Consider the following 60,948-nt stretch of genomic DNA (forward strand, 5'->3'; position numbering starts at 1 on the left):
AAATGTGATCACTGCTCCAGACCAAAGCTTCCACATTCTAACGGGTCTAACAATGCACCAGGTGTGCAATCCCTTAAAGAAGGGTGTGGAGCAGTCAGGAGGCTCTCTACCTGGAGACACAGAGGCTGGACTGTGTGAGAGCCACACGTGAGTGACACAGGGTTACTGAACGTATGTTTCATGCTGGCAGGGAGAAGCCCTCCAGTGGCTAGTGAGGGCCGCCAAGTGTTTAGTTAGAGCCGGACAGGCAAGGATTTTATTTGATGTTTTGTTTGTTACTGCTGTTTTTGCTGGAATAAATGCACAGTTTCAACTTTAATCCTGCTGTCCAAGAGAGCTTTGTCATTGCCGACCCCACACATTTGAGCTGAACCCCTACAATTGGTGGAGGATGCAATGGGCAGGTTGCTAGCGGCAATGGCATGACAAAAGCTGCGGATGAACTTTAACATTGTGGAAATTTAAAGGGCCAGAAGCTTATATCCTGGGTGAAAGCAGCATGCAAATTGCAGGATAAAGCCAAGATGGAGGACTTAATTAAATACCTGCAAGAGGAGAGGTCCCATCAGCAGCAGGCCATGCTCCAGCAATGGGAGGAGAGGTCCCGCCAGCAGCAGGCCATGCTCCAGCAACGGGAGGAGAGGTCCCGCCAGCAGCAGGCCATGCTCCAGCAATGGGAGAAGAGGTCCCGCCAGCAGCAGGCCATGCTCCAGCAACGTGAGGAGAGGTCCCGCCAGCAGCAGGCCATGCTCCAGCAACGGGAGGAGAGGTCCCGCCAGCAGCAGGCCATGCTCCAGCAACGGGAGGAGAGGTCCCGCCAGCAGCAGGCCATGCTCCAGCAACGGGAGGAGAGGTCCCGCCAGCAGCAGGCCATGCTCCAGTAACGGGAGGAGAGGTCCCGCCAGCAGCAGGCCATGCTCCAGCAACGGGAGGAGAGGTCCCGCCAGCAGCAGGCCATGCTCCAGCAATGAGAGAAGAGGTCCCGCCAGCAGCAGGCCATGCTCCAGCAACTGGAGGAGAGGACCTGCCAGCAGCAGGCCATGCTCCAGCAACAGGAGGAGAGGTTCCGCCAGCAGCAGGAAGAGTCCCGAGCCATGTTCCAGCTGATGATGGAAAAGTTTAGTGGCATTGTGGCAGCACCACAAGTGACGACTACTGAGGGGTCCCATACTGGTTTGCAAGGGTACCCGGTTGTCCAGCGTTCCACACTGGCGGAGATTAAAAATGGCTGTGACGTCTAAAGGTCCAGATGCAGAGAGTAAGAGTACTGTTGCTATGGGCAACCAACAGGAGCCATGTTGGGGATGTCTACAGGTGGATCACTGCATGAAAGGATGTCCTGTTGCTAAGAGGCCCAGTGTCTTGTTGAAGGTGCCATATAGGAGGAGTAATACTGTTGCTACAAGCAAACAACCTCAAAAACGTATGGACACATGGGATCGATTTTCTGCAACAGAGGAACTGCTACATATAACCCAGCACCAATCCCAAACCCCATGTAAAGTGAAATATCCAGGAGTTCCTGGTAAGACTGTTTGGGGCTTTAAGGGAGCTGGGAGGAGTGTAAACACACCGAAAAATAATGTTACAGTGGGCTTGGGAAAGCCAGAGGTAAATAATTATGGACTAACCAAAGGGCTGGTGAAGTGTGTGTGTTTCCAGGGGCTTGGGCACGTTTCCATTGACTGTCCATTAATTGCTAAACCCTCTGCTGGTTCTGATCAGAAGTATGATGTGGTCAGGGGGAACCAAAATCCTGGACCTGTGATGACACAACAGGTGCAACTTCCAAGGAAGACATTTGAGTGTACTGTGGGTGAAATCCCATTAAGGGTTTGTTTGGTTCCAGACCAAAATATTTCCAAAATCGGGGCGGAACTAATACTGTTTCTGGATGTTGTTCATGAGACCCACAAGACTGTGACTTTAACCCCTTCCCGGGTCCCGGTGCATGGAGAGGGCTCGCGGGCCGAGCCCTCTCCATAGCCGGTAAGCCTTTGCTGCATATTGCAGCAAAGGCTTACCGGTAACACCCGCGATCGGTGCTAGCAATGCTGCCGGCGGCTTCAAAGAGATGGCGCAGCATGGGCGCCGCCATCTTGTTGTGGATCGCTGCTCCCCGATGACGTCACGGGGAGCGGCGATCCGTCGCCATGGTAACCTCGGGTGTTCCGAATACCCGAGGCTACTTCGTTTTAACCCATGCATTACAATGTGCTAATTGCACATTGTAATGCATGGGGAGTAAAATCCACATATACTGCCATACTGTAGTATGGCAGTATATGATAGGATCGATCAGACTACCTAGGGTTAGAGTACCCTAGGGAGTCTGAAAAATAGTAAAAGTAAAAATAAAAAAAAGTTTAAAAAAAAAAAATTATGATAAAAAAACCTAAAAATTCAAATCACCCCCCTTTCCCTAGAACTGATATATAAATAAACAGTAAAGATCATAAACACATTAGGTATCGCCGCGTCCGAAAATGCCCGATCTATCAAAATATGATAATGTTTTTTCACTATGTTTAACCCCGTAACGGAAAATAGCGTCCAAAGTCGAAAATGGCATTTTTTTGCCATTTTGAAAAATATAAAAAAATTAATAAAAAGTGATCAAAAGGTCGCACAGTCCCAAAAATTATAGTAATGAAAACGCCATCAAAATTCGCAAAAAATGACACTATCCACAGCTCCGTACACCAAAGTATGAAAAAGTTATTGGCCCCAGAAGATGGCAAAATAAAAAAAAAATATTTTGTACAGGAGGTTTTAATTTTTTAAAATGTATGAAAACATTATAAAACCTATACAAATTTGGTATCCACATGATCGTACCGACCCAAAGAATAAAGTAGACATGTCATTTGGGACGCAGAGTGAAAGCTGTAAAATCCAAGCCCACAAGAAAACGTCACAAATGTGGTTTTTCACCATTTTCACTGCATTTGGATTTTTTTTTCCCGCTTCCCAGTACACGCCATAGAATATTAAATACTGTCACTATGAAGTGCAATTTGTTACGCAGAAAATAAGCCATAACACAGCTCTTTATGTGGAAAAATAAAAAAGTTTTTTTATTTTTGAAGTTGGTGAGTGAAAAATGGAAGTGAAAAAACTAAAAAAGGCCAAGTCGTTAAGGGGTTAAACTTTGAGACTGAGTTTGGAACATGAACTTGTTAAATCTGATTATATTGATGTGGAGATTGTGCTAGGCAGAACATTTCAAGTTCTGTGGGGAAATTCTGGGGAAAAATGATGTTCTTCCTAACCCTGATGTTTATCCGCAAGAGACAAATTCCCCCGAAAAAGCTGTGATCTCTCAGAAAGAACCTGCATCCATAGCGCCTTTATCTGATGATAATAATGTGTGTAATGACATGCTATGTGATAACAATGTCACACAGTATTCCTCTGGTGTACACCTGCAGCCTCACAGTGCAGAGTCTGTAGACTTGGTGGTAGGTGCTTCAGAGGTTGTGGAGACAGAGGCGTCTAAGTGCTCAAGGGCGCCCCCAGAGGTTGTGGCTGGTGATAGTGAAAATTCACTGTGTAAGAAAAATGTGCAATCACATGAGGTCAATGTGGTTTCCAATGGTAACACAGAAAATGTAATGTCTATGCCAGTTTTAAGCAATAATGTGTTTGCTAATAGCGACCAATTATCTCCTACACTGACAGGGAACTATGATAAGATGGACATTTCTGTGGGGGAAGAAAATGTAGTGGTAAATGTGTTTTCCAATGTGACCACACAAGACATAGTGATGGGGAGATTTGTACTGACCATGTAACCCTCCTCTCACATAACACCTGTGCAGGTGATGGAGGTGACGCTGAGTGCTGTGTGGAGATGACTGATTGTGCAGTGGACTCAGGTTTGACTGAACTGAGTAAATCAAGCATCAGAGATGTGTCATTGCATTCAGAGGAGCACCATGGTGTGAATGAAGCCATAAGTGATGCAGGTGCGTTTCCAGTTGGAAGAACCAGTGAGGTGGGTGCACTTGTGGTGGCTATGGCACCTGTCAGTGCTGAAAGGCCCAGTACTGAACTAGATAAGTATGGAAAAACTTCCCTAGAAGTCACCATTGTTACTGATGTTATGGAGTATGACACAGACAGGGGCGATTGTGATGAAAATAAAAATAGTGAGGACAAGATTTCACCCCTAGAAATTGTGCCCCCTGCAGGCTGTTATAATGGAAGAGAATTTGACTGCTGTGTAGCGCTTGATCATGTCAAAGGGATGAAGGGAGCCATGGATTTGGATTTCAGCCCTGGTTCTGTGAATAATGCTGCAGAGCAGGATGAGGGTCCTGACAGCTTTGTAGAAAGGACCTCTAACTTGAGTGAGATACACAAACTGAGTGTGCCTGAGAAGTGTAATGGGAAAGTGATCTTTGCTGACCTAATGGAACAGTCAAGTGATAAAACAGAGGCAGATTCCTTGGTTTCCAATGTGGAACATATGGAGTGTGTGCATGGACTGCAGGGATTAACAAACCCAAACCTTAAATTTGGTACTTGCCCCTGTACCTTGATCAACCATCCAACCGTTTGGTACTTGACCCTGTACCTTGATAAACCATCCAACCGTCTGGTACTTGACCTTGTACTTTGATAAACCATCCAACCGTCTGGTACTTGACCTTGTACTTTGATAAACCTTCCATCCATCTGGTACTTGACCTTGTACTTTGATAAACCTTCCAACCGTCTAGTACTTGACCTTGTACTTTGATAAACCTTCCATCCGTCTGGTACTTGACCTTGTACTTTGATAAACCTTCCATCCGTCTGGTACTTGACCTTGTACTTTGATAAACCTTCCATCCATCTGGTACTTGACCTTGTACTTTGATAAACCTTCCAACCGTCTAGTACTTGACCTTGTACTTTGATAAACCTTCCATCCGTCTGGTACTTGACCGTGTACCTAGACTAACCACCCAACCGTGTGGTACTTGACCGTGTACCTAGACTAACCACCCAACTGTCTGGTACTTGACCGTGTACCTAGACTAACCACCCATCAACAGACCAGGAAACTAAATGTTTGGGTAATGTGGGAAGGCCACAACGTTTATTAACAACTAAGATAATTTATTAAATAACGTTATAAATTAAAACATTTCCCAACTTGCTAGGCCCGCTTGGGATCTTCAAAATCTTGAGAACCAACTTCGCCCGGCAGCCGGCATGTGGGCATCTTCCAGCGCCTTAGGGCCTGTGTAACTTCCGCCTTCGCTGTGACAATTGTAGGAAAACAGAAGGAAACAGCCAGAACCAAGGAAAGAAAAGCTGAAAAAAAATAATTCTGAGGGCAGGGTGGGAGGTTGACTTCTCGCCTCTTCGGTCCAGGGGGCAGAAGGAAAGAGGCCCCCCCACGTGCTCTCGGACTTTATAAAACCATCGGGCGGGTCCTTACCCGCCCCCAAACACCGCCTCCGGTGACCTCACACGGGAGGAGTAAAGGGGCAAGCCCCAGCAACCTACCAGAAGGCTTGAAACCACCCCCTACAGTCCTCAGCCCCTTTGCTATTTGCTTTGGGGCTTGTTATGTCCTGTGCATTTAATGTGCCACCAAGTACACAGTCCATGTTGCAAGTCGATATGTCCAAGGTTGCTTTTGGAAGCTTGAAGTGTGGTGTGACTGATTCTAAAGGCTGTTTGCCCATAAAATCTATGTGTGTGCAAGAAGTGGCACCAGAAAACTTCTTTATCAAGGCAACATTATACATGGATGACATCCCACACAGGAAACCTTATTACAAAGGGGTGAGCATGTTACAAAAGAAAGATGTCCATTTAAAATTTGGAAAATTTGGCCCTGGGGGTTGTAGTAAAGTGATCCCACCTACTGTTCTGATCAAAGGGGAGGGGGTGGGGGAAATGTGACAAAGTCACTATTGAATTGGAGAGAAAATGAGTGTTCATGTGTATTACAGCGACCACAATGTGAATTGGGTCAAACTGGAAGCTGTTTTCCATGTGTTGGTCTCTTGGAAGACCTGGTACAGGACTCTAATTGCAGGAGTGGAGACAAATGTGATCACTGCTCCAGACCAAAGCTTCCACATTCTAATGGGTCTAACAATGCACCAGGTGTGCAATCCCTTAAAGAAGGGTGTGGAGCAGTCAGGAGGCTCTCTACCTGGAGACACTGAAGCTGGACTGTGTGAGAGCCACACGTGAGTGACACAGGGTTACTGAACGTATGTTTCATGCTGGCAGGGTGAAGCCCTCCAGTGGCTAGTGAGGGGCACCAAGTGTTTAGTTAGAGCCGGACAGGCAAGGATTTTATTTGATGTTTTGTTTGTTACTGCTGTTTTTGCTGGAATAAATGCACAGTTTCAACTTTAATCCTGCTGTCCAAGAGAGCTTTGTCATTGCCGACCCCACACATTTGAGCTGAACCCCTACAATTGGTGGAGGATGCAATGGGCAGGTTGCTAGCGGCAATGGCATGACAAAAGCTGCGGATGAACTTTAACATTGTACAGATGAACATATACCCATATTTATGCTAAAATACATTTTGTTTATGCAGAGGATTTGAAATGGAATATGACTACAACATAATAATAATAAATGATTGATTGTCCCCAAAAAGAGGAAAAGAATATGTCACAACCAGTTAAACAACACATACAAATACAGAAATATCAATACTTAAAAAATATAAAATATAAAACTTACATACTAATAAGACTGCTAGTGACCCCCATCCTGTACCACACACTTATATGCAGGTCCAGCACCTATACTCTTACACCTATACACCTATACTCTTATACAAACACATATAACAGCCAGATCCATGGCCACCGATTATCGACCCTTATATTAAAGAACACCAGACAACAAAGTATGTTGTCTGTTACCATGGAGACCTATGGGTTTGTAAAAGAATTGTAAATACTTAATAAGATATTTGTAATCCATACTATGTTCAACTTTTTATTATTTATGATGACTTGTAACAAAAGTGCTGCAGGGGTGGACATCCTACTAAGGTTGGATAATCATATTTTCAAGTTAAAGGGCACCTACCACCACAAATCTACCTATAAAGGTAGATCGGGTGGTAGGTGAATCAATGGGACGTGAGGATTAGCCCTTTTAAGGGCTAATCCTCACGTCCCCGCACTGTTTTATAAACTTTTATTACTTATATATGTTAATTTACTTATGCGGCTACCGGGGCGTGGAGTAGCCGCATCTGAGGTTACACGAGGCGGCTACTCCACGCCCCGGTAGCCACATTACCCCTCCTACTCACCATGTTCGGCGCGCAGCTGCTCGTAGCTGCGCGCCCTCGTCCGCCGATCCTGCCGTCTGCGCATGCGCAGAACAGCAGGCCCGCGCCTGCGCAGCCCCGGCTTCAGAGCAGTGACCGCGCAGGCGCGGGCCTGCTGTTCTGCGCATGCGCAGACGGCAGGATCGGCGGACGAGGGCGCGCAGCTACGAGCAGCTGCGCGCCGAACATGGTGAGTAGGAGGGGTAATGTGGCTACCGGGGCGTGGAGTAGCCGCCTCGTGTAACCTCAGATGCGGCTACTCCACGCCCCGGTAGCCGCATAAGTAAATTAACATATATAAGTAATAAAAGTTTATAAAACAGTGCGGGGACGTGAGGATTAGCCCTTAAAAGGGCTATCCTCACGTCCCATTGATTCACCTACCACCCGATCTACCTTTATAGGTAGATTTGTGGTGGTAGGTTTCCTTTAAGCTCCACACTTAACCCAGCTACATATTCCATTTTTGTCATGTGAATTGTTCTACAGGCACACTTACAGAATCTGTCAATACTGCATAATATAAGTGACTTTTGTGTAATCCTGCTGTCATCCAAGAACCAATTAAAATACTATTTATTTTCATAGCTGCATTCCACGCATAGTGTCTCCATCATTCATTCTCCTTTAAGATGACATGGTATGTTTATTTTAAGGATTTCTTACCACTGCTTTGTGTAGAAATTGTTTAACAATGTGATTAGTTATTTCATTTACCATGAAGTAAATTTCATGCATAAACCCTGACCCCATTGTATTTTTCTAGTGAAATATTTTTTTGGGGGAGGGGGGAGATGAGCCTAATGATTCAGCTCACTAAGAAGAGTCAGACTTTCCATCACTTATCAAGCTTCCTTTTCTGCAGTGATATTACATAAGACAGAGGGAGGAGGGAAGTGCTGAGAGAGCAAGGGGGATGATGAGACAGTGTAACAGTCTGTGAAGCGAAAGCACACAGGGGCGTGGGTAACGCCCCCTGAGCATTTCTGTCTCATTGGTATAAGTTGATTTTAGAAGGAAAGTCCATGGATAATAAATATAAGAAAATGACCACAGTCACAGTGGTTGGATCTATGAGTAAGATTATCATGATTGATTTCAATGATAGATTTCCTTTCATGGGATTTTTTATCTTATTGATATTCATGACCTTTACAAAGGACATGTCATTAATAACAGATTGATGGAGCTACATCAGCCAATTTCGCCTACCTCCAGTACCGGAATCAACACAGAAGACGGTGGTGGAAGACCAGCTATTTTTGTGGCTAGGTTGGGTCACTGGAACTCAGCTCAGTAGGATCTGAGCTGCAGTAACTCAGCTTGACCACTGCACAGAGAATGGAGTTGATCTCATGGCTCTTTTCTCTGTGTTTATAAGGCCTTATGTACAAGCGTGGGCAGTGTGGGAAGTCGGCTCACTCTGACAGATATGCCATAAATATAAATAAACTGGAAAACCCCTTTAACCTCAGAGGTTATCTCCAATGATCTAGGGTTGTCCGATGATAATGTGAAACAATAGGTCAACCTCTGTAGAAAGATAACATTCCTGTTTTGCCATAATCATAACCAGAAGTTTGGGGCCCCTGACTGGCAAATTTTGTGGGCCTCCCAAGCCCCACAGAATCATAATCCGTCCCTGTGTGCACAGTAAGTTCCCTGCACATGAGAAGGGAGGAGGGTTTTCTGTGACTTGGGGCCCCTTCTTCTCCATGAAGCCCCCTGAACACAGTTACATTAACCCCCCCTGATGGCGGCCCTGATCATACCACACTTGATAGAACAGAGTAATGTGGCATATAAAGCTATTTTTCACATTAAATTGGCAGAGAGCTTGGTGGATCTCATGGTACCTATTACAGGTCTGTATGATCCAATACTTTTGTGGACCCCAACTCTTCTAAACTTTCTAACCAGGAAATTAGACACACATTCCCTACCCATATTCCTAATCCTTACTATGTCTGAATAAAAAAATATTCCAGTGTAATGTTTTTATTTTATATTCAAAACTGGAAAGCTATAAAAGTTATCCTTTACTGTGTTCCAGGAAGATTACATTTTCTTAATTGAATGTGGTAAAGGAGGTGTGACTGGGCGATGGGGCAGCCACTTGGACGAAGAACAAGGGATAAGGTTTTACAAAATCACAGTGCGAGGAATTCCTGAGAACTCTGAATGGTTTTCTTTTGTTGGTGTTAAAATCATAAATATCAAACCTGTCGCTGACTGGGCGTGGATGAGGGCTTGGACAGGCTAGATGAAAGAAATCAGTATATGTGTGTAGGGGAATTCTCTGAATAATAGTAATTCATACAAACAGCATGAGAGAATGGGACACCAAATACTTTTCTATGGTGGGCCTAAGGAAGACTATTCTCACACTGGGGACACTAATGTTGAAGGTCCATAAAGCCTCCACGTATGAAGAGAACAGTTTTATTCACTTTACATGGTAATTGGGCTCCTCATATTGCAAGGACCTTAGCCAAATCATCTTTCTGGTGGCTACAACTAGTCTTGGTGACCTTAAACCTAACATACAACTGCAACCTTCCATCATCTCTATTGCCATTCCAAGTGTAAGTCTGAGGAGGCCTCTGTACCACAGAAGCTTGCAATTATCAAGCTTAAACTCTGTTAAATGAGCCTCTGCAAGTGGCAATATTTCTATAATGATGGATTAGCACTTGGCTAATATTTTATGAATCCAAGACAACACCTTTTAACATTACAAAATAGACTAATAATAATAATAATCTATAATATTCTTAAGTTGAATTTGTTTGTAAGTGAGAACTGGTATATTTTATAATTGTAGCTCCAAACAAATTTTATTTTGTCTCTGTGACGATTCGATTTTCAATTTTTTTTTCTGTCATAGGACCAAGGATTATCAATAAAGCTTCATTACAGACACCTTACAGCTGATCATTGCAGCCGGGAACTAAAGTAAAACATCCAGTGCTTCAACAGAGGTCACAGTGGGCTTATAGGTCTGTCTGTAACTAAGGGTCAGCTGTGAGTCGGGTGTTCTTAAGTCAGGGACCGCCTGTATTTGTTCTCTTTCTATAGAACAATGCCTCGAAACAATAAATGTCCCTGATAGACCTATTCCAAGCCTATTCAACTAGCCATCCAGTATCTGCGGTACACTGATAAGGGGCAAAACAGTTGGTTGGCTTTTGCTTTTGGAGAAAATGACTTGACTTATATAATACTAAGCTAATTTGCATCCCGTTTTTCGCAGGAAGCCAGTACCTTGGCCACACAAGGTGTCACTTTCACATATGAGAAGACTATTACTATAAACCATACATTATAGTCGGGGGCCTGGCACAGTCTCTGCACTGGGGCCCTTCAGCTTCTAGTTACGCCACTGTTGGGGGGGGGGGTCATTACAAATAATAGATTGGAAGGAGGGGGGAATAATAACTGCTAGTACATATCTGATGGTAGCAGTTACTATAGGGCTCTACTGTTGGAGGATTGTGGTGTGTAGCGGGTGTGAGTAATATGGTCTCAAATTTGACCAGGCATATGTAATGCCATACTTCCTCCATGGGATCCAAAGGTTCCCTTTCTGTGTCTCTAGCGGATCAAAGGACACAAAAATTGTAGATAGCATACAGTACTTGGAGACCATTTAGTACATAATGACCCTAATTTATGAAAGATTCAGTAATATGACTATGGGAAGCTGTCCGCAGCCATAGCTACCAGTGCCAGGCCATGATACCACTATTGGGAAGGGGGGTGAAAAAAGGTACACATAAAACCTTCAATATAAATTTTATGGATTCAAAAAAATAGTAACTCACAGTTTCTGCCTTGTGGAAAACTATATGGAAATAATGAATAATAGAGGTGGCAACATGATGTATCCTGCTTCCTGTCACATCTCTGGCTGCTACCAGTATGTAAGGGAGGGTATCCCTGACACATTGCTGCTACATTACTCCGTGGAGATCCCTAGGACATGGCATGAGGAGGAGTACATGACAAACTGTCTGTTTTGACATCCTGAAATTCCTGTGACTCATATTTGCTGTTTTCCCTTGATCCAAAAATAAGTAAGCAACTGTGTGACACAACACAACAATGTCATCAAAGCACAAGCATATGACAAATTTGCCATTGACCTGTAGATATTTCACGTATCTTGTCAATGAGCTGAAAGTCTAGAGCCTTCTCCAATGTTAGTCTTAGAAATCTCTTGTACTTACTTCTGTATATGCCAAATAATCTGTAATAAGAAATGATCTATTTACACATGATATGATATTATATCCTCATCACTCTCCAGCTCATGATCATTTCCTCACACAGGGTCTTATCATCACTGCATCCCATTGGAGGGTCTCTGTAATCCCTGCTAGAACCCTTCTTGCTCACTAGCATAATTTTAAAAGTTGATTTTGGTAGGAAGAAAGGAGGCTATGGGTAACAAATAAGAAATAAGAAGATTACCACAGTTACAGTGACTGGATCTATGAGTAAGAGTCCCTGGTTTATCAGGATGGATTTTGATGGTAGATTTCCTTTGCAGTAGATTTTATAGCCAGCTAGATTTGGTACCAGCAGGAAGGTCTACATCTTTTGGATCTGTCGTGCAATCTCAGGCTTCAACTTTATCTGTGTCTGGAGTTCCAGATTTGTTGAATGTAATGGTTGGTACCCAACATCACCATTGAGGGTTCTGCAGAAAAAAATAGACATGATGTCATGAGAGGCTTCAGAGGCTGGGAGTGAAGATAGAAGTGGACTGCTGCACTGGGATGTGGAAAGGTGAACATCCAATTTTTTAAATTTTCTTTTTCACAGCAAATGGAAAGCAGAAGATGTGGGTGGTCTAACAGAAAAGTGCATCAGGAACACAAGAGCTACAAAAATGAGGGTTCTACAAGAAAATGGGGTTACATTGGGGGGAGGGGGTACAAAAAGGGGACCTGAAGAAAAGGAAACTTTCTAAGCAGAGTGATAGAGAAAAGTGAGTATTTTTAATGGGGAACAACAGCTAAGGGGGAATTGTAAGAAGGGGTTACCAAGAAGGGGAGATTATATGTGTGCTTGATAACTGAAAACTTTTCGTGCTGCATTGGGGCCATCACAAGTATTTACAGATATGGTTACCAGTATTCTCCCATTTATACTTGTGTACATAAAGAACAATCCCATTGCTTTTCTTCCCCTAGTGATACAATATATGCAATGTAGGCAGATAGTCCAGAGATAATGCAGGGAAAAGATCCTTTACATTGTCCTCATATCACAATCCAAGGAACATATCATTATTGGTAGCTGCAGACATAACAGGTATTGCACCTGAAGCTGTAGGACGCAGCCACAATGCAGCCAGAACCGCCCCTCATTGTAGCTCGGAGCAGTTAGATTGTTAATGGTGATTATAATAACCTGGAAACAAGCGAATCACCATGACAGTTAAAAAGGGTAAATGAACCTTTCTTGAGGGCGTATTCAGGGTTGGTGCATCAGAGGTTGGAAATGTGTCCCTGAATGTGACTAGGTGTGTCTAAACTAAATAGATCTTATCTTATCCGTCAGACGTGTTAAGCTGACCTCACCTGCTGTAGTAAATGGAATTTCAACAGTGTGAATGTAAAGATATAGTAGTGGTTGTTACAAAGTCCTTAAAGGGGTTTACCAGGAACTGCAAGCGTTGACCTTACTCCAGGACACCCGACTCCAGCACTGACCAGTTTTTCAGTCTAGCATAAACAGAGTGCAAACTGTTGGAAGCACCTGGCTCCATGGCCCTATAGTGGCCAGGCAGCGTCACTGCAGCCATGAGCTCCAATGAGGCTACAGTTTATGCTTCACATGATTGGAAACGAGAAAACAATGCAATGTTCATTCCTGATCACAATTGTTAAGCCCTATGTGCATCTGTGATCCGAAGAGGCTCCTCCCAACTGCGTTTGAATTCCTAAACCCTTTAACGTCGCTGGCCGGACATCTCCTATCTTTCCCTGTAATACGGCGCCGCTGCCATATATTGCTATGAAGAAGAGGGGCGGGAGTGAGCAGCGCTTCTTCTCACCCCAGCACTGATGCATGCCCACCACATATATCGTGAGGATGTAGCCTAACTTTGTGCTCCAAGTGACACCTCCAGTTTATTCTTTGGTTTGGTACAATCATATGTATACACACCAAATTTATATAGATAAGTTCTGACGCTAATAACTTTTTATACTTTGGTGTACAGAGCTGTGTAATGTGTCATTTTTTGCGAGACGACGTGATGTTTTCATGCTACCATTTCGGAGACTATATGAGTCTTTGACCGCTATTTTGATAAATATTTATGGTTTTACTGTTTTGTTTATTTTTATATCAGTTCTAGGGGTGATTTGTACTTTTAGGTTTTTGGAAATTTTTTAAAACTTTCTTTTTAAATTTTTTTACTGTATTTTTAGACCCCCTAGGGTACTTGAACCCTAGGGTGTTTGATTACTCCCACTATATGCTGCAATACTACTGTATTTTGCACTGCATCTGTATCAGTCTGTGACTAACAGACTGTTACAGATGCTACCTAAAGACGGGACCTTGAGCCCTCTTCATACTCCCTATGTATCAGGATGCTCAGGAATGTCTAAAAAGGGATTAAACGCAATTCAATTGCAGCATGTGAACATATTCTGATAGTGAATTGGAGCTTTGCATGCAGTTGCGACATTTGGCCTCTACTGGTAACTTGGAGTCAGCTGCTTCCAGCTCCATGTCCTCTGTTCAAAGGGCGCTGGTCATTTTGATAGTTGGGTGTTATCTACTCCTTCAAATATCCTGCTGATGTTACAATTACATTTGTGGATGGGAGGATGACCATCAACATCAAATTCAATTATTTTTAAATAAATTCAAGACAACCAGAACAATGGAGAAGGTAAACATAATCTTTTTTCTTCTTTTTTATTTTTTTTAACCCAGACAACTCCTTTAAAATTACCTATTGTCTAATTCAACACCGTGTTAAGAATTTTTCGTGTCTTTCCTATACCAAATAAACAAGAATTCCAGCTCTGTACACAGTACACTGTTCTTTACATTTTCCACAGTTAGGATGGTAATGACAGATAACTCCTTGATTTTGGGGTCCACAATTGGTCACAGCCTATTTCCTGCTCAATGACCTCTGCCCAGGTCACAGAGAAAACTTTCTACAGATAAATTGTAGATAAATGCAGACTTTGCTAAGGCCCAAATGTCTGCCCCACAATAATCGACAAAATATATATGTAATAAAAATCTACAATCAGAAAGTAAAAAGATCAGACAAAAGGGAATATGTTTTTAAAAAAATGTAATTAGTAAAAAAAATCTAAATTTACTATTTCTGTATGAAACGCAGCATAAACTTTTACACTCATTTTGCAATTAAGCAAGAAAATAAAAGTTGGCTCAGCAAATACATCTGGAGAAAAATCAGCTGTATGACTCTGATGAAATCCTGTAATCTGCCATCTGTAGACTTTGTACATGAGTGAGTAGTACATACACTCTTTGATCAGTGTAAGATTTTACATAAAACATTCCTATATAGATGTATAGTATTGTATGACAACTGGGAGATGTCTGAGTGGCCACAGAAAGGAGCTGCCAGTTGCCTGCCAGTAACTGATGCGATAAAGTTATTCGTTTAATTTGCCGCCAAGTGAGTAAAGTTCATGTTTACCTGGATAATGTAAAATCTTACCTCCTCCCTCCCTCCGGCCTGGATGATGACTCACGCTGAATGAACGTGGCTATGATAAGCCTACAAATATAATTGAACAGAGCGGAATGTGTGGGTTGGATTTCCTCACATGTACAGGTGCAGCCAGACAGAACATTTCAGTGTAAAATCTGAAAACTTTGTGCAAGCCAGAGATCTGGTAGTTGAAGGTATTGTTGGATCCATTTCTGCAAGCCCAGCATTCTTTATCTCTTCAACTCCAACCCCCACTTCCCAGCTACCCTGCTAATCCTTTCACTTTTGAAAGGGTCTGCACACCTTTGCAATAATTATTTTTTCTTGAATCGTATTTAGTTTCAGCTAAAAAAGTTTTTTGAAACTTGATTTAAGTGAATGTTTTAATCTGTTCTGTTTCTTCATGCAGTCTCTGGGAACAGATAGATGACAAGGACAGAGACAGTGGGCCCTGAGACTAAACCCCCTTCCCAATTGTGGCAGGGGACAACTGGTCGATGTTCTCTTCCTATGCTAAAGTGCAAAAAACTGAGATGAAGTAAAGACAATACAAAAGGGGAGCAGTCACCAGAGCTGGGTCAGAAGCAAGAAGACAAATGCAGTACAAAATCACAAGGCAGAATGAATGTCTGAAGACAGGCAAAGGGTCAAAATACTAGAATGTAGAGTACAAAAATAACAGGTTACAGGAGCTTACTAAGTCTTCAGCAAAGTACTCAGGAAAGACAGACCTTAAGTTTGATATCAGAGACTCAAGGCGTGATTAGACCACAACTCATGAATCCATATAAGACAGAACTGTGGGTTAACAATTGATGAACCAGATCATAGCTACAAGAGACTGACAGGTGCCGTGCAAATCAAAGTATCCAGCAAGTATACACCAATGTTCACATTAGCAATGTCAGAGTGAAACACAATGATACAAACAGCACATCCTTAGCCTAACATTACGGAGGGAGGATGATGCCGGCACTGATGTTGCACACATCTTTTAGCAGTAAAACACAAGCAAGTCATTTGTAAGCTTATTTGTCAGAAAGATTTCCCAAAGGCTTCTTCTCAAAGCCCTCATTCTACTTTTCTGAAGGAACATTTTAATCTGATCGCTCTGCTCTGTAAAACAGTTAAACATGGGTATTTATGTGTATTAATTGGTGATATCTTTGCATTATATTCACTGCAGATCCATATATGTGTGCCGTATATTTACTTATGGTATGTATTTTATTTAACAAAGGCTTACTTGTGGTTGAGGAATTTAGACATATGGGGATCTTAAGTTTGCACTGTGGCTCTTTGGATTACGTTTGAAGGATTGGAACAGTGGTGGACAGAGAATGGGAGATGCACGGGAGAAGTCCTGGATATGGTTGTGATGGTAATGCGCATCCCTGTTTACTCAAATCAATGATATATATATAAGATATCATTTACCAATAATGAAGCGTTGACTTGCTTTTGGCTAATCAGCAGCACAAATACAGGCTAATTATCAGAAACACATCTCAGGATGCCCAATAGGCCCCTAATATGCAAGTTAATGGGGTAAGATTGGTTGATAATGTTTTAATGCCACATGTATGATACATGTTTAATAGATCCCTTGTTCATACAGAAAATCCTGTTTGCAGATGCAAAATTTCAAGCGATGGCCACCTTAAGGTGTGTCAACAACTTCTAACCTATCGGTGGCTAAGGGTTTAATTTACAATTTGGAGTACACTACAGTCCTCCCAGGTGTCTTACCGTTGCCCAGCTAACCTTACTTAAAGGTGATTGTTACTACTGATCGTACCACCATAAGGATGGTGGGACAATCAAAATCAGTCGCAGATTGTTGTCAAAGTTGCATATCATAATGATACCTGCTCAGTGCTGAGAAGCCACAAATAAATGTATTGTCACTACAGGACATGAATCATCGAGGGACATGAGTCAGCCGGGTAAAAACTAATAATGGTTTTAGTTTTCCATTGTGGTTGATATTTGCAGATTGCTGAATATTGAATTCATTAATAGCTCTCCATTCCTGTACACTCATTGTCTTTCCCATGATCCAGCAGCAGACATTGAATTGTTCTTACTCTCCGGTCTCCAGCTGGATTGTACAAGCCCTTGTTCCACTGAACACTCCCCTCCTGTTTCCGACACTTGCCCTCTGTCTGTGTTTATCAAGTTCACTCCCTTTTCACATTTTTTAGTGCGGAACTGAAAGCCTCTACACCAGTAAATAATCCAAACCAGAAACACAGTATTAAGAGATTTCACTTTAATGAAAAAATGAAGCCATTCCATGATTATTTCTCTAATTAATGCTCCATATACATCACCTACATGTTGTGCAGCCTAGTACAAAGGTCTTATATTCCTCACATCAGTCCTGTCCCAAGTGGCGAGCCACACACACACTCATCCACACACATGATTTGGTGGCCAATTCTTGTTTTCAGAATGTGGGAGGAAATCGAAGAAGTTGGAAGAAAGCCATGTGAACATGAGAAAAGAATGAAGATGATTCCCTAGGAGACCAAGAAGCAGCTCCAGAGCATTAATGCAAAATATTTAATAGGGCCCCCACCTTGTTACCAAGTGCTACAGGATAAAAGTTACACACTGTATCCTTCAACTTCTTAGAGGGGCTTTCTGGATATTATCTCCTGTGATAGGCTAAACCTCAGCATCAAAAATAGCCCCATCTGCATGAGAGATGACTATTAAAGGAAATGACACCACAAGAATCACTGATGGTTGAGCACTTCACTTACATGTACATCTTTTCTTCTTGTGTTTGGAACAGTGTTTACAGTGTCCCCTATATTTCCTTTAAAAATAGCTTTTAACAATATGCAAATGAGGCTGATGGGCTCAGAGTTACATCATCTGAACCCTTTAGGGCTCCACTATTCTCTAATTATTCGCTCATTCACTCCTCGCTGAGGATGTAACACTGAGCCCCTCAGGCTCATTTTTATAATTTTAAAAGCTATTTTTTTAGGAAACTCAAGGGACCCAAGGATAAACAAAACACTGTTCCAGAAACAAGAAGAAGAGACGCACATGTAAGTGAAAGTGATTCTGCTGGTATGATTTCCTTTAATCCTGCAGAAGTTCCTCACTTTGGTTAACAACCTAGACAATCCCACCCTCCTTCCTTATGGGAAATGTAAGCAATGTTTGACTGTTCCACTAATTTTCTCTAAGTTCCATTATGGTTCCATTTTCAAGTTATTTCTGAGTGTTGTGTTTTCCCATATGTCTATTGGAGTAGCCTAAATGTAATTTGACATATTCAAATTGGGGTTAACACTTTGATCCATCCAATTTTTAAAAGGGGTTGTGCCTCAAAAGAAACTTTTTCTCTGTTCATAGTATAGGAGATATATTTGTATTCAGTTTGGGTGCCAAGCTTTAAGACCCCCAGTGATCATCAGAACAAGGAACTGTCCCCGAGTGCTCCATATGAATATTCATAAATGACCAGATTCATTTTATTAGGCTGCAGGATATAGTCCCACAGAAGTGAATCGAGCATTGATGAGCCATGCGCAGAGCTCCATTTATATTGATCACTTTCAGACTTCCCAAGTTTTGTGATCACCTGGTTTCCTGTAGATATGGGATAAGTGTCTTTACTGGCTCAATGCCTTTAGTCCTTGGCTGGAGGTGTCAGACAATATGAATATTATTGCCGAATGCATAGCACAAGAATGACAAAAACCTGGCAATGTTGTGGTGATGTTGTGGGACATTTGTAGACTGTGAACATACCGGGAGCACCCGAGGGTACCCTGTGAGTAGGGGGGTGAGGAATAACTGTAAATCAAAGTCCTATATTGACCAAATGGTCAACGAAATAAGAAAGTAATAACTGAAGTCCAGTTACTATCCCTGCTGACATTTACATCCTAAGGAGAAAAAACTATTCAAAGATACTCAAGCCAAAGCCTGTGGCAACAGGCAAAGGACCCGAGTACATGCTATGATCTATTACAGGTTATTATTGATCATTGCTAATCTGCTCCTGTACATTGTTAGGCTGCTTTCACATGAACGTAGGCTATGCCCTGGTCTGAGACCAGAGTGTAGCATACGTTCGGCTGGAGAGGTGGAAGGGTGAGCGCTCCTCACCCCTCCCCTCTCTATAGCGAAACAGGATGCCGGGCTCTACATACGGCAAAAGATAGAGCACACTCTATCTTTCTTCCGGCAATGGCACGATGCCGTGACACACGTGTGCTGTACATAATGCACTTCAATGGCGACCGTATGCTAGCTGTCATTCATACAGGTAGCTTACGACCACCATATACTGTCGTGTGAAAGGGGCCTTACAGTGAGGATTACTGACCACTGCCTGGTGAAGAACCAACATCTTCCAATGATGTAAGAATTTCTCAGTTACTAGATTTCTAGTTTAGGTTCAGTATCCCTTTAATGTTCTTCCAGCGAGAAGTTTCTAATCCTCAAGGTCCCTTATCAATGGCAGATAAGAGTATGCTGGACAGTAGAGAATGTTAAAGTTTGGAGACAGTAAAACTACACAACCCAAGCTTTTATATTAGGGAGTAATATCACATTTTGGACCGGCATAAAAGCTTCTTCTGCTCCACAGCTCCCTGCATCCCAGAAACCGTCATCTCCAGCCAACTTCTCATACGTAATAACTATAAATACTTTATACTGTTTCTGTAAAAGGTCTTAACATTCTGCAAACCAGCCTTGTGTTCCTGCAGATAAATACAAGCATGAAAAATATGTGTCTGTAAATAATGATACATGGGAAGCCACTGTGGCCTTATTGGGTAAGCTACAAACGGAGCAAAACCCTTCCCTCTCCCAGCAGCACCCATCCCAATGTTCTGTATGGAAATTTCATTAGCAATTGTTTATCTCTAATACAATGCACATGGCTGCTCCTTATTCTCAGCAGTAACAGATATATGGCCTGAGAAGGATTCTTATTAATGGGTGTAGATAGAGTTCACCAAAGTGCAAGGCAATGAGTAAAGCTAATTTAGGCTGGTGGGACTGAAACTACGGTATGTAGCGGAGGAGGGAAGTATTGCAACTGTGCAGTGATCCATGAAGGCAAAGCACAAAGGTGCCATTCCTTAGCAGTGTGGGCCGGTAGCCTAAGCCGTGAGTCCGCAATACAAAACAGCTCATTGTCAGGCGCTCATGTTGTATCATCTATTACCAGATAAGCAACAAAGGTTAGCTTTTGTTTAAAACCCAAAATATATATTGTTTATACGTCTCACTGGTCGTCTGGTTTCCGTAGGACTGAGGTCTCTTTAAAAAGGTTAGGAACAGCCATTCTCAATAATGGTACCAGTGATCATTTTATAAACGTGAACAATTTTAGATCACAAATTTTATTCAGCGCTAAAGATGTTTATTTAACAAGAAACTGTATGGAAATTAATGATTGTTGATCTATATACAACAGCAACAGGGATAAATCCCAATGGGCCCGTCCTTTCATGGGTATATGTGATGGCCCCCAATTACCAATGTAATGATTCTTCTGTCATGAGCTCTATTGACCTAAAATCTACATCCACATATTCAGGTTTTCAGATGGCTTCACAGGTTTATGAAGCCAAAAGCAGGTGTTGATCATAATAGGTGATAACATATTAGGCTACATTCACACTAAAGTGTGACTGCTGTGGCGCCGCTGTTTGCCCCCGCCCCTCTCCATAGAGATACATGGCGCACGGTGCCGTGATACATGTCCTATCTTTTCCCTGGTTAGGGAGCGGAACGTACCGCTCCGTGCGCCTATTGCCGGCCTATGTGGGACGTATGTACAAGAGCAAGCTTGCGGCCATATATACTTCCCCCAATGGTCGAGTGAATGTAGCCTAATGGAGAGATGCTGCTCCTCCTCTTTTTTCACTACACTCCTGGTTTGAACATCAAAAACTGCATTGGAAAACCAGAACACATGGTTGCACCTTGAGTACAAAGGGAGATATTGCTGAGATCATTTAATTCCTTGATAGCTGGAGCCAATTTACATTGGTTTACATTTAGCGTTTCTTGTATGAGGGCAAATCCACAGTGTAATACAATAGAGATGTAGTGTATGAGACTGATAGCAATGAGGAAAAACTCCTGCGGATAAAATGCAAAGGCAGAGTTCCGAACACCAACAGAATTGTGAAAGTAACAAGACCATTGTGACTAGTTTAATGCTTGCAGAATGGCTGGGGGTTACCACTAGGGTAAATCCGCAGCCATTCAGCTAACTACACTCACCGGCTACATTAGGTATACCATGCTAGTAACGGGTTGGACCCCTCTTTTGCCTTCAGAACTGCCTCAATTCTTCGTGGCATAGATTCAACAAGGTGCTGGAAGCATTCCTCATATTGACATGATGGCATCACACAGTTGCCGCAGATTTGTCGGCTGCACATCCATGATGCGAATCTCCCTTTCCACCACATCCCAAAGATGCTCTATTGGATTGAGATCTGGTGACTGCCAGTACAGTGAACTCATTGTCATGTTCAAGAAACCAGTCTGAGATGATTCCAGCTTTATGACATGGCGCATTATCCTGCTGAAAGTAGCCATCAGATGTTGGGTACATTGTGGTCATAAAGGGATGGACATGGTCAGCAACAATACTCAGGTAGGCTGTGGCGTTGCAACGATGCTCAATTGGTACCAAGGGGCCCAAAGAGTGCCAAGAAAATATTCCCCACATCATGACACCACCACCACCAGCCTGAACCATTGATACAAGGCAGGATGGATCCATGCTTTCATGTTGTTGACGCCAAATTCTGACCCTACCATCCGAATGTCGCAGCAGAAATCGAGACTCATCAGACCAGGCAACGTTTTTTCAATCTTCTACTGTCCAATTTCGATGAGCTTGTGCAAATTGTATTCTCAGTTTCCTGTTCTTAGCTGAAAGGAGTGGTCTTCTGCTGCTGTAGCCCATCTGCCTCAAAATTCAATGTACTGTGCGTTCAGAGATGCTCTTCTGCCTACCTTTGTTGTAACGGGTGGCGATTTGAGTCACTGTTGCCTTTCTATCAGCTCGAACCAGTCTGCCCATTCTCCTCTGACCTCTGGCATCAACAAGGCATTTCCGCCCACAGAACTGCCACTCACTGGATGTTTTTTCTTTTTCGGACCATTCTCTGTAAACCCTAGAGATGGTTGTGCGTGAAAATCCCAGTAGATCAGCAGTTTCTGAAATACTCAGACCAGCCCTTCTGGCACCAACAACCATGCCACGTTCAAAGGCACTCAAATCACCTTTCTTCCCCATACTGATGCTCGGTTTGAACTGCAGGAGATTGTCTTGACCATGTCTACATGCCTAAATGCACTGAGTTGACGTCATGTGATTGGTTGATTAGAAATTAAGTGTTAACGAGCAGTTGGACAGGTGTACCTAATAAAGTGGCCGGTGAGTGTATAAGCGGATTGGCAACTTTACCTCATGTTTCTTTTTATGTGTGTAAGTTTGGGGGGTCAGTAGTCTACTAATAGTCTACTAATAGTTCTGCTCCGCTTTCTTGATATGTAAAGTGACGCCTCGTGTCTTTTACCTCATCTGCCAGACATTCCTAAAAAAGTTTGCAGATGATGATATAGATCATGTGATCTATATCTGTCTACGACCAACCTCTATGCCAAGACCTTAATCTTATATTTATAAATACTGTCATAAGGTCCTGGCCGGGGAAATTGTTCATGAACGAATAGAGATCACATGACCCTCCATCTGCAGCCATTTTATGGACAGGAATGTCTGGCTGATGAGGTAAAAGACTTTACATATCAAGAAACAATACAGAACTATTAACAGATGTATATTGGTAAATATCTAATATCTTGCCCCTACACTTACACACAAACTACAAAAAACATGAGGTAAAGTGGCCAATCCCTTTTAGGTAAAAGCATTATCCTACAAATTGCTGAAACTGGCCATTTGTCTTGACCTTGATTTGTGCCAAACTAACAGGGACACAATGGGGCACATTTACTTACCCAGGCCCAGCGATCACCGATCCAGAATGTCTGATGAGGATGAACTCTGCCACGATTCACTAAGATCCTGCGCCCGATATCCTGCATGTGTAGTTATCTCACTCAGGTCCGCCGGAGTTCACCTTCTTCTTCCTGGTGCATGTAAGTGCTGCGCGTAGTCCGAATCTGTCGGATCGTCCGTAGGCCCGCCCCCCGATTTCTGTGAAACCTGCCACGATTGCATGTGACATAATTCCGGCACGATCCCCGAAAAGTCGGGAAACCTGGCGAAAATGCTTAGTAAATAAGCCCCAATATTTTTTAGACCATTTATTTTTTTCAGAAAGTGAATGCAACAAACCAGCAGGCTATGAGTCAGACTGTTCTTAAGAATTTCTGTTCAGGATTATTTCTCATGCACCTGACTCATGTAAATGGGACAGAAAAAACTGATTTCCTTTATCAATGACCCTTATCTTGATCTTTAGAAATGAATAGATATTTGGTTAACCTCCAGCTCAGATGTCCTTATTATGTGGGTTTTTTTAATCTTTTATTTTGTTCTCCTCCCATAATTTCTAAACAGGCCACATCTTCTCTTTTTGCATGGTAACGGCATTGTACAGTATGCATTGGTTGTACATTGGGTGTAAGAACAGCCAGGCATGTTGGATTTATTTTCAGAAACAATTCCTCACCTGTTTGTGTCTAGTTATACACCTAGACTCCACTAGGGTGAGTGAGGCTAAGCTGCAATACCACACACAACCTGTGGAAAGATGCAGCGCTGTTTTTGGAAGGTAGCAGTTGCCATCAGTTTTTTTTTACCGCAAATCAGCTCTAATAGTAAACCTGATACAGTGATGCTGATAGGAGCATAAAAACCTGATGACAACTGATAAAATGGGACATGGGACATGGGACTATAGAACTGATTGCATAATTCACAACCTTAAAATTAATAGAATTAACACAACGACTTTATTGAGTATTGGCCGTTGTGCTTTATTAAGGAAAAAAAATACATTAATTTAGAACACACTTTAATTGTTTAATTATTTTCAAAACTCAAATATAAACCAACACCTTGAAACTTTGATATTGTGAGCTCAGCATGGTAACGCCGTACTCAAGCTCTGTCTATTGAATGAATATATAAAATCAACTCACCCAAACCATTGGGCTGGGTGACCCAATCCCTCTTAGGCCTCATGTACATGACCGCCTGGGGGACGTAGAAAGCTATGGTACCAGGGCTCAGCGCCGAGCTGTAGCTGCAAAAAGATAGGGCCTGCTGTATTTTTGGCTACTATTTACTATGGAGAGGGGCGGGAGTGGGCAGCGCTCACCTCCTCCTCTTCCCCACGCCGACGTATGCCACCGAGCTTCGGCTGGGCTGGTATACGTTTGTGTGCATGAGGCCTAATAAAGCATGCAACAGGGGGTGATGGGAAGGGAAAATACATATTAGGGGGGAGCGCAGGGCTTCACACTACTGGCAGCTGGGTATCAGTGGCTCACTTCCAGTTGCTCACTTCCAATCCAAAGCTTCTCTTGTTGCATAGCATCCAGATCACTGGACAGATGACACCTAAAAATAAAAAAGATGTTAGGACAAAACACCTCAGGGAAAATAACCAATCAGGACTCAGTAACATCTTTTACAGCTCACAGGATGCTGATAGAACCAAAGTTCATGCACGGTTCACTAGTCCCATGCGCTCCCATTGTGTATAATGGCCACAGGAGTTTCCATATAGAACTTCTTTTACGTGTTCTGGGTTCAGTACTGGCAACATAATACACATGTCTAGTGCATTTCTGCACATGTTAGACTCAGTCCACGTCTTTGTTAGTTCTTTAGTTATTTCCTTTAGTTATTTTGAGCCAAAACCAGGAGCGGTTGAACACACAAAACAAGTGCGAGTCTTCCCAGCAACTACACAGAGATGTGGTATGATGGAAATACTTATGCCTGGTTTTAGCTCACAATAAATAATGAGGATAACTAAAGAACTAATGGAGACGTGAACGGAGCCTCAGGGTCATACCTGCTACCTAAAGCTTTGATGCGGCAGAAGACAACAGCATTATAAACAGCGTATAGTTGGTGGGGGGTGGGTATACACTTTATATGGTTTCCCAGCAGATCCATGTCATTCCTCTGTAGGTGACTTTAAAGGTCGCAGCCCTGGTCACTACAATAACAGCGTCTAGCATGGTCCCTTCTGGCAGCGAGTCATGTTGCTAGGCAGAGACCCAAACTCATTCACTAACTATTCATTAGAGAGTCTAGAGGAATTCCTAATGAATAATCACAACAGGAAAGAGGATTCCTTCTTTCAGGATTTCATGTTTTTCTGTTTCTCAACAAAATGGTCTGTAATGGACGGTATGTAACTTATTTATACACTTTCTGTATTTCAAAGGTAGATAGGAAAATCTTCATATTATTTTATGTCCTCACAAAATACAGGCACATTACGGGGCCTTATACGTAGCCCTAGAAACTATTGTCTGACATAGGACCAGGGCATTCCAAAGAAGCAGGTTTGTCATGTAAGGCCAAGGTGGATTTCCTAAATGTGTAGCAGGAGGGTCATGGCAAGAAACTGGCGCAAGGACGTGTATAATGTAGTCAACATTATGAAAACAGACTACTGGGACAAAGACAACAAAAAGTTTATGGCTATAGATGAGCGAAATGATTTGTAGATTCAGCAAATGCCTTTGCTCAGGCACCAAATCAAATCTGAATCTATTCAGATGAATATTTCAAGATGTCTTTGATTCTACAGATGAGGGAGAGGGGATGGGAAATCAGGGGAAATGAAAAAAAAAATCCTTAATAGAATTATAAAATAAGATTGGAGTTTTTTTAGGAAAAAAAAACTTTATCTTTGTTTTAGAGGACTCAAGGGTGTTATGTACCAATTTCCAGGACAAGTGGAGCAACATCACTTTAGACTTATTCTATTTGAACCTGAATTTTCCAAAAACTTTGACAAATAATACTGGAGCAGATAAAAATACTGGAAACCCCATAGCAGACTAACAATCCTGAAGAACCCCAGAAAATTACTAATACTGAAGACCCCCAGAGCATAAAGCAATTAATATTGGAGACGCCCTGATAGAAATACTAGAGACCCCCGAGAGCATGCCAAAAAACAAATCCTCTTCTTTCCTGGCTCCTCTTTCCTGTTCCTCACTGCGCTGGCATTAGGATCCAGAGCAGAGCTAAGGACCCGGGAGTATTACCGTACAGCTGACAAGTACTTACCACTCCTAGGTCCTGTCCTGTTTATGGTGCCGCTCTGCAATTTATCCTTACACAAAAGCATACAACCCCCATCAGTAAATAAGGACAAAGAGCAGCAGGAAAGAACCTGCGAACGGTGAGGACATCTAACTTTTACTCACCTTGACAGGCCACATGTGAATTATGCTTCCCTCTTCTAGGCTTTTAGTTGAGATGAATATGTGCTTCACTTTATGTACATCTAGTGAATCTTGTCTTCTACAAAGGAATAAGGAAAGGAATGCCTGCATTTATCTCAGCACTGCTAGAGTAAACAGGAAAACAGGACTGTGGAATCGGAGTTATGGAGTCAAGATCGGTGACCATTTTGAAGGAGCCGGAGTTGGAGTGGAAGTAAGGGAAATTGAGGAGTCTTAGTTGGAGTCAGAAGTTTAGCTTACCGACCCCACAGCACTGCCTTCATCACCAAACCTCGGGCTGAAAATGGTGTTATATTCAGATGCCATTTAACCATCGACTAAAACCGTACAAAGAGGCTTTTAGGTTCATCACTATCTGTGTATTTTTACTTATCACTTGTTGACCCTTCGGCTGACCTCATGTTTACTTTCACTCATTTTCTTCACTTATTTATTTTCACTTTCATTTTACCTGCAAATTGTTCAAAATGTATAAAAAAATTCTACATTTTATATAGCATCAGTATTGAAGCTGTTCAAGAACTTCGACCTCTCTTTTGTCTTGAACATTCACTTCTACAATCTATCCTTATTGCAGCACCTAGACTTATTGATCCAGACACTACCGGATGCCTTCACTCATCATTTACTCTGTAAATCTCCTCTGCTCTCAGACATACAGACAAGTTCAGACTAAATTTAGGTCCAGTGATGGTCAACTTCCTTAGAGTCTCCTTTAAGGGAGTCTAACAATTCCTAACTTAGAGAAAATTTTGTTTAATCTGTATGCCAAAAAGCTTTTTGGGGGACCAAGGAGCTCATTTGTGTAAAGATAAAAACTGAATTTTATCTAAAATGGCAAATCACTAGGAAACAGAAAATATAGGTATGGAAAGCGATATAGTGATCTCTACCATGCTATTTACTTGTAAGGGAGTTGGGTAGTGGAAGACTCACTTTAGAGGAAAACTACCATCAGAAATCTACCTATTAACGTAGATCTGATAGGCTTAACCCACTAAGCCCTATCTATCTTCACCTATAGCTGCGCCCGTCGGCACTGAAGTCGGAGTTACTGTGCATGGGCAGAGCTCCAATGGAGTTGCGAACATCGGGAGCAATGTTAAGAGTGTATAGTGAATGCAAAGGTAGGTGGAATCGAAGAGGCTACTGGGGCATAGAGTAGCCTTTACTCCCACTGCCCGGAGAGTCTACTCCATGCCCCAGTAGCCTCTCCAGAAAATGTCCATATTAGGTAGTTAAAGTTTAGCTTATCTTAGAAAGAATTAAAGGATTAGGTAAAGATAGATTAGGGCTTAGTAGGTTAATAGGAACCTACCATCAGATCTATCTTTATAGGTAGGTTTCCTTTAAAGATTGCACAGTGGTACTAGGTATGTCATTGAAACTGGTTGAACACACTGTTTTAGTGTCTTTGACTTCAAGATCCAGAATTCTGGTTCCGGTACCAGTACTTTGGTTGCTCATTTTTGAAACGACTTGACCAGAATTTGCAAGTATTAAAAAATCATCAGTTGCAGAGCCAGCTCTCATTCAGTAATGTGCTTTGAACTGTGTGGCCTTCAGCTTGGTTATGTATTCTCTGTCTTGCAAAAATGTCTAAACTGAGTGTTTTAGAAGTTTGGAGAAGTATTCACTTTCAGTTCAAAGAAAAAAATCCCAGGATTTACAGTAACTATGGAGAGTCCCTGAGGCAGGAAACCAGGACAGACGTGGATGCATGTAGATGGGGATTTTCTGCGGAATGAACACGGTGGCCGGGCACAAAATATAGACACATTACTGTACTGGATACTCTTTCACCCCTGCCCTGCTCTGTGAACATTTCATCACAATCTTTGTACTTTTTCTAATCAATTAGTCGACCTCAAGCCTACTTTCACTCATGACCTCCATTATATTTATTTTTACTTTCATTTTACCTACAAAGTTTTCATAATTTATAAAGAATACATTTTATAGAGTGTCAGTATATTCTTCATTGTTGTACAATTGTCGGGCGGCACGGTGGCTGAGTGAGTAGCACATCTGCCTTGCAGCACTGGGGTCCTGGGTTCGAATCCACCCAGGTCAACATCTGCAAAGAGTTTGTATGTTCTCTCCGTGTTTGCGTGGGTTTCCTCCGGGTACTCCGGTTTCCTCCCACACTTCAAAACATACTGTTAGGTTGTTTAGATTGTGAGCCCCATGGGGACAGGGACCAATTTGACATGCCTGTGCAGCGCTGCGTAATCTGTGTGCGCTATATATAAATAAAGAATTATTATTATTATTATTATTACAATTAAGGAAGTAAGGTTACAATGGGACACTTCCTCCCAGAACCTGATCCCATCTCCTCCCATAGACTATGAATAAAGAGGCAATGAGCTTTAACCCCTTCCCGCTCAGTGTTCGATATATCGGACGTGAGCGCTTTTTGTGTTTCTGCTCACGACAGGGTGACGAGTGTTAGGGGTGGGTGGGGATCCTGACATCACAGGACCAATTTCATCATGTCATGACAGATCATGTCATTATATACGTAAGTCAGGACAGATCCCATCATTCTCCAACGCCACCATTTTGCATTTGGTGGTGTTGGAGAGATATGTGGGATCTAGCCTGTAGACAGTGTTGCACAATCACTATTCACCCCCCCCCCCTCCCACTGTCTGTTTTTCCTTGCATTATTCCCAGCACCATCTGTTTTTCCTTGTGTTATGTCCCCCCATTGGCCGTTTCCCTTCCTCCCAACCACACTTCTAAGTGCGTTGTGAAAGTAGAAGGAGGAGTAGTGCACAGGGTGTGTGGAGGAGATATTAGTGCACGCGTGTGTGGAGGATGTAGTAGTGCACGGCGTATGTGGAAGATGTAGTAGTGCACGGGGTATGCGGAAGATGTAGTAGTGCACGTGTGTGTGGAGGAGGTAATAGTGCACACACAGATCCCCTTTAATGTAATGTCCACAGCAGAGCCCTCTTTTCTTGAAGTGTCCACAGCAGAGTCCCCCATCGCTAATGAAATGTCTACACCAGAGGCCTCTTTAATTAAATGTCCACAGCAGAGCCCCCCTTTAGTATAATGCCAACAGCAGAGCTCTCCTTTAATGAAATGATCACAGCAGAGCCCCTCTAAATGTAGTGTCCACATTAGAGCCCCCATTAATGAAATGATCACAGCAGAGTTCCCCATTGATGTAATGTCCACAGTAGAGCCCCCCCCCTTAATGTAATGTCCACAGCAGAGCCCCCTTAAAAAAACAACTCTATACTTCCCTCCGGCTTCTTCTCGCCGCACCTCCGACTTCTTCTCTGCAGATGCGCAGACACAATGGGGCAGATTTATCAAGTGTCTGAAAGTCAGAATATTTCTAGTTGCCCATGGCAACCAATCACAGCTCAGCTTTCATTTTACCAGTGCTCATGAATATTTTAAAGGGGAGCTGTGATAGGTTGCCATGGGCAACGAGAAATATTCTGACTTTCAGACACTTGATAAATCTGCCCCAATGACGCCACGTGGCAGCGACGCCACATGCCATTATAGAGTGTGCACACTCTATCATATCTCTATCTATTGTACGTCTTTTATTCACATATAAAAGTGATATTCCCTATATTATAGAAATAAAGATATAACATTACTGGTAATCAATTAGGTTATTAGGTATTAGGTAATTATTAGGTATTTAGGTCCCTTCAGAACTAAGTCAAGATTTGGCAAAGCAAAGAGTTTTATGGAAATTTAGTCTGTAAATGCTGCATATTCCAAAGGTCATCCAGATTTATAATAAACTGGTAATAACTGGAAATACTTGACCAATTGTTGTTAAATGTCATGACTGAAAAAACTACTGGACCAAGAAACAAACCAATAATTATTTCAAGTAACTTTGATACATTGTGCAATAGATTTTCATTAGTCTATAACTCTTCACATCCATTAATAGGTTCTACTCCCTAATTCCAATTCTTCTGCATTCTTCCTTTTAGCCAGAATCCATCCACCAATGATTTCTGTTTCAGCACCCACCATTCTTATTTGGCTTAATGCTGTATAGTAGGTGGTGCCTGGTTGGGGTACAAGACTGCCCACATGGCAGTATAGAGCCTAATCAGCATAGTGGGGCACATTTACAAAAAACAGGGTAAACTGCACAATGTGTATAGTGCAGGAGGTATCAGATTCGTAATTTCTGGCACACGTTTCATATGAATCTGGTGCCCTCTGCACTGCCCTAACAGAGAGCACCACTTTTTTTTTTTTGCTGCACCTTTAGAATAGGGCGTGCAACACAATTCTGTCGGACTTTGCATGATAAATGTGGTGTACGGTCAGACTGAGCACCAAAACGCCACATTCAGTGCAGAAATTTGTGTGACATGAAGAATAGTGCAGCCGCGTGCGACACATCCTTTAGTAGATGTACCCCATCTTCTCAGGAATAGTGAGGGCTAGAGAAAAAATTCCAACCGCGAATTAGTGGTGGAAGCTCATTAAATTATGATAAGATTTGCAGTCTATGCTTTAGTTAATGACGTCTAAAATTTCTCCAAAACCAATAGTCCCTCTAGCAATATGGGATGTTAGGCCAAGTATCGCTATTTCCCTTTAAGGAGGAGTAAATAATTCAGAATTTTTGAACACTGTAATACAATCTGTTGTTAGTAATAAAGAGGTCAAGATAGCCCATAAGAATAGTGACCATTTGGTCTTATTATGATTCGGTCTGCATGATCTTATTTGAAGATCATGAGTAGGGAGGGTTGTCCAAACATATTGGGCAGCCCCAATGTTTGATACCCTTTACCCTTCCTACTTGTAAGTGTATGTCCAAAAAATGCACTGCAACATGATTGTATAGAAGGTAGGAACTGATGTGCACTGCAATAACACCCAGGGCACATGCCCCTCCAACTTCCTCCTTGTTACACCCCATGGTAAATGAAACACACCCTGAAATGGCGCTCAGACCAGCCAAGTGACAAAGGGCATAGATGTTATCAGTGTGTGTTTGGGGTGGGGTGCAAACTCCCTGCTATGGAGAATAAAAATCAAATCTAAGTTGATACGGCTGGGAGGGGAACCTGGAATATAATCAACGTACAAGGTGGTTAAGGTGATGTAACTCTTTAAGCTGTTGATAGTAGAGATGGTCTAACAGATTCTACATTGCTAAATGTTGTCCAGGATGTTTACAATAACAATGATAACCAAAATTACCATAAAATATAAACATTACCCAACCTATAATCTTATGCTGCTCCAGCACCACTGATCCGGTTCTCCCCACCAGTCTTTGTTAATAACTAGATTGTACCTACCACAGCACTCAGCACTGATATTATGTACAGACAAGACTATTGAGGCCAGTGATTGGCACTATGATGTACAAACAGACCAACAGGAGCCACAGGGTTAAAAAGATGCCTTCAACTCAGACGGAAAACCTTATTTGTTTAAAAGCATCAACAGCCCTAATTAGACAAGTTTCTAACTAGGAATTATAGTCCCTGTCCTGACAATGATTGATAATAATGTGATAACACTCATAACCCAGAGCAACTTCCAATGAATTATCACTCACATGGACTTATATGGTATTCGGATGAATGATGTTTTGTGAGAAGACACTGGCTGAACCGTGATCATTTAAGGTAGTCATGAATAATCCTAAAATACACGGGAGGGGCTGCTGTGCTTAGTAGGGGCTCCTGATTTTGTTAACCAAACATATAACTAGATCAGAGCAGACAGACAAATCAGAAAAGAGTAGGACAGATATAGAGGGATCAGGTTGGTAGACAATGATGGGGGCAGGAGTATGCTCAATAACCCTTGTGTTACAGCTATAAAATAACATAAATAATCACCTTGAAACATGTTCTGCAACTCCTAAAACCAGGGTGATTGGTAAAACGCACAAAATAGAGACAAATTTTGAACTGTGTTATAGAATGGGCCAAATACAGTGAATACAGAAAGTATTCAGACCCCTTTAAATTTTTCACTCTTTGTTTCATTGCAAATTGCCAATTGGTAGGATCAAAAAACTTCTTTCTTTGCTCATTTATGTACACTCTGCCCCCATCTTAAAAGAAAACAAACAGAAATGTAGATATTAGAGATGAGCGAGCACTAAAATGCTCGGGTGCTCGTTATTCGAGACAAACTTTTCCAGATGCTCGAGTGCTCGTCTCGAATAACGAGCCCCATTGAAGTCAATGGGAGACCCGAGCATTTTTTTTAATAAAACTGAACAGTAAAAGAACAGTGCAAAAAAAAAAATTCCAGATGTTTGCAGATGTATTACTTGTAAGAACACATTGAAATAACACTATTCTTCACTTTGCAGGTGTTCGCGCGTGTCTCCCGCTAAGTTAGGAGATGCGCACGAACATCTGGAATGTGAAGAATAGTGTTATTTCAATGTGTTCTGCACTTAAATGCTCCTGTGTTCACTGTTTTTAATGTTTTAATTCTATTCTTCACATTGCAGGTGTGCGCGCATGTCTCCCGATAGGTTCGGAGATACGCGCGCACAGCTGCAAAGTGAAGAATAGAATTAAAACATTAAAAACAGTGAATACAGGAGCATTTAAGTGCAGAACACATTGAAAGAACACTATTCTTCACATTCCAGATGTTCCGAACATCTCCTAACTTAGCGGGAGACACGGGCGAACACCTGGAAAGTGAAGAATAGTGTTATTTCAATGTGTTCTTACAAGTAAAACATCTGCAAACATGTGTAATATTTTTTTTTTACAATAAAAATACTTTTATTCAATTTATTTTATTAATTTACTGCTCGATCTCGAGCCGGCGAGATACTCGTCCGAGTAACGAGCCGGTCCGAGTATGCTAATACTCGACCGAGCAGTATACTCGGACGAGTATACTCGCTCATCTCTAGTAGATATTTGTTTCTAATTTATTAAACAAGAAAAACTGAAATATCACATGGACATATTTATTCAGACTCTTTGTTGTAACACTTATATTTAACTCACACGCTGTCCATTTCCTTCTGATGCTCCTATAGATGGTTCTACTCCTTCTATGGAGTCCAGCTGTGATTAATTAAACTTATTGGTTTGTACTTGACTTGATTAGTAAAGACACACACCTGTCTATATAAGCCCTCACAGCTCCCAGGGCATGTCAGAGCACATGAGAATAATGAGGGACAGGGCGACTGGTTGCAACTGAAGTTGAATGCAGCCAATTAAAGAGATAGACCTCAGACTGGGCTGAAGGTTCACCTTCCAACAAGACACAATGACCCTAAGCACAACGCTAACATAACAAAGCAGAGACTTAAGAACATCTCTGTGACCATTCCCGACTGGCCCAGCCAGAGCCTGGGCCTAAACCCAATTGACCATTTCTAGAAAGAGTTGAAAATGGCTTCCAATAACGTTCCCCATCCAACCTGAGGGAACTGTAGAGTATCTGCAAGGAAGAGGCAGAGGAGCCCCAAATCCAGGTCTGAAAAACTTGTTGCATCATCACCAAGAAGACTCATGGCTGTACTAGCTCCAAAGGCTTCTGAGCAAAGGGTCTGAAAAGTTATGACCATGGGATATTTCAGTTTTTCTTGTTTAATAGCAAAAATATCTACATTTAAATCGGTCAAGATGGGTACAGAGTGCACATTAATGAGCCAAAAAAAGATCTTTGATCCTACCAATTGGCTGCAATGAAACAAAGCGTTAAAAATGTAAAGGGGTTATACGCTAAAAGTTTTTCTAAGTTCTACAGATTATCCTATTTCTGTACAATCACACCAATAATCGCAAATGTAAATCACCGACCCATGTTACAGATTGATTAAAATTGGTCCAATCCTAACAAATTATCTGCATAATTGACCAATTTCATATTTTGTAGGACCAGAGTTAGACTAGGTTATACAACCGTGTGCTTAGAATGGACCACAAACAAGGGGAAGTTTAAAGCCCTTTTGAGGTGGGAGGGTTGACTCATCCTTATCTCTTGTACCTCAATAGGAACCTTCCAAATTTAGCCACTTGGCTTGGTCACAGCGTGGTAAGACAGGACATGCTCACCACAACGTGAACATGCAAGAGAAGCCAATGGAAGCCAACTGGCCAGCCTTAATAAACGGACTTGTGCACCTGAATTTATTTGTCATCTTCATGACCTAGTCTAAGTATAGGTCTTTGATTGCTAGTCTTGAATAATCCTGTTCAGATCATGACTTTATCAATTGTATTTAGCAACAAATTCCACTCCCAGACCCACCCAATGGAGGTTCTCACATAATAAGTATGTTCTTAGACATAGGGACCCATATAGACATTTTCTGCATCAACAACACTGAAATGTTGCAATCATTCAAGAGAAAAATTCTTTCTCTTACCACAGTGAGAGTGACGTACAAGTAGTTCTTCAAGTGCCTGAAGAAATTCTCTCTCTGAGATGAAATGATATGTCTATATTATCTGCTTTTAATATTAGTTACTACCATGAAACAATGTCAAACATCCCATATCGTTCCGTCTGTAACCTAGGTCAGGAAACTGTCTGCCAAAAGATCTCATGGCCAACAATCCCTGTTCCAAGAGTGAACGATTGACATTACAGAATGAGGTTGAACACTGAAGTCACGGGAAAACAATCCTGTAGTTACAGTGCATGACCACTACAGCCGCGTGCACTGGTTTTTGTGCCGGTGACAATTACATACTGGTGGTCTATCCTAAGGACAGAATACATTTTTTTTTACAAAACCTTTTACTACTTAGTGTATTTGGCAAACATTGTTAGAATCGGAACACTAGTATTCACTTGTTGGAAGCACATACCCTTGCTGAGGTAAGTGCTGCTGACAATAAGGTATTTTATGCCCCCCCCCCCCCCCATAAATGAATTGATCATGCAAAAAGCATTGTTGACTGCCATGATATTCGAAATGAAAAACAGCAGTTTCTGTCTCGCTTTTTCCAAATTTTAGCCTAAGATTAGTGTTATATGACATCAGACCCACACTGCCTCCAAAATTAAATGGATAGGTAGTGCGACTCTGAGATCTAGGTGGGCTGCCAGCTTCCCTACACTCCCCCATCTCACACACCATAGTGCTGCCTTTCACTTGTCAAAGTTAGTTGTAAACTCTCCTAGAGCTCTCCCTACCCGACTACCTGTGCTTTTGGACCTAATGAATGGATTGATATGTTATCAAAACACGGAATCCATACCACATTTTTAATACATGATAAGATCCTTCTGGCTTTAGAGGAAGCTGACTGACATTACATGCTGTTATTAGATCTATGATCTAAAGCTCTGGATTATCAGAAAAATCATTAGATCACATTGTATAACCACTAAATCCCCAAACTGTCTATAATTATCGCTGGATCACAACCTATGATTGCTAAACCACTCGATCAGCACGGATCAATGACTCGTGAAATACAATCACCAAACCTCTGGATTTTCCGATAAAATGTTTGAATCACAGGACATGTTATTTATATCACTGCAAGTAATTACTGGATTGAGTCATATAATCTTTGGATCACAAGGAATGACTGCTGGATCAGCCGGTATACAAACCTGGGACTTAACGACTTCATCGTAGACCATCAGCAAGTCATCAGCAATTGGTTCAGGCTTCTAACATAGATTTGGTAATGTAGCAAGGGGTCAGATTGTACAACTAGTAACCAATCATAAATAATACGCTGTCCAAAAGTTTCCTGTATATGTTATCACCGCCATATTGGATGGAAACCTTGGTTTACTGGTACTTGGCATGTAAAACTGCAACGCATTGGCTGGCAGCCCGAGCCGTCATGACAGGAAGCAGGGTTAAACATTACTATGGGCGCTACATCAAAGATAAATAGTTAGACCTTCACATTTCCGAGGGAAGTTAGTCCACTTGGATATTTGAACATATAATTTGGGATTTTTTGTTGTTGATAAAATTGAAAAAATAGCTGCAATTTCCAATCGGTACAGAATATCCACATGTATTAATATCAGCTTTGATGACAGAGCCAACAGTAACATAACAGAAGTGCATGACCTGCCAAGTTTATGTTTTTGTCTACTGCTACTTTTGGAAATAAGACCGATTCCATCAACCATTCAAGAATTTGTCATTATGATTTAAAGGGGGTGTCCGGAGATTTAAAAACATGGCTGGTTTCTTCCAAAAACAGTGTCACAGCTGACCATGGTTTTGTACTGGATTTACAGCTCAGCAGTATAGAGATGAATTGAGCTTAGTTGCAATTACAAGCACTATCCATGGTCAGGACAGAAGGTGTTTTTGGAATGAAGTTCATGTTTTATAAACTCCGGACAACCCCTTTATTTGAGGCATGTGTAGTGCTGGAAACAGTGGATACTCCATACAACCTTGCAAATTTGACCACTAACTGCTTACTGTTGGATAAATCTATAATTCCATGTGGAAACCAAAAAAAACAAAATTCAAATTGGCAATAATTTCAAGGAAAGATTGAGAATGTTTAATTCTGTCATGCCTAAACCCTTACTTACCCAGGATATTAGCCACCAACAAAGTTATCTAGTTTACTTCACCTCCCTGCTGACAAATTTCAAAAGATATTTACAGTAGATATATATTCAGTTATTTAGATAAAAATGATAAAATGTGGTAGTAGTTAATATTAGGTCGATTTCTACTGACAGGTTCCCTCTAACTACTACTATTGACTACTGTATGTAACTAGGAAACATATGCAGACATGGCTGCACTAAATGTTCATGCATGGCTTTGTTTCTTGGACGGTTGCTCAGCCAATACCTCTTGAAGTCACAGGTACTTGTAAGACTTCTCATAGCTAAGAATTTCCTGTAATTGTGTAAAGAAATTTCTCTGACCTTAAGTAGAAGAGTACGCCAATGCTTTCTTACATCCTAATAGTTTGCTGCAATATATCAGTATAGGGATATAGATGCCTCTCAGGCTGATAATCTCCCAGAAAACTGTCCAAATGGGCTCCCTGCACACAAGAAGTTGACACAAATAGTGTCAACAAGACTGTTGTTTGCATCCCCTCTATTATGCCATGCGTGGTCTGGTCACGTACTGAGGACAATAGAATAAGACTGCCCCAGCCACCAAATCAGGCAGCAATTGGACCTACTCTATCTTGGGGCTGAGGAATCCGCAAACATGTGCATGCGCCCTTACAAGTAAATCGGGAGCTGTGCTAGTTGCTGAAAAAATGGCCAGCATGCATCCTAATTTCGTGTTCGTGTTCATGAACCTTACTCCACTTTCCCCACTGTCAATGCAGGAAAGCAGCTACTGTATTTTACAGACTATAAGGCACACCATCAATAAATGCCTGCTAAAACGTCTAGGTTCATATATAAGGTGCACCGGATTATAAGGCGCACCTGATTATAAGGATGAATGACCAGCAGGTGGCAGACCTGTGCACAGTTCAAGGCAGCTGTTGTCTGTAAGTATGGTTAAGGAAGGTTAATATATAAGGCACACTGGACTATAAGGCACACCTTTAATACTGAAAAATACGTTATTAAGAGATAAAAGGTTACCAGTAATTGAGAGAATATATCCGATGCATTTACATCCATCCTGGGAGGTTAGGGGGGGGGGGGTTGTCCTTTGTCTGGATCCTTCGTCTCTGTAGAATTATAGGCTTGACTTGATGGACCTCAGGTGTTTTTAAACTATTATTGACTAATATATGTCACTATGTAACATAGGGTCAGGATGCAGGAGTTCTTCTTATGGAGAGTTTGCCAATTAAGGCCGCCTTATAGGCATGTGGAGAATTAAAGTCTTTGATGTTCCACCAGGGGATTCTGGGAAATATGCAAATACCTGAAAAGTGCCTCCTTTCCTTACACTGTACTGAAGAGACCCAACTAAGGTTTGCTGTGTTCATGTTGATGAAACCTCTATGTAAGAACATCCTCATGTGAAGATGCATATAGAGCAGGGGTCTCAAACTCGCGGCCCGTGGGCCAACTGTGGCCCGCGGGACAATATTTTGCGGCCCCCACCTGGAAAAGCACCGCCCGCCGTGTATTCACGGCGGCGGTCGGGTCACGCTGCATGGAGAGGGCTCACGGGCTGAGCCCTCTCCATAGCCGGTAAGTCTTTGCTGCATATTGCAGCAAAGGCTTACCGGTAACACCCGCGATCGGTGCTAGCACCGATCGCGGGTGTTTGCACAGCGATAGCTGCCGGCAAAGCTGCCAGCAGCCTCAAAAAGATAGCGGCGCATGGGCGCCGCCATCTTACCTGGGATCGCCGCTCCCCGTGACATCATCGGGGGGCGGCGATCCGTCTCCATAGCCTCGGGTCTTCGGAAGACCCGAGGCTATTTCGTTTTAACCCCTTCATTACAATGTGCTGATAGCACATTGTAATGAATGAGGAGGAAAATCCCCATATACTGCCATACTGCAGTATGGCAGTATATGATAGGATCGATCAGACAACCTAGGGTTAAAGTACCCTAGGGAGTCTGAAAAATAGTATAAATAAAAATACAAAAAAGTTTAAAAAAAAAAAATTATAATAAAAAAACCTAAAATTTCAAATCACCCCCCTTTCCCTAGAACTGACATAAATATAAATAAACAGTAAAAATCATAAACACATTAGGTATCGACGCGTCCGAAAATGCCCGATCAAAATATGATAACGGTTTTTCACTGCTTTTAACCCCGTAACGGAAAATAGCGCCATTTTGAAAAATATAAAAAATCTATAAAAAGTGATCAGTACAAAAGGTCGTACAGTCCTAAAAATGATATCATTGAAAATATTATCAAATTTCGCAAAAAAATACACCACCCACAGCTCCGTACACTAAAGTATGAAAAAATTATTAGCGCCAGAATTTGGCAAAATCAAAAAAATAAGTTTTGTACAGGAGGGTTTAATTTTTGTAAAAAACACTATAAAACCTATACAAATTTGGTATCCCCTTAATCGCACCGACCCAAAGAATAAAGTAGACATGTCATTTGGGGCGCTTGGTGAAAGACGTAATATCCAAGCCCACAAGAAAATGGCGCAAATGCGTTTTTTCACCATTTTCATTGCGTTTGGAATTTTTTTCCCGCTTCCAAGTACATGGCATGGAATATTAAATACCATCACTGTGAAGTGCAATTTGTTACGCAGAAAACAAGCCGTCACACAGCTCTTTACGTGTAAAAATAAAAAAGTTATAGATTTTTGAAGGTGGGGAGTGAAAAATGGACATGAAAAAACAGGAAAGGGCCCGTAACCGGTTAATCCCCTTCCCTCCGGTACTTGAAGAAGATGAAGTCGCCGCTCTGAACGCCCTTGGTGCAGGTCAGAGCGGCGACTTCATCTTCTTCGATGGGAGGGACACGGGGAGGCAAGTACCGGGGGAGGAGGGGGGGATGGAGTGTCCCTGACTGGGCTCAGTGCGGTAGGAGCTTGGGACCCCTCGGTGCACAGGACGCGTTCATAGAGAAAAAACATGTCTCCCCGCTCGGGGCTTTCCTTGCGCTGGGAGACGCCATGACATTTGAATCTGAATAATGCTATTTTGTAAGTGCATTTTGTGTGGAAAACTTGATGCGGCCCAGCCTTACCCAGAATCTACCTCCAGCGGCCCCCAGGTAAATTGAGTTTGAGACCCCTGATATAGAGTATCTAGGCAGGAGTGTACCTGGAGCACATTGGCTGGCGGCCTAAACAGTCATGACCAGGCATTGTATCTACTTGTGCACCTACATGTACCATGTATTGTGAGTTTTATGCAATTCTATCCTTAAAAATCCTTTTTGTTGTCTTTATGTTTTTTCCACTTCGCAACCAGTATATCAGCCTTGTTACAGCCCCTATGTGTACAGTTAGTGGGAACAGCGCGCTATGATGCAGGTGAGATATGGCCTTTCTATATTAGGTGTCCCTGAGCATTAGTGCGTGAAACCGTAATAGTCGTCACATTTTTACCACATTCGTGTATGTTTATCAACGTTTTTATGTTGAAATTGCTTAATTTCCTGTGTGTAAGGGAACCACATTCTTGCCCCTATGCAACCCAGAGTTTACAGATGATCAGTAAGGTCCTCAGCAACAGGACAACCTTTAATTACCCTATTATTGGATGACCCTGCTTATAATAAAGGGATCGTCCAAAGTGGATAACATCCTTTTATTAGGAATGTCACTAGTATTTAGAGGGGTTTTCCCAGGACCCAAATTATTAAACCTAGGATGGGTCATTAAAAGAGTTGTGCTGAGTGTAGCTGTGGTGCTGCTAGACCAGAGACTAGGCTAGAAGCGGGCAGCTTATCTCTAGCGGATATCCATTCACTCCAATGAGCTGCACTTGAGCCAGGATGTTCAGCTCTGTCTTGAAAAACTTCACTAGAAAGTCAAATCATATCCATAACAACTTCACTACAAATGCAGTTGTTTGCTTCCAGTTCTGTCCATAGTGTAAATTATCTGTTTGGTGGGGTACAGGTTGTGAGTGTTCACCCTAAAAATGCCCTGTGCTATCGATCTTTATTAATGTAGGACTCGGAAACCCCTTTTATTGTCCTGAGTTTACTACATAGATGTAATAGCTGGTATAGCTAACAAGCCAACATCTATATCAAGTAGCTAAAATCCACCTGCCTGATCCTTCTACTCCAGTGGTTCTCAACCTCTCTAATGCTGTGACCCCGCAATACAGTTCCTCATGCTGTGGTGACCCCAAACCATGCAACTCGCAGTAAAAACACTGTAAAATTTCGGCTCCGATGGCTTTAGGCGACCCCCGGTTTTGGTCGTTCGACCCCCGCTGGGGTCCCGACCCACAGGTTGAGAACCACTGTTCTACTCTCTGACCTCTGCCATCAGAGGAGAATAAGGAGGACTCTGTACATAGTAGAGGGACAACCGGTCCCACTGACTTTGGTGGCTTCATCTGATACACAAATATATTGAGCATGTATGGCTACCTTTAAGAGACATCCATGGGTTGTGCGCCAGGGCTACATTCACTCTACCATTTGCGATCAAGGGAGACTGAGGAGGTCACCATGTACATGAGATGGTTGGTCAACCCAATAATAATACAAATTCTTTGAGTTTAGTTGATATTAATAAAAGGCCAGTTAAAGGTTTTTAGCCATTGTTTAAGATATTTATTTGCAGGACATTGGCAGACCCAACTACATTTAATGACATCTGCTGACAGTGCCATGCCTGTCATGGTCATACATCTTTTATTGCTTCTCACTCCTGCATACACATACATTTTCAGCCTGGACAGACATGCGAAGAGTTTGTATCTTCTCTCCGTGTTTGCGTGGGAGTCCTCCGGGTCCTCCGGTTTCCTCCCACACTCCAAAACATACTGGTAGGTTGTTTAGTTTGTAAGCCCGATGGGGACAGGAACCAGTTTGTCATGCTTTGTGAAGCACTGCGTAATGTGTGTGCGCTATATAAATAAAGAATTATTATTATTCATAAGAAGGGGCCATCACTTCTCTGAGAACAAAGGATCCTATAAATTATAAATTCTACATTATAATCTACTGATGACACAAAAATCTACAAGTTTGGCCTACTCTGCTCTTTAAATAACCCAGAGGTATCTCCTACCTATGCTAAACTTTTCTACCAATTACTAGGCATGAATTATAATCTTTTGAAAACGAAATCTTTAACCCAATTAAACTAATGAGAGAAAAGCCTTAAGCCAATGATAAAGAACGGACTGATATAAGACAATTAATGGCTCAGACATTCCCAAGGTCACCAGGAGTTAATCATTCTGAAAGTGGTCATGGCTCAAGAATGTGGAGTCACATTGCCATGGATACTGGAAATGTTTTGCTAAAGGATATCCTTTATTTTGTTAACTCAGGTGGGGGAGGTAGGTTGTATGGCGTCACAACTGGTACCTGTCCCTGCAAACACAAAAAAACTCTCCCAGGAGGGAGTGGAGACAATAAAAGAAACCAGATCCAGGGTTATTAGCTAAAGGGACAGGGAACCATGCATTACCTTGAAATCTTGCAGACATTCCCTGCAGGAATGTTTATGGGGGGAGGGATGTAGCCGCTATGGTAACTTGATGGAAAGGTGTCACAGAAGGTCTTTGCCCTGACCCCAGACCCATCAAAACAAACACAAGGCTCCTGGGATTTAATGGATTCATGCATCAATGTCCCGCATATCCAGGGAGATAAGAGAGCTCTTAGGCCAGCACATTTTATAGGGAGACCACAAAGGGCAAACAGTAATTCAGCAGTCCCAGCCCTAAGGAATTTGGGTGAAGTTAAACACAAAAATGGACTTTTATGAATAAGCAGTAAATTAAGGATAAAATAGGGAGCTTCACTCAGCTATTTCCATTGAATCTGGGCTCATTCATCCTAAAACTACTTTCCATTTTGTGAAGACAAACATTTAGAGGCTTACAATATCTTAGTGTCTATCCACAGCCAGGTCATAGAGTTTAGAAGACTGTGAAAAGAAAGTGAGGTTTAGTAGGGATGGACTGTTATAGTGACCCCCTGTCCTGCAAAAAAACAAAAAAAAATACTTTAGGAGAAACAGGGAAATATCCAAATCGTTTTTCCAGGATGGGATAAGGAATAAATTGCCTCTTCTGTTACCCTGAAAAGGAAGCCCCTTTACCATCAAGCATGACTTTCGGGAAGCCTAATAACATGATATGGGATTAATGGCAAACCAGTATATCTAGGAGAAACATGCATATTGTACTTACATGGTGCCTTCCCAAGTTCGGTACCACATCTGTTGAGTGATAAAATGGCTACCGCCTTCTGATGGAACCATGTCTATACGTTGTAGAATAGCAGCCGCCATTTTGTTACTAACCAGACAGGGCTGCATGGAGCAATGGAAACACTGGCAGTATCACACATGATACATGGTACATCATATGTGCTTAATATATAGTATTTGATGTCCAGCTTTATGCAAAATATAAAATGCAAGACAGCACAGCACATGGACTCATGTACATTAATGCAAACACATGGTAGCAGCAGTTGATCCTCACCCATTGACTTCGCATTGGCTTGTATTGATCTTGTCCAGGCTGGGATCACTCAGGTTAAGGCAAACCCATAACTTGAAGCTGTTGTACCCCCAATGCAAAATCTTTTCTAGGTTCCCCCAACTATGATGTAATAGTACTGGTCTCTTTATATGAAGAAGCTAAGGACGGTTATACACGAGAAAGTTTGCTCCGACTAACTTGTTTTGTATGTGGTATTTATCGGACAGAACGTTGAACTACTAAACTGAAGTCAACATGTCAGTTCTAGATGTGTTCCCATAGAACATAATTAAGAACAAACGGCATAAACTTTCAAGGCCCAAGTGGGGGCACAACCTCTGCAATCCCACAATTTACGTCTCTACCTTAGACCCCCAGTTTTGGTATCTACACTCACTATCTATTTAAAAAATGTTAAGGTCATCATCCCAACTCACCCATCAAATTCCCAAAAGGAGATGCTAAATTCTAAAAACTTGCCATTAATCTGGTGACAATACACTGTGTTCCCCTGTCCATCAACACCCTTGTAGGTCTGTTACCTGAGATATTGGGTGATACTGAAAAGTGAGAATAATGTAGTCCTGCTGTACTCAACAATAACAAGCAGGGAATCCCGAGAAGGATCTACCTACTTTATATTTGCATACAAAGAGGCCGTGTTGACTTTTTAGAGAATCTTACAGTTGACAAAGACAAATGCATGTGGACAAACAGCACAAAGTTGCTCAACCTGATCGAGTTTCGTGGCAGGTATCATGTATTCGGTTAGTAATTGGTAATATAAGCTGAGCGTAGCCAGCGATCAGAGACTTCAGGGCTTCATGATAGGAAACACTGGCATTATTCTCAATCTGTGAATGTAAAATAAATATTTAGACATCCTTATAATTTATCGAGGTGAGGGGTTGATTTGTGAGCAGAGCTTTATAGTGTAAACTCAGTTATACTATAATAATCTAGAAGAAATTACAAGACAGGCTCGGCTCTAGCCGTTCTATGATGATATACTGGTAGAGCAAGTCACAACTCGTATTTCTGCTTGTGAGCCATAAGACAGCAGAAATCATTAATCTTAGCAACTGCACATAAAGGGTGTTGTCTGAACAAGACAGACCAGTTACTTATAAACCGTTATAGTACCTGTGCAAATAGGCAGGGGCGCTCGCTGGCTATACTTGATGTATCCACCGCTTTCGAGAACTTATGAACCGACCGATTAGATCTGTAACTGTAGATTCTTCAACTTTATTATTATTGTTGTTGTGTATAGATCACTATTACCCTTTAATCCTTTATACTTCAACTATTGTTCTTATGATTCCTTTGATTGATGTGGTGTACGATCAGCACAATATCAGAAGGACATGTAAGAGTGAAAGGATAGCTGGCACATTGTCATGATGTTCCCCCTATCCTGCACATTGAATTGGCACAGGTTATAGCTATTGCTGGCATGGACGGGCATCATCCTGAAAAATTTACTTGTTTCGAAATTGCTGCCAATGCATCAAATTTTCTTTTTTATAGCTATTTCAGTTAAAGTGAACCTGTTGCCAAGAATATCGTAGCCTATGCTGTGTTGGTTGTAAAAATGCCTTTGTCAGCATCCAGAATCCTGCCACTACCTTATAAAACTTTACTTCACATGACTTGGCTCCCTGCCAGCAGCGTGTGGTTAGTTGGAAGGGGGGGGGGTCTTTCAGCTGCAGCAGCCTGTGCACCTGTGTCTCAGCCTCCTCTCTTTTACACCAATCCACCTCCCTCCACCCCTTTCCCTTCCTATCAAATGCATTGAGCAAACATGGGAGGGAAGATGCATGAGCAGTGAAAAACAGACACACAGCGGCACATTTACTTACCGGTCCCGTCGCGATCCCCGATCCGGATTGTCCAACGAGGATTCGGAGCTGCAGCGATTCACTAAGATCGTGCATCCAATTTCCTGCATGTGCCGCTTCCCCGCTCAGGTCCCCCGGAGTTCACCTTCTTCTTCCCGGTGCATGTGAGTGCTGATCTTGCGACACAATTTGAATTTTGAATTCCGCGGTTTGTCCGAATCAGTCGGGTTGTCCAACGGCCACGCCCCCGATTTGTGTCACATGAAAGCCGGCGCCAATGCGCCACAATCCGTTCACGTGCGCCAAAAACCCGGGGCAATTCTGTGCAAATCAGAAATAGTCGGGAAACCCGACAGAATCACGGTCCGCGGACCCTTAGTAAATGTGCCCCATTGTATTTTTAAGATCAGCATGGCATAGGCTGTTGGAACCTGTCACCAGTTAAAAATGACATTCCTGATGACAGGTTTGCTTTAAAACATGCCATTCCTTATCATAATGCTCCAATGCATGTTAACCCTATTAATGGGGTTGTCTGATAAAATTAGGAAATTCTCACTTTCCTGTTGTTAATAGAAGCTTGGATTGGGAGCAGCGCTGGATTGGGTAGTGGTGAGTAACTAGTTTACTAGTTTCCTGGATTGTCTATTAAACTAGATTACTTTTAACTGATAAACCCCTTTTTGGGCAGGGTACACAAACACTTCTATCAAAAAGATAAATGCAACATTGAGCTCTTGAGTCAAATTGGCTACCTACCTACAATGTGAACGTTATGCTTTCTTCTCAAAATGTGCAGAAGGGACACTTACCCCCATTCCCATCAGGAAATAGACTCTGGCTGTGACAGGTATCACTGTTACCTATTCTCTATAACGAAGATTATGCACCTTCTAGAGCAGTGGAAACAAGATTATTTGCTGAAATCTGTTAAACAATCCTAAAATATGAACATTTACGTGCAAATTTATATAAGCAAATCAAAAAGTTTTCTCAAGTCTCTCCATAGTGCTTGGTTACAATTAGTCATTGATGTTATCTTATGGGATATTATACAGCAGTGGCAATGTCCTAATGGAAAAGTCACTTAACCATGTCCCAGCTTGTATGCTCAGCCACTCCTGTACTAGATACACGTATTCTTCAGACATTAGATATGTGCAATATTGGAACAGCAGAGGGCACTCAACACTGACTCATATCTTTGAGCAAATTATGTCATTTCTGTCTGTTAACACTTTTTAGTCAAGTAGGTTTAGTTTTGTCTATATTTATGGTATCTAAGGTGGCCTCAGTCAAAGAAATCCATCAACAAAAGACTCAGCTAAGGTGGAAGTGAGAAGGAATCTGACCACTGCCTACAGTCCAGATGTCCACCACCACCCAGACACCACCAGGCAGCAATATTTCACAAATGACATGGCAGGATGGTAACAAATAGCTCTTTCATGACACACATCAACAAACATTCACACATCTCTCAGGTCTTGCCCTTAGTGCCATTCACTATGGACATGAGGATTGTGGAGCCTAAGTTATGAGCGTGAGATTTTCTGCTGCACATGGCGGTGATGGGCAATGCTATGCTCTTGTCAGCTTTAGCACTGGCCCGATGACTCAAAGAGGAGAAAGCTCCACATTCCAGACCCATGAATCTTTCTATACATCAAATATCAACCACTGTAAAAATCTGTGCAAAATCTGTGAGTTATCACCGGAAATGCACACATAGGGGCTCATTTACTAAGGGTCCGAAACACGCACTTTTGTCAGGTTTCCCTACGATTTCCAATTTGCGCCGAATTGCCCCGGGATTTTGGGGCCGGCTTTCACACGACAGAAATCGGGGGCGTGGCCGTCGGACAACCCGACGGATTCGGAAAAACTGCGGAATATAAAAAAGAATTTGGGTCACAAGATCAGCACTTACATGCACCGGGAACAAGAAGGTGAACTCCGGCGGACCTCGGTGCAGCAGTGACACCTGGTGAATATCGGGCGCACGGACCTTAGTGAATCCCGGCAGACCAGAATCAGCGTCGGACAATGCGCCGTGGGACCGTGACTGGACCCGGTAAGTAAATGTGCCCCGTAGGGTTTTACAATGCATCATTATCATTTTCACCTATTCCATGGTACTATTAGACGTAGACCTGATGGTAGATTCCTCATGCCTATACCCTAATCTGTAATTTAATACTCCTGGAACCTAACCCAACCTGTTAAAAACATTATTTTAGTAACATGTAAATTAACTGCAGAGGCCACTGGGGCGTGTACTAGTCTGGCTGGACACTGGGAGCTAAGACTTCTCCACACCCCAGTAGCCTCTGCAATTAATTTACATATTACTATAATAAAGTTTTTTAACAAGTTTGTTTAGGTTCCATGATTATTACATTACAGATTCTGGTAGAGGCAGGGAGGAGGGATCTACCAACAGTTCTACTTCTCATAGTAGAATCCTCTTAGTAGGTTTCCCATGTAACAGTCTGTCTGGCCGTAGACATTGGATTGTTGTTTGCAGATCTTTATCTGTAGGCAGTATAATACCTATAGGAGTTAGTCAGCTACCTGGGGGCATCTCTGCTCTGGAAACTAGTGAATCATATGAGTTGTATGTTTCCTGTGGACTGAGATAAGCATAGTGTGGCATGTCTGATTCATCATCCAAAATGTTAACTTCTCAGCTGACAATGTGAATGGTCATTTCTAGTTTTAATAGCACTCAATAGAGGCAAAAATAGTAATGCTGGTGGGCCGCAAGCTGGTATAGACCCAGACTCCATTCACAAATGATGCAACTAATAGATAGGAAGCATATAACAACTAATCCAGCCGCCTAAGAATCCATATAATAAGCCGGTAGTTTATTTAACAATTCACCCATTTTACGATTGTAGTCACATCATAGACAAGTAAACCAATGGTCCATTGACCAGTCCTGCCTTATTCATATAGGCCCATAACCCCCACCGGCAATTATCTAGCAGCATCGAGCACAACAGGGCCAGTGCCAACACCCGGCATGTGCTGGGGCCTATCGCAGGCACATTTCATTCCCCAGTATAGGGAGTATTACTGTTAATTTTTTTTACTGACCTCATTTAGTCCATGGGGCGTGAGGGGGATCCAGGCTACCTATTGTTAACCAATGGGGCTGAAGGGGGGCAAGGCTACCTAAAATTAAGCCATGGGGGGTGACGGGGTCCATATAGTTAATCAATGGGGGTGAGGGGTGCCCATGCTACATATAGCTAATCAATGGGGATGAGGGGGGCACAGGTAACATATAGCTAATCAATGGGGTTGAGGGGGGCACAGCCTACATATAGCTAATCAATGGGGGTGAGGGGGGCCCAGGCTACATATAGCTAATCAATGTGGGTGAGGGGGGCCCAGGCAACATATAGTTAATCCATGGGGGCTGAGGGGGGCCCAGGTTACATATAGTTAAGCCATGGGGTGTGAAGGGGTTCTAGGCTACATATTGTTTATCAATGGGTGGTGAGGGGGGCCCAGGCTACATATAGTTAATCCTCCGCTGTGATGATTACTGCACATGACAACTGAGAGCGGCCGCATGCGCGGGAACTCAACCAGGGGTCCATGTGACGTAGGAAAGATAGAGGCGCGCGCTGGCTGACATGCAGAGAGGAGGACTTGAGCCGAGGTGATTCGCCCACCTCGACTTATTGGGTTCTCCCTAGTTACCAGGTAGAGAATAAAACTTGATTTTCTGCTTTTCTAAGCAATGCTGGTGTTAGTTGAATAAGGAGAGCCCTTAGGACTAAAGGACTCTATGGGAACCTGTCTTAGATGAATTTTTTTTGAAACAGCAGTGACTGGTTCCCTTTAAAGAAATTAGGGTCAGGTAATATTTACATTTAGCCAAACAAAATACACTCACCGGCCACTTTATTAGGTACGCCTGTCCAACTGCTCGTTAACACTTAATTTCTAATCAGCCAATCACATGGCGGCAACTCAGTGCATTTAGGCATGTAGACATGGTCAAGACAATCTCCAGCAGTTCAAACCGAGCATCAGTATGGGGAAAAAAGGTGATTTGAGTGCCTTTGAAGGTGGCATGGTTGTTGGTGCCAGAAGGGCTGGTCTGAGTATTTCAGAAACTGCTGATCTACTGGGATTTTCACGCACAACCATCTCTAGGGTTTACAGAGAATCGTCCGAAAAAGAAAAAACATCCAGTGAGCGGCAGTTCTGTGGGCGGAAATGCCTTGTTGATGCCAGAGGTCAGAGGAGAATGGGCAGACTGGTTCAAGCTGATAGAAAGACAACAGTGACTCAAATCGCCACCCGTTACAACCAAGGTAGGCAGAAGAGCATCTCTGAACGCACAGTACGTGGATCTTTGAGGCAGATGGGCTACAGCAGCAGAAGACCACACCGGGTGCCACTCCTTTCAGCTAAGAACAGGAAACTGAGGCTACAATTTGCACAAGCTCATCGAAATTGGACAGTAGAAGATTGGAAAAACGTTGCCTGGTCTGATGAGTCTCGATTTCTGCTGCGACATTCGGATGGTAGGGTCAGAATTTGGCGTCAACAACATGAAAGCATGGATCCATCCTGCCTTGTATCAACGGTTTAGGCTGGTGGTGGTGGTGTCATGGTGTGGGGAATATTTTCTTGGCACTCTTTGGGCCCCTTGGTACCAATTGAGCATCGTTGCAACGCCACAGCCTACCTGAGTATTGTTGCTGACCATGTCCATCCCTTTATGACCACAATGTACCCAACATCTGATGGCTACTTTCAGCAGGACAATGCGCCATGTCATAAAGCTGGAATCATCTCAGACTGGTTTCTTGAACATGACAATGAGTTCACTGTACTCAAATGGCCTCCACAGTCACCAGATCTCAATCCAATAGAGCATCTTTGGGATGTGGTGGAACGGGAGATTCGCATCATGGATGTGCAGCCGACAAATCTGCGGCAACTGTGTGATGCCATCATGTCAATATGGACCAAAATCTCTGAGGAATGCTTCCAGCACCTTGTTGAATCTATGCCACGAAGAATTGAGGCAGTTCTGAAGGCAAAAGGGGATCCAACCCGTTACTAGCATGGTGTACCTAATAAAGTGGCCGGTGAGTGTAAATTTTAATGGTATGCCCTAAGCCACTCAGTCCAACACTGCGTGTATCCTGCTCTTATGTTGGCCATAAATGTTTTTATAAATTATGGTAAAGACATTTTGAATATGAGTGTCATATTTTGTGGCTGTAGGCTAGAGATTTTTCATCAGGATGCTGAAACCTTGTTTCTGTGATCTCCTGTGATGAGGTGTTCTTGGACATCCACTACAACAATAACCGGCCATCATATATGTATCCCATATGTATCCCAATCCTTAGGCCTCATGCACGTGAATGTATGTGCTGGGCGGGCATACGTCGGCTGCGGGAGAGGAGGAGGGGGGCAGCAACATCTCTCACCATAGAAAATAGTAGCCACACGGCCCGCTATATGGTCAAAGATAGAGAAGGGTTTATCTTTTTGCGGCTATGGCTCGGAACAGTGAGCACTTGTTCTCACCGCACCGAGCCCGGGTGCAATAGCAGTCTATGGGGGACGTGTGTACGGCCGCAAGCTTGTGGCCCTACATGAGTCCCCCAGACATTCGTGTGCATGGAGCTTTAGTCTGAGACATACACAAATACTTAAAGTAGAGAAACTACAGAGTAGTGCCTGACTTTGCCGGCACAGTGATGCATCAGCCACCTGTTGTGCTATAACTGGCCCTGGTGCCTAAGAGGACCTAAAGATCCCCTTATGATGACACATGGTAACGAACGATCCCTATTAAATATATTGCACAGCTCCCACTGAACAATTAAACACTATTTGGAGACATTTCTGTAAACCTCTGGCTACCTCTTGTTTTTACAAAGAAATTTTAAAGTAGTCTACAAACTTTACTAGGATCATTGTAACAGCCTGGATTGTAAAGTCCCTGCCACCTGCCCTGGACATTTAGCACTTGCTGCATGTTGCCGTTTTATTAGTTTTTTCCCAGTCAGCAGCACCGCAGTCGCCGGATTCTCCCAAAGCATTGGAAGGAAATAGATACAGACACAACTGTCCATCTGTCCGCACTCTATAAGGTCTGTGATGACACTTACACTATCAAAAATGTAAACTTTTGAAAAGGAGCCGTTTCCGTCGGTCACAAAATATCTTAGCAGAATCCGAGTAATTCCAGCTGCCTCTGCTTCCGTATATTTGTGCATTTTCCAATCAGCATGAGGCTGTCCACCCCAACAACACAACACAGGGATATCAAAGCCAGGACACGTCACAGCCGACATTTAACAATATAACCAGCAGTTTTCCTGTTATGGGAAATTTTGTGGTGTACAATAACGCCCTTCCTGAAGAAACATCCACGACACCTGGGAAAATAAGATCCGGGCTGGATCCCTGATTTACTTCCATCTACAGCAGGGGTCTCAAACTCGCGGCCCGCGGGCCAACTGTGGCCCGCGGGACAATATTTTGCGGCCCCCACCTGGAAAAGCACCGCCCGCCGTGTATTCACGGCGGCGGTCGGGTCACGCTGCATGGAGAGGGCTCACGGGCTGAGCCCTCTCCATAGCCGGTAAGTCTTTGCTGCATATTGCAGCAAAGGCTTACCGGTAACACCCGCGATCGGTGCTAGCACCGATCGCGGGTGTTTGCACAGCGATAGCTGCCGGCAAAGCTGCCAGCAGCCTCAAAAAGATATGGGCGCCGCCATCTTACCTGGGATCGCCGCTCCCCGTGACGTCATCGGGGGGCGGCAATCCGTCTCCATAGTCTCGGGTCTTCGGAAGACCCGAGGCTATTTCGTTTTAACCCCTTCATTACAATGTGCTGATAGCACATTGTAATGAATGAGGAGGAGAATCCCCATATACTGCCATACTGCAGTATGGCAGTATATGATAGGATCGATCAGACAACCTAGGGTTAAAGTACCCTAGGGAGTCTGAAAAATAGTATAAATAAAAATACAAAAAAGTTTAAAAAAAAAAAATTATAATAAAAAAACCTAAAATTTCAAATCACCTCCCATTCCCTAGAACTGACATAAATATAAATAAACAGTAAAAATCATAAACACATTAGGTATCGACGCGTCCGAAAATGCCCGATCAAAATATGATAACGGTTTTTCACTGCTTTTAACCCCGTAACGGAAAATAGCGCCATTTTGAAAAATATAAAAAATCTATAAAAAGTGATCAGTACAAAAGGTCGTACAGTCCTAAAAATGATATCATTGAAAATATTATCAAATTTCGCAAAAAAATACACCACCCACAGCTCCGTACACTAAAGTATGAAAAAATTATTAGCGCCAGAATTTGGCAAAATCAAAAAAATAAGTTTTGTACAGGAGGGTTTAATTTTTGTAAAAAACATTATAAAACCTATACAAATTTGGTATCCCCTTAATCGCACCGACCCAAAGAATAAAGTAGACATGTCATTTGGGGCGCTTGGTGAAAGACGTAATATCCAAGCCCACAAGAAAATGGCGCAAATGCGTTTTTTCACCATTTTCATTGCATTTGGAATTTTTTTCCCGCTTCCAAGTACACGGCATGGAATATTAAATACCGTCACTGTGAAGTGCAATTTGTTACGCAGAAAACAAGCCATCACACAGCTCTTTACGTGTAAAAATAAAAAAGTTATAGATTTTTGAAGGTGGGGAGTGAAAAATGGACATGAAAAAACAGGAAAGGGCCCGTAACCGGTTAATCCCCTTCCCTCCGGTACTTGAAGAAGATGAAGTCGCCGCTCTGAACGCCCTTGGTGCAGGTCAGAGCGGCGACTTCATCTTCTTCGATGGGAGGGACACGGGGAGGCAAGTACCGGGGGAGGAGGGGGGGATGGAGTGTCCCTGACTGGGCTCAGTGCGGTAGGAGCTTGGGACCCCTCGGTGCACAGGACGCGTTCATAGAGAAAAAACACGTCTCCCCGCTCGGGGCTTTCCTTGCGCTGGGAGACGCCATGACATTTGAATCTGAATAATGCTATTTTGTAAGTGCATTTTGTGTGGAAAACTTGATGCGGCCCAGCCTTACCCAGAACCTACCTCAAGCGGCCCCCAGGTAAATTGAGTTTGAGACCCCTGATCTACAGCCAGTTCTCCAGCAATCTTCCTTCTCAACATGGGACAGCACCTTTGCCTGCTAATATTATGAGAAATATTCTCAGAAAAATCTGCAAAACTTAGCAGTAAACAGAAAATCTAACATAAATGTGATAATCATTTTTATAATAATCCATCATATTCTGTGACTTTTTACAAATTATAGGGGATTTGAGCGTAAGGGGATGGCCTATGAAAAGGGGTGGACCCAAATAGTTTAAAGTTCAAAGTGTATCCAGTGTAAGCACTTATAGGTTTACTGGTATTGTACTTATACTGAAGAACTTACTTGCTCCTGGTCACTTGACGCGCCCACAGCCTTTTTCGGGACATTCCATTGAATACGCCATCTATGATGGCTATGGATAAACTTTCATACTTTTGACCACACCACTTTAACCAAAAAATTAAGTTTGCTGTTTCCAGGAACAACAAATAGATTTACTTTGATGTTATGTTACTACATAGTTTTTAGAGAAACTCTGAATACACTGTTAAAGGAAATCGACCATTAATATCAAGCATGATAAACCCACGACTCTTAATAATCAATTAATTATCCTCAAAATCTAAAATACAGTTGTAACAAATTTAATTTTACCCATAAATCCAGGTACTGTGACTGTGGTAATATTCTTATATCTGTTATCCATAACCTCCTTCCTTCTTAAATCAACTTTTAAAATTATGCTAAGGAAGGGCTTTGGTGGGGGAGTTACCAAAGCCCCTCCATGCTGCAGATTCACAGGCTATAACAATGAGCAGAACATGCCACACCCAACCTCCTGCTCTCTCCTTCCTCCCTTTGCCTGTGTAATCTAGCAGTAGGAAGTGCAGGGAGAGGAGACCTGCTCTTCTCATTGTAACAGTCAGTGAAGCTACAGCGCACAGCTGCTTTGGTAACGCTCCCAGAGCACTTCAGGCTCATTAGGATAAACGTAAAAGTTGATTGCAGAAGGAAGGAGGCCATATATAAAAAATATGACTAGATTACCATAGTCACGGTGCCTGGATCTATGAGTAAGTGTCCCTGGTTTATCATGATGGATTTTGATAGTAGATTTATTTAGTTTCTACAGCTCATATGCAAACCATAGACTGTAAGCTCTTGCAAGCAGGGCCCTCACTCATGTTGTTCTATATGACTATGTTTGTACTCTGTAATGTAGTATTTTATTTGTATATGTCCCCTATGATTTGTAAAGCGCTATGGAATATGATGGCACTACATAAATAAAGATTATTATTATTATTAAATGACATCTACCACCAGGATGAAGGAATGTAAACCAAGCACACTGACATAATGGTGTGTGCCCCCTTTGGTATGATCCTCTATTCTTTAAGCTTCCTATAGCCTTGTTTTTAAGAAAAAATGTTTTAAAAATTATGCAAATGAGCCGGTGGGGCTCCAGGCTCCATTAACACCTATGGAGCCCAGAGCCCCTCAGGCTCATTTACTTAATTTAAAAGCCTTTTTTTTGTAAAAACCAGGACATAAGAAGCTAAGAGAAGAGCAGATCCTGCCAGAGGGGGCACACACCAGTATGTCAGTGTGCTTGGTGTACAATCCTTCATCCTGGTGGTAGATGTCCTTTAAACCATACATCACCATAGAAACTGACTACACACAAACCATGTGTAGTCTGTAATCTCTAGTCTGATTGTCCTTTATTTTTGATAGCCCAACATAGCTATCTCGAAAGAGAAATTTGGAGGGAAATACAAATTCAGAATCAAATTACCCACCTTTTTTTCCTACAGTCTGTACCATAGAAGCCTCAAAATGAGAAATTTAGCAAAAATGCTTATACACTATCTTCAGGATCATTTACATTAGAGTGATTTATGAGATACTTATAGAATTTGCTGTATATGTCAAATTATTTTAAGTGGTGGTTTGGTTGTCTTTTATAGTCTGCTGAAATTACACAAACCAGTCTAGCAGGCTTACATGCACATCTCTCCACTTTGTCGCCTTCCAGATGTAACCCAATGAGACTGCCTTGACCTGACAACCCCAGCTGTGAGTATCCCATGTCTATTCTATATATCTATGCATTAAGAATTCTATGTGGTCAAAATTTTATGCTAAAGCTGTCCTCTTATATTTTTAGTATGTCACCTTCTTGGACAACAGACAAGTAGAGATCTGCTTCTCAGCAGGAAAAGAAGTTTTGTTAATGTCCTCTCATAAATTCCATCCAATGACCCAGAGCAGCAGAAGGTCACCCTTCACACAGACGTCCATACTGGTACCACTAATCCCTCACCACCCACATGAAAACACATTAGAACTTGTTGACGTCTCCAAGATAATGGCCTGAAACAAAGCTCAGCCCTGTCCATTGAACTTCTAGAGGTTCACGTAGAGGTTGTGTTTTTAAAATGGTCCAATAAATCAGTGAAATGGCCGAAACTAAAAGAAGAAAAAAAAACACAAAAATATGTGGTCTGGGTGTGAACTACCTTCAGATATAGGGGTCTTCTGACATCACCACATTGTAATGCACCATAGAGAAGAGAGCCTGAATGTAAATACAGATAGTCACAGTTTAGCGCCTAATAATAACTTTTTCATACCAAATGACCTCTTTAATGCATGTAGATTTCAGGAAAAAACTCCTGGTGGTCTCGGGCATTAAAAAGATATAGGTGTCCCTAATAATGCAACGTAAGAAAGGCCCACATACAATAGTCTCATGTGCCCCCAGGGGCTCAACTCATGTAAATTGTACATTACTTGTAATTTTACACTGTAAGGTGGCAATAAATAATACTTGAAACCTTGGTTGAGCTTGCAAATTCTGTATCATGTGTATGGTGGTGAAGTAATTGTCCACTTATGATAGATGTTGGGAGTTACTAATTTACTACAAAAATGAGGCAGGTTAAACCAGGGGCACTTACTCATGGGAATCATGACTGTGGGAATCTTCTTATATATGTTAGCCATGCCCTCCTTCCTAAAATCAACTTTCACAATTATGCTAATGAGTCAGAAGGGCTCTCGGGGCGTAACCAGAGCCCCTCTATGGTATGACTACAGGCTGTTTTACTGTCCAGAAGCACTTGCTCCCTTGGCATTTTCCCCTTCCTCTGTCTGCTGTAACAAAGAGGAAGGGGGATGTGCTCCTGCACAGTGTAACAGTTGGTGAAGCTGCAGTACGGCAGGACTCTCGAAATGCCCGCCTAAAGCCCTTCTTGCTCATTAGCATATTAACAAAAGTTGATTTTAGAAGGAAGGAGGCCATGGATAACACATATAAGACTATTACCACAGTCAAGGTACCTGGATCTTTGAGTAAGTATCCCCGGTTAATCATGATGGATTTTGATGGCAGATTTCCTTGGCCAAAATAAGAATGGATTTATATGGTGGGAACCAGGATATGGTCTTTAGCTGAAAGCTATCAAAAATATATGGCCGTTCTTAGGCTCAAGTGAATGGCTTCGGGGACAACACTGGAGTTTCAGATACTTTGGTCCACATTTATTAAAACCTTTGCGCCACTTTTCATTCGGACTTTGCACTAGAAAGAACATGCAAACATGCAAATGTATTTAAGAAGTGTCCTGTGGCTGCACTATGCCCATCGTGCCACACATTTCTGCACATAAAGGGGCGCTCCGGTGCTGGGTCAGACCATGCACCGTATTTACTACCACGAATTGACAGAATTGTGTCGCACGCTCTATACTAGAGATGCACCAAAAAAGAGTGGGTGCACACAGTGCAGGGGCGCCAGATCAATAAAGACATGCACTACTTTTGATAAATGTGGGCATTTAAGTTCAGAATCTGACAACAAACTTCCACTCACTTCACATAACACTGCAGACTCAGAAAGTGACAGCTTGTTGTCAGATTCCAAATACTGTCACAATCCCCAAGACCATGATTACATATTGACAAATGTATCAAAGTCTAGGATAATCCATCTCCATCAGCATCCTTAACTTTAACTTCAACATAGCTCCACACTATCCTTTTCTTTGAGATTTCCTCAGACCAACCTCAAAAGAAATCAGTTTTATTTATCAAGTTTCCAGATACATACTGTGTGATCTAGTCACACAGGTCTGATGATTTTGGATCAGCTATTTTCGGTGTATGGGGAATTAACAACTATCCTTCAATTTTATATGAAAAGACATAAGGATCAAGCATGTTGAATTTTTAAATGGTCTATCCCTTGTGACACAAATGTGGGCCACTGCCTACTCACATGGTGACCGGGTGTCATAAAAGTCAATAGTAGCCATTTTCTGGCTGCAATTGGGTGTGAATAGGGTCTAAGTGGTAGGAGACAACTAGTAGACGTTCCCTTCCCTTGCTAAAGTGCAAACACAGAGACAAAGACAGGATGATATAGAGAAGGACTGTCGCAGTACAAAATCACGAGGCAATGGATAGTCAGAGAATCAAGCAAAGATACCAGAATAGAGAAGACACAATGAACATTATCCAGTTCAGATAGCTGCTCCAGAAGATGATTAGAACAGTTCTCTGCAGCAATGAGAGTGGGGAGATACTTTGTCCATCACAGCAGACTGTTTGTAAATCAGAGAGTTCTCAGCAGACATATGGGTGTGGTTGAAATCAATTATTAAATAATTCCTTTACTCTACAGATTCTGCAGCACTGCACAGAGCTTGCCAAATCAGTGCATGTCCCCAATGGGGCTCATAATCTAAACCACCTACCAGTATGTTTTGGAGTGTGGGAGGAACACGGAGGAAACCCACACAAACCTGGAGAGAATAAACAAACTCTTTGCTGATGTTGACCCTGTGACTTGAACCCAGGTCCCCAGCACTGCAAGGCTGTAATGCTAACCACTAAGCCACTGTGCTGTCCCTATCAATCAAGGCTGCTAGGAAAAGAGTAAACTAGTGCTCAGACTAGCAAGGACAGAACCGAACAAAATGACACATCAGCACATAATAAATAACATGATAATAATAATGTAATAATAACTGGGACTACCATATAATCTATACATCTCAGATGTTCTGCAACCTGCTATTAGATCCTAGTTTCTGTTGTATACTGTACAGTCTGGAGTGGTCTAGAAGACGCAGCAATTCATCTGAACGTATGTCATTCTTACCTCAGCCCGTGTTTTGTATCACTCAGTGGGTTGACAGATTTTATTGACAGAACCTCTTTGCTTTCATCTTCTTATCATGTTTTTCACACGTCTGGTTTTAAGACGATCCTGACAGAGAATTTGTCATACCTGAAAATCTGTAGACAGGTCTGGGTTTTGAAGATGCCCCTGGATTTTATTTTGTTCCGTTTGACGGGATTCTGTAGCAAAATGGCAATACTACCTAGAAGCATGTGGACAGTGAGAAAGAAATGTAAGAGAATATTGTAAAAGCACTTGAAGATAACCACAGAAAATGGCAATGGAAAAAGGTTTCTAGAGTCACTTTATTGTTCAGATCGCTTTATTCTAGAGATTGTACCCCCACTCTTCAATGGTCTACCCTAAGAACATGCAAAGGTAAGATTTGGGTCATATTAATTTGTTAAGGAAGACACTTGTGAAGTCCTGGTGACTATACATCAGGGGCGTAAATTTAGTTGATGCAGAGGTTGCGGTCGCACCTGGGCCCAAGAGGTTTAGGGGGCCCATAAGGTGTCACTTTCCCATATGAGAAAACTATTACTATACACCATACATTATAGTCGGGGGCCTGGCACAGTCTTTGCACTGGGGCCCATCAGCTTCTAGTTACACCACTGCTATACATAATATAATTTAGAAAACATAACCTTAAGTTCTGTCCAATGTGGACAATGCACTAAATACAACTTTGCATCTTCTCTTCTATCCATGACAAAAAAGATTTCCTACTACCCCCTGACCATAGAATACATATGTCCAAACCCCCAGAGATGATAAGAATTGAGGTCCCTATGTGCCCTGTGTGAATGGAGTGCAGGGTACATATGACATCACTTCTGTGGGATTGTCAGAGCACACTACAGTGTCTTGTCTGTTTTTTGAAAGTGAAGGGTCGGGAAATAAGAGCTTTCCTTGTGGAGACATTGCCACTTAAGGCCACCTTGTGAATACGTATAGCTATTTATGGGGCTATTTATAGGCTATTTATCTAGGGGATTCTGGGAAATATGCAAATACATTTTCCAGGATGGGACAAGGAAAACATTGCCTCTTTTGCTACCTCTAACGCAGCCCCCTTACCATCAAGCATGACTTTCAGGAAGCCCAATGACATGATGAGGGATTAAAGCCACACCAGTATTTCTATTCCAGAGGGAACAGATCCCCAACTGTACTGTACTGTTTCACCCTGGTTGCATCTCTTCAGAACAGTGTAGGGAACTGGTTTAGCTGGGAAGCTTTTGACTAGAGTCAGGAAGTATAAATAGAAAGGGATGAGCTCCATATGGGTTACCAGTCCATGCTTACAGAGGAATCAGGGATATGCTCAGGCCCCCAGTAAATGGACACTTATCAGTACTTATGTGTTTTTAGTGGTAAAAACTTTATGGCTTCATTAATTTGGCAGATCCCATTGCAGAAATCCTTTATAGATGGAGGCCATACAAAGATTGATAGGTTTTACACAGTGCTATATGTATGGAGATATTCACAGCTAGAAGAAATATTACAAGAATATATGGGTATATAGTAGTGCACTTAATTTAGGCTTATAAGACCTTTTTTTGGCCACACACTTACAGTAGCCACCAGTAGTGCTTATTCATCCAACATTTCTCCTGTCTTTCATACACGTGCATGGTGTCTAGTTGTATTGAATAGGTGGAGGGGAGAACAAAAGGATTGGACATGTCAACGTACAAGGTTCTTTTTTTTTCTCTATTGGGAGTCTATATACATATGCCCATATACATGAGATGTTTTGACATTTTCACCTAAATCTGCAGAAAAAAAGGTTATTCAACAATAAGATTTTGTCTCTGGGGTGTGTGTAGTTAATAATAATACCATAACCTGCAGAAAGTTGCAGCTTCCATTTAAGTTAATGTGAGTCACAGTTTGGGGACAGGGCATTGACCTCTTACCAGTCAGATACCAATAGGCCAGTGACAGAGTGCCCAAACTATAACCAAAATCCACTTATTTATCGTAAAGTGCCAACATGGCATTTTAAGCAGTAACTTATTGCTCCCTGCTCTTCAACATCTATCAATCGTCTATCAAAGGAGGGCACATTCAGACTATCATTGTAGCTTCTCTCCAGGGTGTCTCTGTACAGTAAGAATGTAGGGTCCAGCAGGAGGACCTCCAAAGATATTGCAGTTCTCTCAACACTTTATCACTTTTACCGCAGTTCCAAACAGCCAATGAAGTGTCGCTTTAAAATAACGCTGATTGCAGCATCTATTAAATTGTTTGGGTCTGCAGGAAGATTTGGTGAATATG

General features: G+C 42.3%; 1 long non-coding RNA gene across 1 annotated transcript; it reads right to left on the reverse strand.

Moving 5' to 3' along the window:
• Positions 1–24,109: 24,109 nt before the first annotated feature.
• On the reverse strand, positions 24,110–58,855 carry LOC140116485 (uncharacterized). Its single transcript, XR_011852774.1, has 3 exons — positions 58,768–58,855; positions 26,445–26,541; positions 24,110–24,612 (listed from the first exon to the last, which is right to left on the reverse strand). It is a non-coding gene; the product is annotated as an uncharacterized lncRNA (long non-coding RNA).
• Positions 58,856–60,948: the final 2,093 nt, after the last annotated feature.

The sequence above is a fragment of the Engystomops pustulosus genome, chromosome 2, assembly GCF_040894005.1.
Source record: "Engystomops pustulosus chromosome 2, aEngPut4.maternal, whole genome shotgun sequence".
NCBI lineage: Eukaryota > Metazoa > Chordata > Amphibia > Anura > Leptodactylidae > Engystomops > Engystomops pustulosus.